This window comes from Elgaria multicarinata, chromosome 3 (genome assembly GCF_023053635.1).
Source record: "Elgaria multicarinata webbii isolate HBS135686 ecotype San Diego chromosome 3, rElgMul1.1.pri, whole genome shotgun sequence".
Lineage (NCBI taxonomy): Eukaryota > Metazoa > Chordata > Lepidosauria > Squamata > Anguidae > Elgaria > Elgaria multicarinata.
Window position 1 is genome coordinate 97,673,222 of NC_086173.1, and position 62,151 is coordinate 97,735,372.

Here is a 62,151-nt window from a genome sequence, read left to right on the forward strand (position 1 = left end):
AGCTGATTTGATGTATCCCATAGGAGCATGTGCCATGCTGGGTGTGAAATATTCCAGTCTTATGTAACAAAGAGTCCTTCCCTGCAATATCTTTTCAAGATTATACTGGATTTGAAGCATCTAAGCAAATAATAGATTTATTCGTCTCATAAAATGGCTGCGTATAATTGCAGCCGTGCCACCTCTGGAAACGTAATGCTGTTATTGAATACCTATGCTGTGTACTTGGCCCCTAGCCAAGCCACAGCCCCGGCTTAGAGAATGATGGAAAAGAACTATATAAAGAAACTTCATAGTAGACGGCATAAGAACACTAGGCCTGGAGAATGTGCTTCCTACTAACCCTGTTGGAATTGACTTCCCTGGTCCCAGGAAACTGCAAAGGCTTGTTTTTCTTGTGGGACAACTGTCTGTTGAAATACCTTGTTTGTTTCACTGTGCCCACGCCAGTCCAGGGCTCTGTTGGCGCCTCACTCCCAAATCCCCAGAGCAGGTTTCCACCCATCAATTACAGCTGTGGGGAGTTGAGAAGCAGCCTAGGAGAGGGCGGCACCAAAACTTGGCAGCTAAGCCAGAAACCAAGCTACTGGCTCCGATGCCACAGGGAAGAGTCGAGGCGTCACAGGCCGAAGCAGGAGTGTTTGCCTGCTAGAGCCGCTGGACAAACCAGTTTCCTGAATTCCACAGAACTGATTCATTCCCTCCAAGAGGCTGGGGCCCAGGCAGGTGCCACTGAGAGGAAGACGGCTGCAATGCTGCAGCTCCGATCCAAAAGCACTTGGAGAGCTCAGATGTCCTTGCCCCTCCAGCCATCCTGGATTTGGCATGTGTTTCCTCCAAAGGCCTATGACAGCAGCTTTTCCTTCTTGGCCTCCAGCCCAGAAATCCGGTCTCTACAGCCCTTCCTACCATAGCATGTCACTCCAGCTCCCACTTTAAATGTCTTCCCTCTAGAGGCCTCACACAACTTCCGAGTCATTTCCTTCAGGCAAGGCTTGAAGGCACAAGCCTTCAAGCCTTGCTCCCAGCTGGAGCAAGGCACAAGCATAGTCTGATGCACCTGCCTTGTGCATGTACTCTCCACTCTGGTGTATTTCACTCGTAGGATACTTCCTGACTGTCTTTATTTCCAAGTTCTCTAGTGAACATACCTTCACAGCCCCCTCTCTCATCTTTGGGATTTATATCCATCAAAAATTTGGATGCTGCATGTTTGTCACAAGCCAAGGTTAGAGGCTTGCCACTGGTTTGTATCAATTTCTATAGGACTGAGGGACCTCAACAGGTACTTATGTGCCAGTGTAGGTCACTGGCATCATCCCCTAGCATCTTCCCCTATATGGCATGGCTAAATTTTAAGCATGGGGCAAAATAATTTTACATGGCAGTTTACCAGGTTTTAATCCAGGTAAAACTTTCCTACACATGTATTGGTAAGGAAAAGAAAATTGTCTTAAAATTTGCAAGAAAAGTCAAGGAGTTACATCCAACATCACATGGGTGGACTTCTGCTCATGCATCAGGGCTTCGCCTTGTGCTCCTCCTCCCAGCAGGCCTCCATGTGCCCCTCAACCCCAGCCAGTATTGCATATGACCCATCATCTGAATTTTAATGGTACATCTCACTCTTTGTTCTCTACATAATGACCTGCTGCCAAGACCCCAGATTTGTGAATACATTAGGTATTCCAATTTTTTTAAATTGGAAATTGGGTACTCATGAGATCAGGTTGGGGAGAAAAATACACTTCTAGACCTCCTGGAATTCTATTTGGAGAACAGAGTAGACCCCTGAGGCAACTGTAGTACCATTAGTGTACATGGAGTACAGAATAGTGTAAGCGCAAAACAGGTCCACGCTCCAAGGAGCTTACAATCTTAATTTAGCCGATGGGGAGGAGGGAGAAACTGGCTGCCTCTTTATCCTGAACATGGGCAACCACATGGGAGATAGCCATGGCTAAGGCTAATGCTTTTACTGAACACAATGAATTACTACACTGTCTCCTATATGAGTAGCACACCCTTCAAACATTCAGATTAGGGCTGGTTGATAACTCCATTTTTAAAAAAATCTAAAGCAAAGTTTTCCCAAAGTGACTATAAAAACATTTTTAAAATAACACCTATATCTAAAATAGTAAAACTAAAAGAACAGCATCAAACATCTCTGACCAACAGTCCAATATATAAATATATTCAATATATTCTAAACTCATACATCACGCTGAATTATGATTCTAGGCTTACAGTCTGAGAAGAAAGCCAGGTTCTCGTTTTATTTATTATTTCTATATATGTGCTACATTTCAGTCGTATTTTCCCCAAAGTGGATGCAACAAATAAAAGCAATACAAATAACAATATTATGAATAAAGAAAAATGCAACAATCAAATACATATGTCAGCAGGAGATATTTAAAAGACCTAGCAGAATTATATATATATAATGTATTTTATTACCCTTCTAAAAGGGTGACTAATGTAGATCTGGAGGGCCTCGGAAGGAAGTTTTACAAGGTGGAAACATCACTGAAAGAAACATTTACTATTAGTAGATGGCAACTCTGTTTCCTGTCAGTGGTGGAGCCCACAATAGGGCTTCATTGTTAGATCTCTGTTCTCGGAAAGAATTCCCTGACATATTCTAGCAAAGGCTCTTTTAGGGCTTTACAGATGGAACAACTATTAGGTGGATTCACAGTTGGCTACAGAATCGGACTCAAAGAGTGCTTATCAATGGTATCTTCTCAAACTGGGGGGAGGTAATGAGTGGGGCACCGCAGGGCTCAGTCCTGTGCCCAGCGCTCTTCAACATTTTTATTAATGATTTGGACGAAGAGGTGCAGGGAACGCTTATCAAATTTGCAGATGACACAAAATTGGGTGGGATAGCTAATACCCTGGAAGACAGAAACAAACTTCAAAGTGATCTTGATTTGCTGGAGTGCTGGGCTGAAAAGAAAAGAATGGAATTTAATAGGGATAAATGCAAAGTTCTACATCTAGGAAATAGAAACCAAATGCACAGTTACAAGATGGGGGACACTTGGCTCAGCAATACTACAAATGAGAAGGATCTTGGAATTGTTGTAGATCACAAGCTGAATATGAGCCAACAGTGTGATATGGCTGCAAGAAAAGCAAATGCTATTTTGGGCTGCATTAATAGAAGTATAGCTTCCAAATCGTGTGAGGTACTGGTTCCTCTCTATTCGGCCCTGGTTAGGCCTCATTTAGAGTATTGCGTCCAGTTCTGGGCACCACACTTCAAGAAGGACGCAGACAAGCTGGAGCGTGTTCAGAGGAGGGCAACCAGGATGATCAGGGGTCTGGAAACAAAGCCCTATGAAGAGAGACTGAAAGAACTGGGCATGTTTAGCCTGGAGAAGAGAAGATTGAGGGGAGATCGCACTCTTCAAATACTTAAAAGGTTGTCACACAGATGAGGGCCAGGATCTCTTCTCGATCCTCCCAGAGTGCAGGACACAGAATAACGGGCTCAAGTACAGGAAGTCAGATTCCGGCTGGACATCAGGAAAAACTTCCTGACTGTTAGAGCAGTACGACAATGGAACCAGTTATCTAGGGAGGTTGTGGGCTCTCCCACACTAGAGGCATTTAAGAGGCAGCTGGACAATCATCTGTCAAGTATGCTGTAGGGTGGATTCCTGCACTTAGCAGGGGGTTGGACTATTCTATGATTCTATGAAAATCAACACTTTGAATTTAGCTTGGAAACTAACTGGAATCCACTGGAGCTCTTGCAGAATTGGTTCAATATTTTCCCTATATGTGGTCTTGCATTTTGAATCAACTGAAGTTTCCAAATTACCTTCACAAGCAACCCTACATACCAGTGCATTACAGCAATGCAGCTGAACGTTTACCAATGTGTGCAATTAAATATATATATTAAAGACTTGCACCATTCTATGACTCCTGGAGCTTAACAAAATTTTCATAAAAAGCTATAGTAAAAACACTAGGACTGTGTCACCAGTGGGAGTACTAAAGTGGAGATGCTTAATCCGTTTTAGTAGGTACCTTTCGATGATGACAAGCCCGTCAGTGCAGCTAACCTCATTGGGCTCTCAAACTACAAGTAGCTCTGATTCGCTACAACATGGTTCGTCCCAATCCTGCGCCTCACAATTTACCCGAGCCAAAAAATGGTTCGTTCCACCCAGCTGTTGCCAGTTTATGGTTCATTCCAGGCACACCCTCTCTAATGAGGATGGTATCTTCCATCATTAGAGAACTTTAGCAGTTTTGCCTATATAGGACCGCATCAGGGAAGGAGGAGGCTAAATTAATATATAATTATCATTCTACCATCCCGGAGTGAAGAAGGTTGTCGTCTCATTCCAGGACTCTCAGGTTAGCTTTTCTTTCGTTTCCCTTCTCCACCCAATCGTCCTTCGAAATGGTCCCGTCCAGCCTTCATACCTATCAATAAAGGAATGTACCATTGTTGTGTATGAGGGGGGCATTATTTCGCGAGGGGAAGGTGTCTTTCTAGGGCTGTGACGAGTAGGCGTCTCGGGGCCCCTCAGCGTGTCGGTTTGTCTCGGCCGCATTCACACAGCGAGACCGGCCGACAGACCCTCCAAATTGCCCTCCCTAAGCCTTGGCGGGTGTGGGCTGTGGGTTAAGGACTGTCCTCTCTACCTCCCCCGGTTCTTCCTTGTCACCCTGGGTGCCCCTTCCTGCCTGACACGCTAACCCCTGCCGGATTTCTGCCTGTAAGGTCAGCCCCTGACGCGGCTCTCCGCCTCCTCCTCCTCCTTCCGCCTCCAGGGCGTGCCCGGTAGACAGAGCAGCAGGCCGGGCCCATGGAGCCGTGCGCCTGCGTAGAGAGGGAGCTGGACAAAGTGCTGCAGAAGTTCCTGTGCTACGGCCAGCATTGCGAGCGAGGCCTGGAGGAGCTGCTGCGCTACGTCAGCCAGCTGAGGGAGGAGCTCGGCACGGCAGGTACGTGAGGGGGCGTGGGAGCGGGAGGGCTTTCTCCAGGGCGGCCTTCGATACGAGTCCCGTTGAACCCGCGAGAGCGAACAGTCCACTTTATTTTATGCATTGCATCTTCTATCCCACTCCTCCTCCTCCTCCTCCTCCAAGGAGCTCAAGGCGGTGTACATAGATAAATCTCTTTCCTATTTTATCCTCACAACAACTCTGTGAGGTAGGTTAGGCTGACAGATAGTGGCTGAGTTCGGACGACACGCTAATCAACCAGGGGTGGATGGGGGTGTAATAGGAACAAAATGGAAGTCAACCGTTGATTAGCATGTCGTCCAAACTCAGCCAGTGATTGCCCAAGATCATTCAGTGAGCTTTGAGCTTAAGTGTGTCTGGTTCTGTTTTGGATTACAGCCGATAAATATAATGTTAAAAGAGAAAGAAAGAAAGAAAGAAAGAAAGAGAGTCCTGTGGCACCATTCAGGTTAATGGTGTTATGAACATAAAATCTTTTGTAAACCTCCCGGAGAGCTTCAGCTATGGGGTGGTATATAAATTAAATAAATAAATAAATAAAAGTGCTGTGCTGGGTCAGATGAAGGGCCTATTTAATCCAACACTGTTCACACATAACCAAGAAACCTCAAGCAGGGAACAAATGCAACAGCACCCTCCTGCCCATGTTCCCCAGCAACTGGTGTACATATGGCATAGCTTTTCATTTTAGACTAAGGTCCACTTCATCATGTGCATGCAGTATTATCCCCAAAAGGCAGCTAAATTTGTATTTATTAATACATAGCACTTAAAATAAAATTTCCAAGTGTTTTACATATAAATATTACAAAACATATTTGAAAAATTCAAAACACCTGAAAAATACTATTTTAAACAATTTCAACTACAATAACTATAAAAAGCAACACATGGAACAGTAAGATGAAGCAGCATATGATTAATTGCAGTTAATATAGAACATAGGTGGATGGGGAAGCTTGTAATCACTGAAGCCAAAAGGCCTTAAAATGGAAGTAGTAGTACAGCCTGTGACATTTCTGTTGAAAGCTCAACTAATAAATACAACAAGGTGGACAGAAGGTAGCTCTGGACATACTGGTAGGTCTCTGGATGATTTGCAGTTGATCAAGGATTTATGGCTTTCGGTTGTTTAACAATAGCAATGAAAAAAAGTTCTCCTTTCCCCTAAATCAGCCTACCCCAAACTTTGCTCACTAGATGTTTTGGACAGCAGCCCCCAGCATTCCTGAATATTGGCTATACTGGCTGGGGCAGATGGGAATTGATGTCCAAAACCTCTGGAGTGCCCTAAATTGTATCTCTGAAATGAAAGGTTTTTGTGGGGGTGAACAGAAGAGGATTTTTGTGTGGAAGAACTGTGATTTCTCTTCAGTTCTAGCATTCATAACAAATTCCTGGACTCGGAATTCTTTAGGTGTGTGTCTTTTGCACCAGGATCAGGTTGCTGGATCTTGGGGTTCTAGTGAAAAGCAAAGTAGATCCTGCAAGCCTGAAGTCTGCTCACTCCTGGTATATGAGATAAGCAGTGACCACAGACAAAAAGCAGAAGTTGGTCATAATACAATCTCCCTAGTTTTGCTATGCTAATTTCCCACCAGTAGAGGGAGAGAAACTTGTTAACGACTGAGTTCTAAGTGAATAAATTTAGTTCAATAATTTCATTCAGGAGTCTCCCTTTAAAGTCTCTTTATCAAGGAATAGACAACAGTGTATCCCAGGAGACTGAAATATTAGTTTATTAGTATTGTCCTTTCTGATGTCAGATTTATGTTTATTCTTTTGGGTGGAGACTGACCTGACTGTCCTATGAAGAGACGGCAGAAAGCCATTCTTGACAGGTGATGGTATATAGTGCGTTGAAGGATGAGCAGATGAATGAGCCCCGATAGTACAGCTGATGTTAGGTCACATATTACTTTTGCTGAGTAGGATATGGGTACAGAGTTGGCATCTGTTTGTTTATTTTTGGCAGGACCTAGGTATTGAGTTTGTCAAGTGGTGCTGAGTAGACATTTTAGACTGGGAGGCTGTCTGTGAGGACAGGCCTAAAATTTATGGTCTGTCCATTGTCCAGGATAGACTGTAGATAATTGAGGATATTTATTTATGTACAGCACTTTTACTGCTGTTCATTTGAAAAAGGCTCCCAGAATGTGGAGTTGTGCGGTGGCTGTGCCACTGACCATACAAGCTGTCTCAAAAATCTGAAAGTACTGTGGATGAGGCTGTGCTAGAGTACCTTCAGGAATTATAGTCCTGATAGTTTATAGTCCATCTTTGTGGGGAAGGTTAGTGTATACAGCTTTTACAGCAGCCTTCCCCAACTAAGTGCCCTCCAGATGTATTGGACTACAACTCCCATCATCTCCAGACAACATGGCCATATCTATGAAAGACAGTCAATACATTGTAGCTTCCTGAGGAAGTCTGAGGCAAAGCTGACACCAGCATAAATTTGCTGATTCAGAATTTATCATTAGGTTTGTTTGTATTTGTTCAGGAATCAGTTGGAATCAAGGTTTTTCTAAAACTCCAGATGTTAAATTAGCATAGCAAAGAATTGTGTTTTTACCAGTTATAGCTATTGTTTATGGTTACTGTGCTTACCTCGTATACATCTGAGCTTGGCACAGAAATGTTACACTGTACTTCTTGCCCTTACTCATAAATTAGTGAAAGAGGGAATGTGTCTTGTTGCTTCAGGATATCCTTCCAGTCTGTTTTCTCATCATGTCATTTACCTGATGTTTTGATTTAATTTATTTGTGAGTATCAAGCTTCCTGGAGTTGTTCCTACTTTTTCTTTGCTCCATAAAAGCAATGGGAAAAGTCTTCCCACCCCATACCATATTACATCTTCTACTCTTGAATAGTTAGTTTCTCCCAAGACTAACATCTGAAGAAAGACTGGTTGCTGGTAAAACAAGCTGTTTCAAATGGAAGTTGTATGTAAGCAGTGAGGACTTTATTGATAGGGAGTATGTTCTTGACCTAAATGGATATTGATGCCTTTCCTACTGCAGCCTTGCAACGGACACCACTGTCTGCTACGCTCTCCCTGGTTATGTCCCAGTGCTGTAAGAAGATCAAGGACACTGTGCAGAATCTAGCTTCAGACCACAAAGACATTCACAGCAGCATCTCCCGGGTGGGCAAAGCAATTGATAGAGTGAGTAATTCCACTAGCTTGGTTTGGGTTTCAGGAACAAGATGGTCACCAAAGTATTTCAAACTGGATCCTTCTTGAGTATGAGAGCAAATGTCAGTCCAAGGTTTTTCTCATATGTGTTTAAACACCCATCATTTTATACCTAGTGAAATGTGCATCTTCTTGTCTATTATTTTGTGCTGTGGCAGCATTTACACTGCAGTCAAGGTTCCCTGTTTTAGTCCACCTGCCTATTCTTCCAGCTTTCAAAATCAATGCATTTCCTCTAGAATTCTTGCAGGTAATAATCTTGAATTCTCTTCCGCACAAAAACAAAGCAGATTTTCCAAACTGAATAGATCATGTGAAGGAACTGGTGGCCATCCAGAGGGTGTTCTACTACAGCTCCCATCAGCCCTAGCCAGCATGTCCAGTGTCAGGGATGATGGAAGTTGTCATAGAACACAATCTGGAGGACCAGAGGTTCCCCAGCCTTGATGTAAAGGGCATACATATGTGTGCTTCGTATTGGTCAAACAATGGCGGTGTTTCAGTTCTTGTCACAGAAAGCGTTTAAATAGGAAGGAAGTTTGTTCTTGGGCATCTGGGAGTGAAAACATTAGGGAGGGCGCTAAGCAGCGGGATATGACTTGGGGACCATGAGAGAAGATCTCCTAGACCAGGGATGGGAAACCTGCAACCCTCAGTCTAATTTCAAAAGTCCTTTGCATGCAATCGGTTCAGAACGCTGGCAAAAGTGATCTGTCCCTTCCCTGGCAGCCCACTGCATTGGAAGGAAGACAGGGAGAGAGAAAAGGGAGTGGCAGAAAGAGAAAAGAGGTGACCCATCCGCTTTTGGCTTTGGTCCTGTTCACCCCAACAGCTAACACTTGATAGAAAAAAGCTTACCCACCTTTCTCGTAGACTTCTGCCAAGTAGGGAGACATGTTCAACTTTTCATAATGAATATGGCTAGAATCTTAAGGAAAAAGAGCTTCAATGCCCAGGCTGGTATTGTGACTTCACCCTCATTTTTAAGTCTAAACCGAAGGGTCAGTGGCAAAAGCGAGGCCAACAGTAAGCTTCTTGAACTGAAACCAGTAGTTTGCGATCAGTGCATCAGTTAAGAAACAAAGGAAGAAATTTGTCCTGACTCAGTTAAGGATTGGGCATAGAATCCCTATCTTTCATTATCCATTAAGGGGGAAGTTCCACCCATGTCTTTGCCTTGTAGTGCTCCCTTTGCTGTTAAACATGTTGTGCAGGAGTGTCCACAGTTCTTAAGTGCACAGCAGCCTTTTTCTGCATGCCCTGTTCCTTGCCTAAATTTTATACGATATTGTTCTGCAAGTTTTATTGAGGTTCTTGAGCTCTATTGGCTGGCTGTTCTATTTTTTAATACTGAATGATTGGGAGTAAGACACTGACAAAAGAATTGTTCTGTATTTTCAATAAAACGAGTATGTAGTGCAGTATGGCCTAGCTGCTGCTGTACATACATTTCAGTAGAACTATATTTTTTGCAGTTAGTGCCCATTTTACAGTAATCTGTAATCACAGCCAGTAGTGCACTTGGTGCTGGAGGGAAGTAGGTTATTGTTTTCAGATTTGAATTACTGGTTGGGTTGCAGGGGGAGGTCTTCCTCTTAGCTCTTGTGAATGGCTGACTTTCTGTTCTGTTCCAGACTTTTGATGCTGACTTGTGTGGAATTGTACCTGCTATGGTTTGGGAGTCCCAAGAGAAGCAGATCCTGGTGCTGGCGATCATAGAGCACCTCTACCAACAAGGGATGCTGGGAGTAGCTGAGGAACTGTGTCAGGTAATGAGGATTTAGGAGACAGACGCTCTAACATCAGAAAAAACTTCCTGACTATTAGAGCAATACGACAGTGGAATCAGTTACCTAGGGAGGTTGTGGGCTCTCCCACGCTAGAGGCATTCAAGAGGCAGCTGGACAACCATCTGTCAGGGATGCTTTAGGGTCAGAGGGTTGAGCAGGGGGTTGGACTCGATGGCCTTGTAGGCCCCTTCCAACTCTGCTATTCTATGATTCTATGAAATAGTATTTGCATGGTATATAGAAATTGATAATTATAGCTCCACATTTTGCTTTGGCTACTGGGTATTACTTGGTAGTGGCCACTGAGTTATAGCAGACAGTGTCTTTGTTTCTTACTTACAAATGCAGGAGAAGCAGTAGCCTGATCCTGCCACACTGTCAGTTCTCAAGCAAAGAGTAGCTAACTGCCTACTCTACTGCCTACTCTGCTGCCTGCTCATTTCATGTAGCCTAGAGAGGATAGTTCCTTACTTGATTCCCGATCTGTGAATATCTCCATTTCCCTCTCTCGCATGTTCCCTTTTTTGAGAATGGGACAGAGATTTGTTCTCAATCCATTTCTGGATTTCCCTTCCACAGGAATCCACTGTGAATGTGGATATAGACTTCAAAAAGCCTTTCCTGGAACTTAACAGCATACTGGAAGCTCTGCACAAACAGGACCTGGAGCCTGCTCTGAGGTAAGAATGAAGAGTTATGTACCCTTTTCTTCTTTGGATTCCAGTTCCTCTCCTATTGCACTTCCCAGTTGAAAGGTTCTGGCCCCTTGAGCAAGTCATGTTCTTCATCAGGCAGTGAGCTTATCCGTTCTTGGGGCAGTAGCTAGGGATGTTGGAGGAATCTGTCTGGGGTGTTTGTGTGTGAAGTTCACTCTGGCTCACTTACCTGCGAGCTGGCCTTACTCAATCTATATCGAGTTGGGCCAGCTTATGGATTGCCCACCCTGTAAAATCACTGTTTACACAAATTGTGGTCATCATTTGCTTGATTTTCACAAATTGCAGCCAAAGTGTGCATACGTTATGCAAATTGTGGCCACGGTTTGCATAAATGGTATTCTTAGGGGAGAAAATCCCAAGAAAGATACCTGATTCCTAGAAAAAGCCACAGCTCCAGAGAAATCTGTCGAGCTCCAAAAAAAAAGGCTGAATTTCCCCACGATCGCCATACCTAGCAGTAGCCTTCTCTGTATTCAGACAAACACGGAAGCTGTGCTTGCTTTGTATCTACTAGTCCTTGCCTTCTATGAAATCTAATATATTTCCTGTAATGAGCTGTACAAGTTTGTGAGTCCAGAGTATGAGGAGGACATGCTGCCACTGCTACCACCTGTAATCTGCCTCTGGCTGGATTGGAGCATTCTTCTTTGCTATGATAACCACTCCAGGGCCAGCTTTCTCTGAACAATGTTGTCCCTTGCCCAGTTGGGCGATCTTCCACAGACAGCAGTTGGCAGAATTGAACAGCTCTCTGGAGTTCCGGCTGCATCGGCTCCACTTCATCAGGCTTCTTGCTGGTGGCCCTGGCAAGGAGCTGGAGGCCCTGAGCTATGCCCGCCACTTCCAGCCCTTTGCTCACCTACACCAGCAAGGTGAGGCTGTTCCCAGAAACTTACCTGGGCACTTGTCCCTTATAGCAGATCTCTTGGTGGGGCCTGATCTTTCTCTGCTAGGTCTGCTGCAGTGATAAAATCTGCTTCCTTGAACCTTTCCAGGCCCACTGGCATCAGTTCCCAAGTTTGTTCTTTCAAGGAAGCCCATAAGTGTTAAAGATCACTGGAGTCTCTTTTAGTAGGGAATAGCTTTGGAGTTCCCTTGACTGCAAACAAGGGAGTTGATTCACTGTCATGTCCCATTGGTTTCTGATAACTAGTTCAATAATAGGCCAGCACTCTATGTTAGTGAAAGCATGTTAACATGAACGATGCTTCCTATATCTCTTGCCACAGAGATTCAGGTGATGATGGGCAGCCTGGTGTACCTGCGCTTGGGCCTTAGGAACTCCCCATATCGGCACCTGCTGGATGATAGTCACTGGACTGAGATTTGTGAGACTTTCACTCGTGATGCCTGTTCCCTGCTGGGACTCTCAGTGGAGTCACCTCTGAGCGTCAGGTAAAGCTGGCTGTGGGTGGGACTGGGTGCAGTGCTGGGCAGTGCTGAGCTCTCTCTCTTTCTCCATCTGCAGCTTTGCTGCAGGGTGTGTAGCACTGCCGGTGCTAATGAATATCAAGGCTGTGATTGAGCAGAGACAGTGCACAGGCGTCTGGAGCCACAAGGATGAGCTGCCTGTGAGTGCATGGCCCGTTCTGGGGAAGGGTGCTATGATGGAGGAGCTGTAGAATGGGGTCAGGTAACTAAGTCAGCCGGTTTATGGGGTTTAACTATTCTCTCCTCTTAACAGATAGAAATTGAGCTAGGGATGAAATGCTGGTACCACTCAGTCTTTGCATGCCCCATCCTGCGGCAGCAGACAACTGATTCTAACCCACCTATCAAGCTAATCTGTGGGCATGTTATTTCTCGAGATGCCCTCAACAAGCTCATCAATGGAGGAAAGTGAGTGATTTTGTCCACTTTTGAGACGTTAGCCAAAACTCTGGGAGAGAGTGAAAGATAAACACTGGGTTCGGATGACACAATAGTCAACAGTTGCTTTAATAGTCAACTATTGACTATTGTGTCATCTGGTGAGCCTTTCCCAAACCAATTTCCACAAAATAACCAATGCAAATTATCAACAGTGTGCAGGGTTGACTAATTGCACAACTGTTGATTACTGTGTCATGTGGTGGGCTCCGTTGACTATTTCATATGCCTAGAGTCGTGTGGCAAAAGCAGCAGAAACCCCTGCTGCTCTTGCCCAACAGGGCTCCATAGACATGTCAACGCAAGGGAGTCGGTACCTGGCAGCATGACTCCCCTGGCGAGCTGGAGCTGTGCTCTGCTCCTCCTGCTCCATTGTGTGGCTGTGCTTCCTGGGACCTGCATGTGCTGTCCCGAATGGGGTACACTGCTGCGATCGATGGCTTCCCTTCCTGAGCTGCTCTCCTGTACCCATGCAAAGGGTTTCTTCCGCACCTTGATAGTTAAAGCTGCAGGAGAGATGCATCTAGCTGCCCCGCTTGCCGCAAATGGGCTTGGAAAGCAGGTCAGCTGGAAGTATCTCTCCTGTAGCTTTAACCATCAAGGATTTCAGGGGTGGAAGGATCTCTCCTGTAGCTTGATCATGGCACCCCACCCAGGGACAGGAAGTGCATGTCCCAGGAAGCACGGCCACACAAGAGCTGGAGGAGCAGTGTGCAGGAAGCCCTATGAGGGCTCAGGCACGCCACCAGATATTGACAGTGGGGAGAACCGACACAAAGGGGGATTCTCATGGGAACTGGCGGCGCCAATCTGTGGGAGGGCAGGAATCAGGTACAGTACGTTGTGTGGGGAGTAGCCCCTAAATAGTCAACTGTGGAGTTGACTGTTAACACATGGTTGACTTTTATGTTATCTGAATGTGCCCGATTTGATTAAACCCACCCCCATCTAGACTTACAAGGCCTCTTTCAGTCTAAGAGTTTCTCCCTTTCAGTTTCTTGGCTTTACCTAGTATAGCTACATTATGTGTGCTGCCCTCTTATGGGTAACAGCAATATTATACTAGCTACAAAAACTTGAGTGCTGCTACTTTAAAGTAGCAGCACTGCTTACTGTCTAAGATAGATCTGTAACTGGCATTACCTATCAGAAGCAAGTATACAAAGGGGCTGGTGAACGTGACAGTAGGACTTGCTGGTAGTCTGGGAAGTTTGAGGCTTCAAGTGAGTCCTCTTATGAAATTAGCTCCTGATCCTTTTTTCACTTTCTGCAGGTTGAAGTGTCCATATTGCCCCATGGAGCAGAACCCAGCTGATGGAAAGCGCCTCATCTTTTGATAATGGCAGGCCTTTGAGATGCCCTTGTGAAAATGGGTAGTTGGGACAATATGCAGTGGGAGGTGTCATGTATTGGCAGAAGTACATAATGTCCTGCTTGAAAGCAGTATTAGCTACTGTAACCATGGGAGGGAACTGTGGCTCATTGGGCCAGAGGAAAGCAAGACACAAGCTTCTGTACTCCTGCCAGCATACAATTTTATCAATCCTTCCTGGGAGCTTTAGTGGGCAGTGCCCTTTTTACCCTCTCCCCAAGCACAGTTCTATTTCTTGTTGAGATAGGGATTGTGCTACAAACAGTAAACAAGGAGCTGCTGCCATTTTTAAATACTTAGATTTATTTCAAAGTCTGTTTCTGCTTCCTACCTCTTCCACTGCCTTGGGAAGAAATTTCAGAAAGGTGGATTACATCTAACTTAAGTTAGGAAATTTATGTTTGGAACTCTGATTACTGCTGTTTTGAAAGCTTTAAAGTAGGCAGGAAAGGAAATGGAGACAAATAGCAGGTCTGTAGATGTTACCAAAGGTGGTGTTTGGACCAACCTCCACACCCAGTATGGCTGCTCAGAAAATGAGGTGGGAGGAAATTGTAAGATTTGCTTCCCGAGAGAACGCCTCCTTCCATTTGGAGAACTGTAAGAACACTGTATTGAAGAAGCTTGTACCTAATGAGAATACATATTAGAAGCCTACTGCTGTATTGTAAGTAAGTGTAGGAAGAAACAACCAAGCTGTCATTAAATGAAAAAGCTATAATTACTGGTGCAGGATGAGAAAGCTGGTACAATGGTAGACAAAACTGGGATACCACAAAGCAGGTATGTAGTTTATTATATAGAAAAAAATACAATGCAACTGTTTCCTTTCCTTATGTTACTGAGAATTCTTGGCCTAGTGATAGAAGGGCTCTGTAATACAGATGTATGTGGTACAGATTCTACTGCAGAGATAGCAGTAGCACATCCTTGGAGATAGATGAGGAAGTAAATACTACTGCCAGTTGATAAAAGCCTGAGTTTGGTGTTCTCATGAGCTAAGCTTCAAGAGTTGAGCCAGCTTCCTTTAGGGAAAGTAATGACAGCTGTTTACCAACAACTGTGAAGAAACACAATGGACTTGAAAGCTAGGGATACAAGAGCATGTCCCTACAACTTGCATTTTAACTCATTTGAATTAGAAATAAAGGGTGCCATCTTTTGGAGTAAAGATCTGCATTGGCCTGGAACGAGAGCCCCTTAAAAGATATATAACTAATGCCACTGTAGCCCATTGACATCAACTAGGGGCTTTCTCACTGCATGTGATAGTTTTTTCCTCCTCTGGAGCACAGCAGCCGCTATGTCCAGGGATGGAGATGGATGGCATGGAAATACATCAAATAAATTTCTTTTCAGATGACTCAATGAATGATTTTTGGTGGTGTTACATTTAGAACCAGAAAAAAAAAACCATTGCCTCAAAACCTCTCAACAGAATATGGCTTATGGGGAGAACTGCTAGAAAAGCCACTTCAAGTAGGCAAGTCACATGTAGGGGTAGAGCATTCTGAATTAGACAAACATCTTGATAAATATTTTAATTGCTTTCATGTTCCCCTAGTATGGAGCAGCTCCTTAACAAAGGCTAGTTAATTTCACTACAAAAACAGTCACTAACATTTTTCTAAATCAGTTGCTTAGTTCATAATGGCCCCTTGCAGTAGGCATGAGTCACAAGATCACTGATAGTGCTAGCTGCACTATTCTTCACCCAACCCCACCAAGCACAGCCAATTCTCATATCCAAACTTTTAAAACCAGTGTCACGTTGTTGCTCAGCTACACAGAACCTATACGTAGAGCCCAGTTAAGTCAGAGTCTTAAGAGCATCTTTCATTAACGTTCTTCACAAAGGAAGGGGAAGAGCCTCCACCTCCTCCAAACACTCATCATAGGCTTCCTGATATTCCTCATGAGCCTTGATCAAGATCACACAGGTTGGGCGTTTTGAGCCTGCAGCTGCTCCCAAGTCCTGAAAGGAGAAACAGGAAACTGCATTCAGTTGCCTAGTTCTATAAGTTTAGCTTTTGCTCAAACTGCACATGAATACATTTCCATCATTAAGTAGCAGGCTATGTACCAATTCATACATACTACATGATGCAAGTTAAGGGGATCCACTGTTCTAGAATATTAGATTTCTATTCCTACCTTATCAGGATGCAGAGTTACCTACTATAAAGAATTGCTCACAAAAACTGCTCTACAGAAGTCTTAAAATGGAAACTACACTTCAGCAATGATGTGCCAATAAAATGAAGGTACAGGTGCTCTAACAGCAAAATCCAAACTGCATATGAGACAGGGTAGTATCCAGCACTGTCACTGCACTAGTGTTGGTTTATGCTAACACAGCGTGATGTCTTTTGCAAAGGGGAAAATTGGCAATTTGCCATGGAAAGGTGATAGCAAATAACTGCTTTTTCCCTTTTCTTGACAAGTGCTAATAACGCTGCACTAGTGCTGGTTTATGCTAGCACACCATCACTCTTGTTACTACTATGACACCATTACAGTGTGGCTGCCCCTTATAAGCCTGTTTTGCTATTGAGATTTTGGCTGTATCTTCATACTGGTAATGATTGGTGTTACTGCAGGACTTGTTTGGTTGGTTTTAATGCAAAAAATTAAGGATTTTCACAGCTTTTCATTATCAGACTACTATAACATTGCTTGAGGACCTTTACTACAAAACAAACATTAAAAAATGTATTGCAAGCTCAAACACCATATTTGCAGGGAAGGGATAGCTGAAGATCTTTTGTCACTAGATCTTTATCCCTCCCCTGCAGATGCAATCTCTGAGCTTAGGTCAGGAAGGAATTATTAGGCCTACTCTGTTTAACTCTCAACTGGTCTCTCAGTGAAACACACTAATAACTGTAAAAGGCAGTACTGTATTGTAGTAGTCACAGCTAAACTATATGATTAATATAACACTAACAATATTACCATGATTATATTTTGTGGCTATTCTATTTCATTTTCTGTAGATCAAACACATGGGTGGAGACTTCTATAGCGGAGGAATTTTTGGCGACTGTCCACAGCGTATTCCTGCATATTCTGTTAGCTCCCTTTCAACAGCCATTGTACAACTGTTCAACAGTCTCTTGAAACTGCTTTTAATGTTGTAATGACCTATAGCTTAAACACATAATATTCTCATTCTGTTCAGATCTTCTGTGATTGCTACTTGTATGTTATTGCGCTCTGCACCTAAACATCCTGCTCCTGCCACACACTCAAAATGAGTGGAAATGGAAGAGTTGAAAGCAGTGGGCTGTACAGCTTTGCTCATAGTTAAACCATGCATTATTTAACAATAATACCCTGCATTACTGGTACATCTAGTAATCTATGGTATTTCCAAGTGCAATTCAATGAATGAAGGTGGGAAAGCAGTAAGAATGGTACATTCTTGGCTAAAGGAAATCTCGGGCCAGCTCAGATAGGAAAAATATTGTAATAGGTGAGAGAAAAAGGGATAACACATATAACATTTCATAGAATTTTATTTCCCACCCCGCATTTAGTCTCACTCAAAGCCTGCAAGGAAGAGGGCTTCTTCCCTGTTTTTGTCCAACCTTGCATTACCGTTTTGGAGGGGATATAGACATAGGGAAGGCTCCTATCTTCACACATGATGGGGATATGGCAATAAACATCAATAGGTAGCGTGTCTCCTGCAAGAACTGTGATCCTAAGAGACAGACAGCAGCATCAGCAAAATAAAGCAGTAAATTAAGGAGCAATGGTTGGCTGGAGAACAAAAAACAATATTAGAGTTATGATTAGTCCCTGCAGTTTTAATAATGGCCCTGTTCAGAAGAGACCTAAAACCACAGCTTTAACCACAGTAAATAAGGCTTTTTGTCTTATTCACCATGGTTAAAGCCATGGTTTAAGGTGTCTTCTGAACAGGGCCACTGTAATCCTGTGCATACTTAAAGTATCTCAGAAGGGCATACTTCTACATAGATGTGTTTACAATTGAGTTGCACTGGTGGATGGAGACATAAATGCAAAGAGATCTTAAACATTCATATACACAAGTCCTGTAGGATCTTTACAAATTGTACAATGTATTGTGACAAATTTCAGTAGGCTAAAAGCTCACTTCATCTGACAGATGCTTGAAGTGTTATCGTCAGTTGAGAGAGAGAGGATACACACTCAGGCTGGGGGGGAATTATTTAAAGGCGAAGCAAGAAGGCCCAGCAATGCAAGAGACAGGTAAGCATGTTAGTATGTGAAGCCAAATGAATAAGCACCCTAAGGGGTCCAATGTAAAGGGCAAATAAATTCAATCTAAATTGTTTATTAACTAATATCTTGACCATATTCATTTGCATGCAAGACACCCTTCCCCATTTTCTCACACAACTAGATTGCTTCAGTAATGCTACCACCTCCTTGCTTTTTTGGTACTCCTTCCCACTAACTGTTCACAGGCCCTTCTGTCCCTTGGCTCTTGTGTTGCCAGTTTAATACATTGAAGAGCGTGATACCACAGATACTCAAAGTAGAGAGAACAGAAATCTTACTTCTGATTTCTAGGCTTGTAACAACCAAGAAGAAAATTCTCAAGAATGCAGTTTGTGTTGAGCCCAACCCTTTGTCCTTTTGAATCTTTTTTTTAAAAACACACATATGCGCTCCATCGTTCTCACACACGTGGAGAGTATTCATCAGGATCAGAGCCCTTCATTTAGTTCCAAGTTCAAGACCATCCTCCAGACCGGCAACAACGTCACGAGCAACATCGTGGGTTCTTACCCCTTTTCGCCTTTGTTAATGAACTTCTGGACCTCTTTCACCCCACGCCGGATTTGTTTAAGCTTTGATGCTGCAAGTCAAACGAGAGAGCTTTTAGCACGAAGCCCAGGAGGAGGCCCGACAGACAGCCCTGAAACGGGGGCCGCCTGCCCTCTCCAGCCGCCCCAGGAGGAAGCCGCAGCAAGGGCTCCCTCCCCTCCCACCTTTCTTGATGCATTTATAGAGTTTGCGCGTGAGCTTGCGGGAGGCCAGCGGCCGCGCGATCGCGTTCACGTTCTCCACCAGCTCGTGGTAGGACCGTTCCGGGGTCGCCTCGGGCTCGGGCGCTTCCCCCGATTCCTGATGCTTGACTCGACCCATGGCGGCGGCGGCGGCGGCGGCGGCGGCGGCGGCTGCAGCTGAATGAACACAGAGCCACGAGCTTCGCCGTTGCGTTTCCGCTTCTGGGCCAGACCAGGGCACGCTGGGAAACGAACCATAGAGATCAAAAGTGGGCGGGATCTTATATCCAGCCGTCCCATTGCTCGGCCAATTCCACTCTCCTCAACCGACCAATGAGAAACCGACTATCCGTACGGAGCTCCTCCCACTGCTCTGTCGAGAGCCGCTCTACCGTAGGCTTGGGAGCCCCTTTCCCAGCAGGCACCACGCTCGGCCGTGCCTTCGGGAAGATGGCGGCGGGGACGGGTAGTGAGTGATGCTCTTTCGTTTGGGATGGAGGAATGTAGCAGGGTTATAGGGTTATCCTCCCCACACAACCCACTCTTTTTGTGTATTAGTGCGTCTGTATCTTTAAGAGTGAGCTCAGAGGCAGCAAATCATCAGGTGCAGCTTTTCTAATCACAGCATTTCCGATACTTCATCGGACGGATATCTGCCTGTCGCGCAACTTTTGAAAGCACATTACTCTAGTCGCCTCCCCTCCCCACGCATCCAAAGGGCAAACCTTAAGGAGGGCTTGGCTGTTGTGAGGTGGTTTGTCCAAGAATTCTCAGGTGGTGGCGCACTTTCCCCTTAGGTAGGATACCTGGGAGTAGAAACGTAGGAAGCTGCCTTATATCGGGACAGAACACTGGTTCTTCTGGCTCAGCATTGTGTACTATGATTGGCAATGGCTTTCCAGGTTTTCAGGCAAGAGTCTTTGGGCAGCCCTCCCTGGAGACTGAACTTGGGATCTTTGGCATGCCGCTCATGTGTTCTGCCCCTGAGCTATGGCAAGTAGATTTTTCCTAGCGTTTCCTCTGTCTGACTATGAGACATTTTCAGGAGAGGCTGTCTAGTTGGATATGGAGGCTGCAGCCTTCCCCAACTGGGTGCCTTTCAAATATGTTGGACTGTAGTTCCCATCATCCCCAGACAGCTGGCTGGGAATGATGGGAGCTGGTCTCTTTGTGGGGGAAAGCTGCTGTAGTGAGCCTTTTATTAAGTTTGGAGGCTGCATAGATTGCAGTAGATTTGAATTGAGCGGGTGCCATTTGAAGTATGCGGACAGGTTGCGACACTGTGATGTTTATCTTTTCCATGGCAGAGCACAAATTGCTGAATGCTGGACCCACGGAACCATGGTCTATCCGGGAGAAGCTATGTTTGGCTTCTTCTGTCATGCGGAGCGGGGACCAGAACTGGTAAGAGTTATATTGCTGATGGTTACAATAACCTGCTGTTAAATTCTGTTCCTGATAGTGTCTTGGAACTTAGCTGAATACATGTTGTGTACCTTGTACAGTTGTATGCTTTGTACAGAACTCTTGAATTGATTGGTGGTGATGGTTATTTCAAACAGCAGAAATATTTAAATGCTATTGGTAATCTTAACTTTGTACATGCTGAAAAACTGTGAAAACCAGAATTGTAGAAACCATGGAAAACAATTTAATCCAAAGAACTACTCGAGGCAGGATTTTCTATATGTTAATGGATGCATTTGGAAGCTTAATTCAGCTACATAATATATAGTGGGTTACATTAAAATAATTTAGAGAGCAATCCTGTGGCCCCTAAGCAGCATCTGGAGGGGCTATAGGATATTTCAGATTCCTGGATTCAAGTCAAGAGACAGTGCCCCAGCCTCAGACCCAGGAGTCAGAGCTCCCCTCCCCTTCATAGCCAGTTTGGAGAGAACTACACTGACTGCCTCTCCCAGCTCGCAAAGACAACCTTGGACAGAACAGAAAGGGGATGGTTGTGTGGGCCGGGAGGGGAGGAGGCTGGGGGAGCATGGATATGCACTATCCCCAGCTTTCTCCAGCCTCCTTCCCTCCCCATCTGCAGAGCCCTAGCTAAACGGGCAAAAATGCCCATCTAGCAAAAATGCGGAACAGGAAAAGTGTAGAGACAACAATCACCCCTGAGCTGATAATAATTTTAACATGTAACTCAGTAGTGTATATTGATGAAAATTGAAAGGGAAACACTTTATGAAATGGTGCTTTAATAGAAAATTGAACAGGGAGCCAATATGGTATATTGGCTAGAATGTTGGACTGGGAGTCAAGAGATCTGGGTTCTAGTCCTCACTTGGCCATGGAAACCCACTGGGTGACTTTCAGCCAGTCACAGACTCTCAGCCCAACCTACTTCACGGGGTTGTTGTTGTGAGGATAAAATGGAGAGGAGGAGGAATATGTACGCCACCTTGGGTTCCTTGGAGGAAAAAAGGCAGGATATAAATGCAATAAATAAATAAATATAAATCTGTTCACATCCAATTATTTCTGAGTCTCACTATTCATACCGTTGGTGGCCAAGATTGTAATTGGGGCAACTAGATGTTTTTGTATATAAATTCTGGGGAAACACCACCACTAGCACCGCCATTTTTTAAAAAAAAATTGTATACTTTTAATGTTTACTATTTTTAATGTTGTAAACCGCCCAGAGAGCTTCGGCTGTGGGGCGGTATATAAATGTAATAAAATAAATAAATAAATAATAAAATTTTGGGGTTGTGTGATTACCTCTAAGAATCTCGGAGACAAGCTGAACATAGTGTAGCTGTCTGGGAAGGTCCCACATTTTTGCTTGCCATGGTGAGTGTTCTGCTGGCCTCCAGCAGTGTGGTGATTCCCAGCATTCCTCTCAACCTTGAAACCAAAGAGGTTGGTGGGGATCTTCCTGGTAATTGCGTAATGATCCCTCTCCCCTCCCTCTCCAAATTTGGGGCTTGTTTCCTTGCTGCATTGCAGAGGTGTCACAAATGTCTGGGCTGCACAGTGGCAAAGCTGCAAGTGCCCCCTCACAAGCTATTCTACAGGGAAGGGACCCAGGAGGGGAAGGAGGGTTCCTTGACTACCCTGAAGGACAACCCCTGCCATTCTTTCTAGCTCCAGATTTGGAGCTGGGGAGGAGAGCAAGAGATTGGCCCAGATTTTGTGCAGAGGCACAGCATGACATCAGTGGCAAAGAGAGGAGCAGGGTCTTGGGGACCACAATTTTTGGCTTAGCTGCAAAGGCCAGCCAGAAATTGTGCACCTGTTGGGGTATAACTTGTTAAGGCCAACTCTCTGTTTCTTGAAAGTCATGTTTTTGAATCTAGAAGAACTTATTGTTGATCTTAGTAATAATCTAGAAGATCTTATTATTGAGGGAGGGCAGGATGTGAAGCTAGAATTATTGGAAGATCATGTAATTGTTCTGGGAGTTTAAACATTTAGGAGTTTTTAGGCATTTTTATTCACATTGGCCTTGAGTGGCTAGGGTAGAATAAGAACATGCGGTTAATATTAGTAATAATAAAAAGGTACACATTATTATTAATTACACTTATATACCGCCCCATAGCTGAAGCTCTCTGGGCAGTTTACAAAGATTATATTGCACCTTTCCTCCCAGGAAATCAATTTTGCGTACATGGGCCTCCTCCTTCCATGTTGTCCTCACAACATTCCTGTGAGGTAGGTAAGGTTGAGAGAGAATGACTGGCCCTAGATTTCCCAATGAGCTTCATGGGTAAATGAAAATTTGAACCTGGATCTACTTGTTCCTAGTCTGCCACTCTTAACCAATGACAGGGGGAGGGTTTAGTGACTCACATATGGTTGTTACCTGCTATGGGAACCACATAAAATGAAATAATTGCATTTCATTTTAAGAAAGCACTGTGTTGGGTATATGACAAGCTTTCCCCAAGTCGGTGAATGCAAGATGAAACCTCTGCTATAATTCACCTACAAAGGAAGCAAAGATGGTAAAACTCTTTTTTCTTCTCCAGGGTGTCAGTCAGCAGAGCCATCAAACCCTTTGCAGAGCCAGGCCGCCCACCTGATTGGTTTTCTCAGAAGGTAAGAATGGGTCTTCATTTCACTACTGGGGAATGGCTGTCTATGGGGCTCATTGTGAGCATTTACTCCCTTTCCCAACGGAGCACATCACACTATTCATTTCAGCAGCCAAGGCAAGTAAAGTCAAAGGATGAGGATCTCTTCCAGTGCCCACTTCTCCCTATGGAGGGAAGTAAGTGCTGGTGGTGATATCCGGCCATTGCTGTTTATATCAGAGGATGGTAGGAAGGAACGTACTCCCTCATGACAACAGCCAAATAGTGAGCTTGATTCTGCACACTGAGTGGGCTACATGTGAATCGGCTCTTGGGTGGAATTTAAGGTTACTTAGTACAACTGTCTTTACACAGCTTCAAATGTATTAGTGTCCCACACCCACCAAAACCCTAAGGTGAGGGTGCAGAACCTCAAGCCTGTGAGACAAATCTGGCCCTCCCAGAGTCCCAATCCAGCCCTCTTGGGTTCCCCAGCTGACCATGACCCCTCCCCCTGGCTCCACCCTCTTTCCCCCAACCACCAATCTGGTTCTTGTGCAGTTTTTCCCCCCATTCCAAAAGGATGTGATGCCTCTCGTAAGACTTAGTAGCTGGCAGTAAAAGCTTTAAGGTAAACTATGCTGGTGGTTTTGGTATTTTGGCTCTGCCCACTTTGCCTTTGGCCTTGCTCACCACTGGAATGCGGTCCTTGAGAGCTTCTCTGAAGTGGAATTTGGCCCTCGGAATGAAAGAGGTTCAACACCCCTGCCCTAAGGGAATGAGCATGGAAGATAAGCTGGGCTGGGCAATCATACGGTGTGGTGGTTCTGTTAGCTCCTACAAGCAGTGTGCGATGTAGAAATCGGCTGCTCTAATTCTAGTGTCAGAATTGTTGCGCGTGAAGGGTGATGCATTTCCCCACCCCCCATCGAAATTGTGGAGTGCAGAAGGTCTGCTCTCTAGACTCACTTGCAGCTTTTCAAACAAACCCCTATATTGAGGTCTGCTACAGGCAGTCCATGCATTCACTCAGCTACTCACCACTTCCTTTAACAGCCCATCATACACACTCAGCATCCATCCTCTCTGCCAGTAAGCTGCACACAAGCAGGGATCCAAATAATTTGACAGCAAAGGATTAACATGCCACCTCACCCCCACCAGCTCCTGGGCCATGTATCTTTAATATATGGGTGTTGTACAATTTACCTTTAGTTTCTATCTGAACCCAAACATTCTTAGTATTGTTTGTAGTGATTGTTTTCTGAGAACTGCGTGTACTCTTTTTCTAGCATTGTGCATCCCAGTATTCTGAGCTCCTGGAAACAACGGAGACCCCAAAGTGAGTTCAAAGACTGAACCAAGTGATGTTTATCCCCCCCCCCCCTTTGAATGGAACAGGGCAGGAGATGGCATTGTAAGGAGGACACTGTGCAATGAAGAAGACCAAGTTTTTGGGTTATGTTTCTGAATGAACGAGAATGGCAATTTGGTCAGAGCTGACCAAAGCAGCTGAAACTCAGTGAGTTGAACTGAGGGTCTGAGTCTGTCAGGTCCCAATCAAATTAGATTCCTTTGATTACCAAGCTGAAACAAAGCCACTTGTTCAAAAAGATGGCAGTTTATTGATAGGAAATGGATGCAAAATACATCTGCAAAGAAAGTTCACACTTCTCTCCAGCCAATGAAGCTGTCACAGCTGGATGTCTATTGGAGTTCCCACAATAGACTCCAGGACGTTCCTAGAGCCACCAAAATTCTGCAAATTGGTCGTGTGTACATTGCCACTTGGAGTGAGACCAAAGTGCAAAGCCTGTGGATTGGATTTTATAAGTTTGCATGCTAGATGCCTTTTCCCTCTCTCAAGAGTTGGCAGGCCACCTTCCCATGTTTTCAAAGCATATCAGCCTGGGATATTAATTGCTTTTCCTAAGAGAGAGAGAGAGAGGTCCCAACACTCTAGTATGGGAAGTGAAACCTATCTAGAATCATAGAATAGTAGAGTTGGAAGGGGCCTAAAAGGCCATCAGGTCTAACCCCCTGCTTAATGCAGGAATCCACCTTAAAGCATACATCTTCAAGGACGACATAATTTAGCTGTCAAAAACAGCTTCTCGACTGGCTGTGAATTACCAGCCTATGTGAAAGGTCTTCTCCTTTTTAAATATAAAACTGCTGGTTAGGCCAAATTACACCAGCACATAAGAATGCTGTACAATTCTTTTTGAGTCTGGTTGGATAGGAACTTGCATATTCTGACCTTAACTAAATACTTTGGTTACATACACTAGACAGAACCTATTTCCTCCAATTATTCTACTATGTTTTGTGATCCCATTGTTCTCCTTCATCTGAGTTCCAGTAAGTATCCTACACTGACAGTTGCACTTCTCTGCCATGCATGAAATCTCCCCACTCCCACCCCCAGCTGATGATCTATTGATCTTGTGGAGTTTAAGGTGTCTTTTTTGCATGATCAATTTCAAGAGTATTCAAATAGCGTTTTTGTATGTGTTGCTGTTGCAGCACTGCTGTGGCGGTGGCTCTTGTCCACATGACCTTTTTCTTTTTAAAAGACACAAGTCTTTTCTTTTTGCTCCAGTTGTGTCTCTTCCTGCTTGCAAGACTAATTAGAGGCAATGGTTGGATGAATAACAAACAACACTAGGGTATCCACCCTCCAACCACAATCAAAAATTGAATCACAATAGTATTTCAATACTTTATATATTACTCTGTCCCATGTATTGGCCCACTTTTTTATCAATAGTTCAGTAGTCACAATATTGCATATATAAGTATAACAATAACTACAATTTCACAATATATATTGGCCACAAATCAAACACATAAACTTATATCCATATATACATAAATCAAATCATTGGCTTCAGTTTTTACCAAATCACATTACAATCTCATCTATTTTTCTCATATATATATATAGAGAGAGAGAGAGAGAGAGAGAGAGAGAGAGAGAGAGACAGACACATCTCAATAATATGCTTTTAGCGTGGAGGTTTCATAGCACCAACAGAAGTCCAGTACATAAATCTGTTTCGCAAGACAGTGCTTCTTCAGGAACATGCTAAAACACAAACATGTGCTAAAGAGAAACCATCATTCACTATAATACAAAAACAGCACTTCTCCTTACCATACTTTCTCTCAAGTTAACCCACCATCCCAAATGTTTAACTTTGTTTCCTACCTTCTATCAGTGGGTCAAGGCTTTTCATAACAGACTCCCATATTACATAGTTTCTGAAACATATATTGTACAATCATTACTTATGGTCACAAACAACATCTCCTGCATTCCACTGAATGCTCAAGGTTTTGTTTCAAACTTACCCCCGTGTGTTTTTGGACAAGGATCACTGCAGTCTTGAGGTAAATGCAGGCCATACTCGGCCTCAGCTAGACGAGGGGGTCGGAGGGTGACGATCTCGCGTCTACGTGTGGCGTGCGACATCCAGGAAGGAAAAGGACATCACACCCACCATTTTGTGTGTGTGTGTGTTGTTTTTTAAGGGAGATGGAGCGCTTGTGCTCAAAACTGTACGTTTTTTAAAAAAACATTCCCTGCTCCCCCCCACCCCACCGCTGATGGGCATAGAGCTCCTGAGGAGCTTCGTACCCTGTGCCCAGCTCCTTGCGGTTACTCGCAAGGAGCCGGGACAAACCGTGACACCCAGCCACACGTTCCGCAGTCTCAGGATCAGTCCGAGACTGCAGAAAAAGCAGGCTAGAAGTGTAGGGCGAGATCCCCGGGATAGGGAGGGATCCCCTGTGCATCATGTAAATGCACAGGAACGATCCCAGGCTATCCCTGGGATATCGCCCCGTCTAGCTACGGCCTCAGAGTTTTGTAACCTTTGATACACTTGGGGGTCAATTTGAGAGCTTTGCCTAGGAAAGAGCAGGAGGAAGCCTAAAGCTGCAGAGGCTCTCCAGCTTAAAAGCCCAACATTTTCTCATATATGTTATTTATTTATTTATTTATTACGTTTTTATACCGCCCAATAGCTGAAGCTCTCTGGGTGGTTCACAAAATGTTGCTTTGCCTTGTGACTGAACCATGTGCTCTGGTATGTTTGGCACATTGCACTCCCTAAAACCTGGACAATGTTTGGACAAGCAGGCTTTCCAACACAGACATGTAAAGTGGCTGGCTGAGACATCTACTCGAATGCTGTAGTATAGTCCTGATTCATTACAACAGCATTTGCAGTGGGCTGCAGAGTAATGAAAGTGGGAACAGGTAACTGGGATAAGAAGGAGGGATGGAGTAGCGGGATTTGTGTGGAAAGAAGGAGTTGCATCTGGGGGGATTGAACATCTCTGTTCTCGGTCCCTAGATTGTTTCCCCCTTTTTTCTTCTTTGAGCAGAAGAAAGCGTGGTGAGAAGGGAGAAGTGGTGGAAACAGTGGAAGATGTTATTGTGAGAAAACTGACAGCAGAACGGGTGGAGGAGTTGAAGAAGATGATTAAAGAGACCCAGGAGAAGTACAGGTACAGCTCAGACATGTCAGAGTGTGGAGCTCTTCAAGGTTACTTTAGAGCAGGTTGATAATGACCATCTAGATGAAATCTGTCTTTCTTTTGCCTGCACAGGCAGCTGAAGAGGGATGCAGAACTGATCCAGGCGGGGCATATGGACCACAGGCTGGAGGAACTGTACAATGACATTGTGGTGTGGGTTATCTTATTATTTCCCTGTTACGTTTTCTTCTTTGCCTGGGATTGCATATCTGAATCCTTGGGCTCAGTCCTTAGCACATCATCAAAGTGGCTGAATGTGTAAACAGGATCCCAGAAAAAAGTATTCTTCTTTGGTGTGTGGTGTCATTCCCCCATGTGGCATAAGTACACAAGCTTTTCAACGTTTGCATGGTTTTCTTTTTAGCACACCCTTACCTGATGTCTTGCAAACCTTCATGCCCTTTGGAGCAGAGCTTTGAGGGAGGCTCCTGGGAGATGGTTTTGACAATATGGCCAGTCTTTTTAGGTCTTGGCTTAAAAAGTCATCTTCAGGGCTTGACTCTAAGATGTTTCTCATTGTTTTAAGTACTCTGGGCTGTGTGTCTAATATACGAGCGGAAAGCATCCGTTCTGCTTTGCACCCAGTAACCTCGCATAACCCTGAACTCTGTTGAACTTCTTCAGGAAGAAAAGAATGGAAGAAGAGGAGGCAGAGGTGAAGAGGAAAGCTACCGATGCTGCTTATCAAGGTTAGCTTGTTTTCTATAGAACCAAACTCCCGAGGATGAAAACCTGTAGGATGAATTTCAGAGTGGCAAAGTTCAGTTGAGAGGAAGGGAGCGGCCTACAGCAGCGTTTGGTCCGCCTGATTTCCTCAGCCTCTGCCATGTACTTGAGCACTGCCTTTACAGGCCCGCCCTGCTCTTTTTCTTTTTTTAAAATAGTTTGTAAGGTTGGAAGGTAGGCTTTGATGCCAGAATATGAAAGGTGTTCCTCGAATAAGAAAAGTGCCCGAAAAGAAGTAAGACAGCGGCCTCTTAGAGCCCGTCGTGTGGAGCTAGCGATCAGTGAGCCACTGAGGAAGGACTTGCTACCGGTTCCGTCAGGGTACGGGCAACCTTGTGCTCTGCCAATCCTTTGACCCTACACCTGCTATAAGCCCCTAGCCAGCATAGTCCATGGTCAGGGATTATGGATGTTGAGGTCCAAAATATCTGGAGAGCTCCAAGCTGCCCACGTGTGGGTTCCTTATTCAGAATCTTTGTGCCAGGGTTCAAGATCGATCCAAAGCAGCTGAATGGTTGGGATGGTGTTTGAAGATCATCACCTCTTGTGCGGGGATTTCTTACTTAGCAAGGTCTGAACCTAAGAGGAGCCCTGCGGGATCAGACCAAGGGTCCATCGAGTCGAACGTTCTGATCAAGAACCTTTTGAATGTACTTTCCCGCCTTTCCCTTTCAGCTCGCCAAGCAGTTAAGAACCCATCGCGAAGATTGCCAGGGATGATGGTCCGTTCTCCAGCAGGCTCAACCTCGCCAGGCGCAGACTACGCTCTGGGGGACTTGTCTCAACCCAGCGTGGAAGAGGCTAGTCCTGGGGTAAGGATTGGACAGGCACGAGAAACCGTTAGGCCAGACCCGGCTTTCTGCAGCTCTCCAAAACTTCCTGCTTTCTTTCTTTTCTTTTGTCTTTTTGGTGGCCTTTTGTAACGTAGAAGGCCGGAGAACAAAACCTTGTCCGGAGAACAAAGTCTGCTTTGTGCTGCAGGACAAGGATGCAGAACACACTTTGCTGGTAATGCTGAGCGTAGGAACAAAAAAGGTGGAGACACACAGGGGGTCGAGGGGAGCAAGAGTGATGGAGGAGGTGCTTGGGGTATGCTGGGTTATTGGCCCTGGTGGGAGGAGGAGGAGGAGGAGGAGGAGGAGGAGGAGGAGGAGGAGGTCATCTTCAGCAGGGCATGTCAAGATGGTGCGGATGTGGCTTTGAACCGTGTGGTTTTTCTTCTTTCTCAGGTAACTCCAGGGACATTGCCCAGCACCCCAGTTGCCTCCTTCATTGGGATCCCTGACACCCCTATGGGCTCCACCTCCCTGGATGCCCCCATGACCCCAGTCACAGATGATTCAGCCCAGAAAAAGATGCTAGGACAGAAAGCAACTCCGCCTCCTTCTCCTCTGCTTTCAGAGCTGCTGAAGAAGGGCAGCCTCCTGCCCACGAGCCCCAGGCTGGTATGGAGTTCCCTGTTTACATATGCAGTTGCCCTGGTGAATCTCTGTGACTGACGTTTGCCACAAAGGGCAAAAGGCGCAAGCATTTTTTTTCTAAAGGGGAAAGCTTAGATAGGCCTTAGGAATCGGAATGACACGTGGCGTTCCTCGAGTACATTTCCCAAAGTGCTTTGCATATGCACAGTCTCCGTACAATGACCCTATAGAGCAGGCCGGTTTTATTTTTAAAAAGCCATGTTACAGTTGGGGGCGGAGGATGAGAGAAAGTGGCTGCGCCAAGGCTACTCTGTGAATTAATGGCTGAGATGATATTTGAACCGGGGTGGTGGTGGATGGAGGGGGATTAGTTCATGGTGAACCACTGTGCTATTCAAGAATGATACAGGGTTGAAGACCATGCACCAGGGGGGCAGAACCTCAGGCCTGGGGACCAGATCCAGCCTTTCTGGGGGCCCAACCCCTCTTGGCGTTCCCCAGATGCCCATGCCTCCTACCCTCAGCCCCACCCCTTTTCCCCCAGCCACCAGTCATTGGGTGGTTCCCCGGCTTGGGGGCAGTTCCCCCTTCCCCCTGCCCAGTTTTTCAGCCTTCTGAAAGGTTGAAATGCCTCCCCAAGGCTCAGTCACAGACAGGAAGAGCTTTAAATATTTTGGCCCTGCCTCCTGTTGCCTTCAGCCCCGCCTATCGCAGGAATGCGGGCCCTGAAAGCTTCTCCAAAATGGAATTCAGCCCTCATGCTGAAAGAGGTTCTGCTCCCTCGCTATACGTTCAGGAAACACAGCTGCAAATTGGTTGGCATTTTAGTTGTGTGTGTGTGTGTGTATGTGTGTGTGTGTGTTTTTAAATTAAGGGTTCTTGATCAGCCTTTCCCAACCTGCTGCCCTCCAGAGGTGTTGGACTGTAACTCCCATCTTCCCCAGCCAGCTTGGGCAAGCAGGTTGGGAAAGGCTGTTCTTGATAGCTGTTTTGGGAGGTGTTTTTTGGTGTGTGTGTGGGGGGGGGGGAATTATCCAAGGTCTGATCCACATGTGGGTAGCAATGCTTCAGCATCAGATCTCTCCGACCCCATTTTTAGTAAGGTTTGTGTGTAATTTTAAATACGTTGTAAGCTACTTGAAGCCATAGGAGAGGTTAAAGAAATTCTGCCAGGACTGATGCTATCAAAGAGATGGGGGAGACAGACAGTGAAATAAAATCTGCATACACAGTGAATATCACATTCATTACAATTATGAGATCTGAATTAATGCAGATATGCAAGCCATGCAATAACTATAGGAAAGTTCACAAGAGGTGCATAATGATCTGTGCTGTTTTGTGTATTTGTATTTGCCTGGATGTCTTCATATGTTCCCTGCATGTGGAGAGATCTCCACAAAGCTCTGTCCTCCCTCCCTATGCCTTTGGTGGGTGTACATGGGGGCAGGCACAGTGGGCTACAGTGGGGCAATGTGTGCACAGGTGGGGAGAGGAGGAGGAGGAGGAGAACTCCCTTGAGCCATGTGGGGATCACTCTGCATGGGAATGCTCTGCCTCTCTATGTGGGAGGGTGGGGGAGATTGTGCCCCTAAGAGAATACAATAATGTCATTGTACACACCCTGGTTATTCCTACAACCCCACGCCTGCTTTTTATTCTCTGCTTTTTAAGCCGACGTGTTCCTTTTTGAGTCTTTTGGCATTGATTAACCTAAGGAAGTGGACTTGCCAAAGTTTCCCTGGTTTCCTAGGGAAGCCCCAAATTTTGCTTTTTGAGCCAAGCTGCCTTGTATGGCGTATTAACCCAAGATAGCGAAGCCAACACGAGTTTCTAAGTCAGGGCTGGGAAGCACACGGCTCTTTTGAGATGGACAGGAATGAGGGGATTTTGTTCTTCTCCCCCCCTGCTCTGCCCCGCTGCTGTTTTTGATGCTGCTGCTCCCTTGCTTAAATGGGACAGGGTGGCAGCTAGAGAGCAGGAGTGTCTCAGCAGAGAGAACCTGAAACGGTGTGATTGGGGTGCAGCATGTGGCAGCTGGGTGCAGAGGTGAGACCTTGGGGTGGGTGCAGCAGTGGGATGGGCCACACATCGGTTCTTAGTCTCCCAATGTCCTTTGGCAGGTGGGCGAGAGTGAGATGTCCATTGTTTCTGGTCACGCAAGCAGCTCTGGTATCCTCCTGGAGGTGGGAGGAGTTCTGCCATTGTTGCATGGCGGGGAAATGCAGCCCGCTTCGACCACTGTTCCTGCGTCCCCTGCTGCTTCAGGTAGGCCGCCTTACGTTACCGGTGTTGTTTTTCTCTCATTTCCTTCTTTTGTTCTGGTGTTTTATATTGAGGGCAGGGATCCTATTTGAAAGTGTGTGAATATTTGCTGGTTTGGTTTTGTTTTTTAAAAAGGAGACTATGAAAGACCAGGTCAGTCTTGTCCAACCTGGTGCCTTCCAAATATTTTGGACTTCAACTCCCATCAGCCCCGTGGCTAGAGATCAGGAATTCTGGGAGCTGTAGTCTAAAACATCTGGAGGGAACCAGGTTGGTGAATTTAAATCTTTGAATCATTCCATTCCCTTGTTTCTTCTTTTCCCTTATCTCCCATTCAACTATCTGTTCCCTCTGATTCTCTCCCTTCTTCTGTTACGTATTTCCTTGTAAAACCGTACCCTGCTTCCTCTCCAGTTCATCCTTCCCTTTGTTGCTAGTCCTTATCTTTGGAATTCTCTTCCTTTTGATACTTGTTCTGCTGCTATTTTGTGCATATTTGTACAACATCTTAAGATGTATCTGAGCCTCTGGGCAGAGTCCTTTGGTGTGTTATTTTTTTCTTCTAATTGTAAAGTGCCTAGTTGTGCTATACAAGCACTACTCATTTTCTGATCGGCTCGTGCAAACATTTTTTAAAAAACCTGTAGTGTTTGTAGATTAAGTATGCTGAAAATCTCAATTTAAATGGTTTCTTTGTTTTTTGAAAAAGCAAGTTTCTAGCCCCTTAAAGCAGGAACGGGCAGAAGGCAAATGTTTTGGATGGCAACTCCCAGAAGCCGCTACCAACATGGCCAATGGTCAGGAATGCTGGGAACTGATGTCCAAAACATCTCAAGATCTACTTTCCCCTGCCTTAAAACAATGAAAATTAATTTGGAAGTGTGTAATGCCCAATGGAAGCACAAATGTTGGGGTTAGGGAAGGGGAGAAAAGTCTTTATATGGGTCCTGAATCCACCTTTTTTGGGTGCCAATTTTGGGCTTTTTTTAAACCTCATTTATGCGTTGTCCTGCTTTTAGAGTTCTGCATCACTATGTCTACTTACAGTCTATATGATCTTGTCTGTGATGCAGAACTTGGCTTTCTATATATTGTTTTAAAAATCAGTAAGTCGTTCCCTGGAAGGAAAACGTTAGCTCCATATGCAGCTGAAAGCTCAGGAACCAGCTGAAGCTTTGCCTGAGGCTTCCAGGGCCAGAGGCCATCTGCTCCCCACAGCTCCTAGCGTTCCCTGTGCCATCTTTCTTCATCCAACGTGACCCACAGCCGACCCTTCCTTCCCGTGTGCTGCTCTCTCTGCGCCAAAACACTGTGAATCCTTCAAACTTGCAAAATCCGAACGTGGAATTGGTTTTGCTAGTTCAGAGATAGCTATGCAGATATCCAGTGTGCCAAAACGTGGCGCGTTGACCCCAGATTTGGATTTCCTTGGTGCAGAATTTGGAATTTTTGCTGGTACAACGTCTTGCCGGCCCTCCTTTTCAAAGCGCCCTGTGTCCTTGCTTGTATCCGTGCTCCTGGGGCCCTTTCGGGGGAACCTGGGACAGCTGCCTGTACCCAGTTCTGCGACCGTGCCCTCCGATGCAAGCCTGGCGGGGCCAGCGGTTCTTCCAGACGAGAACCCAGGGTTGGCTGGCTTTGTCGTCCTCTGTAGCTGCTGCTTCTCGGCTAATGCGCCTCTCCCCTCTTCGTCCTTTGTTAGGTGCTCCTACTCTCTCCCGCCTTTTAGAAGCTGGTCCAACACAATTCACCACATCGCTTGCTTCCTTTTCTGCTGTTGCCAGTGAACCTCCAGCCAAACTCCTGCCTCCCCCCGTAGAGTCCGTGTCTCAGGCAACCCTAGTCATGGTGCCCACGCTGCAAGCGCCACCCGCTGCAACACCCGCTGCAACACCCGAAAGCGTAGCGACAGGTGCGTCCTTGCACTCGTATGTCACTCAGTACCTTGCAGAAGACGTTCCCCCGTAGGTGCGGCAGAAGGGCTGCCCGAATGCGGGCTTGTGGGCCTCTCAGATCTGTAGCCGGAGGGGCGGGGTGGATCTTGGGGCTCCAAGAGCACCGCTTGCCAGTGCAGGGCGAATGGCTGGCCTGAGGTTGACAAGAAGAGCCCAGCCCACCCCACCCCCTCCCCCCATCCACCCCCGGGTTTCAGTCAGAGTGCAGGAGCAGAGGATTTGGGGGTGAAGGTAGTGAGGGGGCTGGAGCTAGACTGCCATGCAAAAGAGACGGCTCCTGTTTTGACTCCAGCGATTGGGGGTGGGGGGGCGCCCGCCTGCATGTGCCTTTGTCTGGGGCTGTGGAATGCGTTTTGATTTCTTGATCTGACCCACGCTGCTGCTTGGCGCAGCTGCCAGGCTTTCACTTGACTTGTCACTCTTGTCCAGTGAGTCAGCCCAACACCTGTGTTTCCATGGAGGCAGTGCCTGATCCTCACACTGTGACAGTGTCAATGGACAGCAGTGAAATTTCCATGATCATTGATTCCATCAAGAAAGATTGCCTGGGCTCTGGGGCATCTGGTGCTGTAGGGACTTCCAAAGACCATAGCATGGATGGGAAGGAAGACCTAGATCTGGCTGAGAAGATGGACATTGCAGTTTCCTACACAGGGGAAGAGCCTTCCTACACTGGGGAAGAACTGGACTTCGAGACGGTTGGGGACATCATAGCCATCATTGAGGACAAGGTAAATGCTCTAGAGGCCTGTACTGTTGATTCCTGGTGCTTCTTACCATTGTGGATCCCCAGAGCACTAAGGCATTAGTTCCTCTCTCCGTATCGAAGTTGCTGATCCTTCATGCCCAAGTCGGTTCCAGTTTCTAAAACTGACCAAGACCAGAGATTCACCTGAACTGGCACACGTTGCTGGTCCCTACAGATCTGCCGCTCTCCCGACTCCGGAAATATGCTGAGCTTTGGCGGTGCTTGGAGTCTTCCCAAGTGCAGCGGGGGGAGGCTCCCGGCTTGGGAGAAGCTTGTGGCATTAGGGGCCAGGGGTGCTCGCCATGGTGGGCAAATGTGGGTAACCTTGGACCGAGGCGGCTCCCTTGTTTTTCTTCTCTGTGAAATCAGTCTGCATATCACGAGATGTGTGGAGATTCTTCGTGACTCTGCCCCTATTAGGGAGCACCTTTCTTAACAACTGCAAAAGCCTAAGCATGTTTTGAAAGCAGTGCAAGGCCTTCACATTCAGGCTGATTTTCAGAGACCAGGGTGAAGGCACTTGCTGTGCTTTGCAGTCAGTTTTTTCTTTGCAAAGGCTAAAAGCAATACTTGAAATGTGACCTATTAAACAACAGCAGTAATCTGACCAACCTGTGACAGCCAACTGGATATTTCAGTTGGATCATTTCTTGTTGTGCTTTGATCTTGTCGCCACGATTGTGTACATTTATTTATTTAAACTTCTATCCTGTTTTTCCAATAAAATAGCAATGTTATAATTAAACTCTTATTTTGTTCAGCTTTAGGTGGGCTGTTAAATTTTTTTGTTCCATATGGCTTTTTAGTATTTTAAATGCGTTAGCACTGCACTCTGTTTTTAAGATTCTCCCCTGCTCCTAAATCTGCTGCTGGTGATGCCTATATGTACCAGTTGCTGGGGAACATGGGTGGGAGGGTGTTGTTGCACCATGTCCTGCTTGTGGCTCCCTGGCTGATGGCTGGTTGGCCACTGTGTGAACAGGGTGCTGGACTAGATGCACCCTTGGTCTGATCCAGCATCAGGGCTCTTCTTATGTTCTTATGTCTTACATTTGTTTTAATGCTTTCAAATTGTTTTATAAAGTGTTGTTTTTTAAAAAAAATTAAAGCATTTAAATTGTTTTAAGTTTTAATGGTAAGCTGCCGGGGTGGGGCGGGGGATGGTCTTCTTTGGGCCAAAAGGTGACTTGTAGATTTATAAAATAAATAAACAAACAGATCAACATTAATCCAATAAAACACAAATAAAACACACCCATAAGAACAAAATAACAACATCCAACAGATTAAAACTTGGCTCAAGCAACATACCAGCTTAGGCGCCAGCTAGTGTTGGATTTGCTGTGTATGCAGGAGTGCTGAAGCCGCGTCTGTGAGGGTGCACTTGGTGCCAGAGAAACTTCGGAGAAGGGGATCTAAAAAGACAGAGACCACCTGCTTGTCTTGGTTTTTGACAAGGCCCCTCCTGTCATAGAATCATAGAATAGTAGAGCTGGAAGGGGCCTATAAGGCCATCGATCCAACCCCCTGCTCAATGCAGGACAGTAGACAGTAGTGTTGCCTATTTTTAAAATCCTTGGATATGTATAGCCAAAGTGAAAATATCTTGTTCCAAAAAGAAGCTTTGCACTGATTACAGCCCTCCACAGCCCCAAAATCCTTATGTGGCTCTTAGAGGTTCAGGTGCTGAAATGTAGTAAGAGCATGTCCCCTTTGGGAAATCTTGCTAATAAAAAATGCCTCAGTCTGTGCTCTACCACAGGGTAAAATCTATAAGCTATGTTTAGAGCAGACCCACTGAAATGAATGGGAATTATGCTAGCCATGACGAACAAGTCCCGTTCATGCCAGTGGGCCTACTCGAAGTAGGACTTGCATTGGATTTTACCCCAATGCATTGCATCCTGGCCTTTGAAACAGAAGGGCGCATTGTTCCTCCTGCCCTCATCGCAGTGGCCTTCCGCCTCGCTCATCGTCTATTTTTGTTATCTGTGTCCTTGTCGGCGAAGGTGGATGACCATCCCGAGGTCTTGGATGTGGCAGCAGTCGAGGCTGCTTTGTCTTTTTGTGAAGAGATTGAGGACCCTCAGTCGCTGACCGGCCCCTGGGAGCACCCCCTTCAGCGGGAGCAACCGATCCAGCAGGAGCATGAGAAGCAGAATCCGCTGCCCCAAATGGCTGTGACCGTAAAGCAGGAGAGGCCCGACTGCGAGGAATCGGAGGCGAAGGGGATCCGAGACCTGATGAGCATTGGGGATCTGGGGGCCGACATTAAAGTGGAGCCCCTTGAGCAGGGGCAGGTCCATTTGGGCTCTGAGGAAGCTTCCGCACGAGCAGCCAGGATGAGTGACGCCCCTGAGCTGAGGGGTCCAATCTCCGAAGATGAGGAGACGGCTGTTGCTGGCCTGGAGGGCTCTGAAATGGAGATGGAATCAGCCAAGGATGAAATGGATCACAGTACAGTGAAGACAGAGGTAGGTAAATAGGTGGTGAAGTGGCTGATCAGTGATGAATGGGAAGAGCGGAAGCCCGCCTGCACCCACCCCGGTTTGAAGCTGTTTCTAGCATCTGCGCTTAGTCCCGATTTTATTTGTGGGCCCCATTGACAGCATCATAATACTCTGGGCTGAGACGTTAAAATTCTGCACTCTGGCTGTCCTAAATCTCTGCAAAGAAAAGATCTACATGAATGTGGCAACAAACACAATTGCACCAAGCATAAATGTGGGCGAGTTATAGAAATGTAGGCCAGTTGAGAAAAATTTGCAGAACTTCTCTTGTTTTGGATAATAGGTTCTTGTTCTGCTAGTCAGAAGGAGTGACAAGGAGTTTTGGATACTTTGTTTGGCTATTCTCACTTCCAAGACTGCTGCAAAAATGTCCCACATATGTCCAAGTCTTGGACGCGCTGCTGGCTGACTGAATCATCCTATCCAAGATGGCCGTCAGCGACAAGAATGGCCACAGGCCTAGAAACTTGGGTGGTCATTCCCGCCCTTCCCCGCCATGCCTCCTTTAATGAAAACCAGGGTTCTCAGTGCCGGATTCTTGATTTTATTTTCTTTGATTTTGTGGGTGCACCCGCTCCTTTGGCCACCTGTTCAATCCTTGAGGTGCCATTTCCCTAGGTGTGTAGAGCTTTGCTGTGGATGCAGCTGTGTGTGTGTGGGGGGGTTTCATTGCCCCACTGCCTGGTTTTGTAGCCCTGATGTCATCAGGTGGCTTTCAAGTGAGTTGTGCAGGAAGCTGGTCCTCATACTCACATCAGGGCATCCTTTTTCTTTCTAGCTCCCCCCTGACGATGAGACGTCCTCTCCTCATGCTCCAAGTGTAAGTGAAGACTCCTCACAAGCAGACCTCCACCACAAATACGAGCTTTCAGGTAACCAACTTGGGTTGTTGGGGTGGTTGCAACTGGCTTCCAGGGAGGGAGGCCGGGAGGTGTCCGATGAGCATGACCGCTTGGAAAATGGCCTTGGAATTCAGCTCTTCCTCCCCCACCCCTGCTCCCATCTTTTTCTTTTTGTTTCCCCTTCCCAGAATCAATGAAAGAGGAAGCCCAAGCTCTGTTTGAACACCAGATGAAGGTATTTTCTTTATCCTCCCAATTTCCTAAGATGGTTAGCTCTTTGCGTTGCATCTTAGCCCATAGGCGACGGAAGCCAGAAGGAGTGCAGTGCACCACTCCAGCATAGGTCCAAGTGCCCAGAAATTACAGGCTGGAAGGAAAAGCTAAGTTACCTTCCTGGAAGCGAAGGGCGAGGCCTCCGTCGCAGCGATCTGTGTATGTTTAGTTCTGGGCTGCTTTTTTTTTAGCCAAAGCTGCCCCTCCCCCCATGATTTAATAATCTCTCTATAAAAATCAGGAAGAAAGCTACGGGGCTGTGGGAGGCTCAGTTTCGGTAAAAAGCCCAACGCAAAAAAGTGGTCTTCACCATCTGTCAAAAGTAGGGAAGTGGAGGAGGCAGATGCAGCTTTCGATGAGGTGTCACAGCTGAGAAGGCCCTGCCTTGCCACACCACCAATATGACTTCACACAATGGTGAAAATTGAGCCCTTCTGAAAAACACAGGAACATCAGGTGGGGAAGTTAACTGACAAGGCACTCTCCCCGAGCCTGTTCTGGCAGACTGGAGTAGGTGGAGGCAGGACACATGTGTGACTTTGGCTTTCTCGGCCGCCATCAGCGGAGGCCGGTGCAAGTGCTGCCATGGGCAGCCTTATACCTTGGTGGTGCTGATGCTTTGCTGGGGCTTTTCCTCCTGCATCTCGGGATGCTCAGGGTGAAGAGGACGAGGAGGACGGGGCCAGCGAAGCTGCCAGTTTAGAGGAGCCCAAAGAGGAAGATCCGGGTGAGGGCTATCTCTCAGAGATGGACAATGAGCCCCCTGTGAGCGAGAGCGATGATGGCTTCAGTATCCATAACGCACCTTTGCAGTCTCACACCCTGGCTGATTCCATCCCCAGCAGCCCTGCCTCCTCACAGTTGTGAGTATTGGTGTACCTCCATCTACTCAGTGGACATCCCCAGAGGTTGTGGAAGCTTGAGACGAACTTTGTCCCTTTGCACAGTGGTCTGTAGCGCATTAGCTGGGGAATCTTGTGGTGCTGGGTGGAAGAGCCTTGTGCTTTGACTCCAGCTGCAAGGAGGCCAGTGATCACGTTTGCTCACCTGGAGAAATGTGACGCAGGCAGGGATACATGTTGGGAGGCCTGGATAGTTGCTTGGCCATATCCTGTAGGCTGTGCTTTGCTCTAGAGCGCCTCTGTGTTTCATTTTCCGATGAATGCCTCTCCCTTTTCCCCTCCCTCCAGCTCTGTTTGCAGCGAGGATCAGGAAGCGATTCAAGCTCAGAAGATCTGGAAAAAGGCTATTATGCTGGTTTGGAGAGCAGCAGCCAATCACAGGTAAATCAGTGGTGCTGGGACTTGCCTGCAATGCCCCAGTATATAGGAAGAGGAGGAGGATTGCTATATGTTTGTGTTGTAGCAAGTGTCACCTGATTCGTTTTTAGTTGATCAAAAGGTTTCTTTTGCATTCAGATGCATTCATGCATCTGATGAAGTGGACGTTGCCCAGAAAGCTTATGCCAGAATTTTTTTTTTAGCCTTTAAGGTGCCACAAGACTCTTCATTGTTTTTTTTGTTTTTTTAATTTTAATTTTTTTGCTGCAACAGATTGTCAATACAGGGGTCAGGGAAAAGCACATCTCAGTGCACCTTCCAGTTCATCCATTTGACTCTACATATCTGTTACTGCTCAGTATTTTCTTTGTCCCAACTCTGCGTTGCCAATTTGACAGAATGGGCACATCGATACAGATGCAATTTCCTCTTCCTGTAACTCAAGTCATAGAATGTAGGTCAAGTTGCAGAATTCCCCCCTGGGCATGTAACCTATTGAGTAAAGGAATGAGTAGAAGGTTTAGAAAACGTTCCAGGCTTTTCTCCAGTTGGGTATTGTGTTAACTGCTTTTGGCCGAGAGTAGACTCAGGCTTTTAGCAGCCTGTTTTGTGTCATTTATGAGGACTCTCTAATCCCTTTTTCCTGGTACAGGTATGCCAATGTCTTCTTGCAACCCGTGACTGATGATATCGCTCCAGGTTACCACAGCATTGTACAGAGGTTGGTAACCACTTTTGTATGGGTATTTCCATTTGTCACAGACCAGCACAAATTGCCAGTCAGCCTGCTGGTTTCAGGAGAGAGGCAAAGCACTTGTAACATGTACTTGGGAGGGTCTGTTCAGCCAGTATAGTTGAAAAGGTGCAGAAATCAGATTCCTGGCATAGACAGTTACTATTTGCCTTTTAGGCTGTATAAACAAATAAATAGATTTTACCTTAGATGATAATGACAAGGCTTGTTTGGATGCTTCCTTGACAGGCCAATGGATTTATCAACCATTAAAAAGAATATCGAGAATGGGCTGATCCGGACCACAGCGGAGTTCCAACGGGACATCATGCTGATGTTCCAGAATGCTGTCATGTACAACAGCTCCGACCATGATGTCTACCACATGGCTGTGGAAATGCAGCGAGACGTGTTGGAGCAGATCCAGGTAAAGGCCCACAGTGGGGCAGCAGTTCTATCCTGACTTGGTATGGGAGGTGCTGAGTAGGTTAGGGAAGCCCCCTGCTCCTTGTGGCATCTCGAATGTCTTATTGGCTTGTGAGATTCCCCAAGAAAGAAATTGATTGGCCAGCCAAGTGTGATGTCTGACTATCCTAGCACACGTCCCAAGATCAGTCAGAAGGAATGCAGGCTTAGAAACCATTCAGTGAACTAAAGTTGCCTCCAAAGTGGTGCTAGCGAGCCACTAAACTTGCATGCATGTTGAGAACCCTAATAGCTATTATGTGGTTTCTTGCAGCAATTTCTAGCCACACAGCTGATCATGCAGACGTCTGAGTCTGGGATCAGTGCAAAAAGTCTGCGTGGACGAGATTCCACTCGGAAACAAGATGCTTCAGAGAAGGTGGGGGCTAACGAGAGCTGGTGAACCTTGGCTTTGTTTGGGGGAGATGGTTTGAGGCCTTTGGCGAATGCATCCATGTGGAGGGGGGCTTAGAGCAGCTTTGCACCCTGCTCATCTTTGGGTTGAATTAGTAACAAAGATGGTTGTGGCAGCCTCCCACCAGTCTTCAGTATCTGGTAAACGGGCAGATTAATTTGATCCTTGAAGTCAAGGGTTGCTACCAGATGAGGGGATAGGGCTGATGATTAAGTCTGTGAAGAACAGCTCTGAGTAGGTGTAGAGCCAGGCAGAACCCAGAGAACTCCACTTTCCCAAACTTGAAACTGGAGGACTTCACTTACCAGCACTGACCCCAACTGAGGCACACTCTTGGGTGTTTAGACGATTAAAGTTGTGTTGGTACGTGACGCCTGATAGTATCGTATGAACTGTGGGAGCTACCTGACACGCGAGTGCCCCAGTGTATGGCAGAAGGAGATTCCCAGTGCAATCCTAAGCACATTTACTCAGAATCAAGTCCATTGTGTTCCATGAGGCTTACTCTAAGGTAAGTGTGCCTCGGATTGCAGTCTCCTTGTCCTGGAGCTCTCTCTGCAGCCAAGCTAGCGTCCCCTGGGATTTGATCTCTTTGGCAGGAGTTTGGCATAATCTGCCAAGTGAGGAGAGCCACTTAGAGAAGGGAGGAGGGTGAGTTCTGGAGGGTGACCAGGCATTGGGCTTCTTTGGGAGTGTCCCTGCCAAACCCGTTCACTACCTCTGTTTGTCTTTAAACAGGACAGTGTGCCAATGGGCTCCCCAGCCTTCCTTCTTTCACTCTTCGTAAGTATTCAATAAGGTGGAGGCATTGCCAATATAAGGAAGGGCTTCCTAAAATGGCAGTAGGACTGTAGTCCTATCAAGGCCAGTGAATCATGGGAAATGTATCTACCCCAGTGTGTTTCGTGATTGTACTGCTGGAAAAGGGGTTTTTATTTCCTTTCAGCTTATTGGCTGCAGATCTCTTCTTTTCATTTCCATGATCTGAGTCCTACCTTCCTGGCTTTGACTCTGATTTCCCCAGTTCAACCAGTTTGGTAAATTTCCCTGCCTAGTTGCTACTTATCCATCTGATGCAACTGTATATGCCTCTGGGGTTTATTTAGCTAAAGAGCTTGATTTTAAGTGTCCCATGCCTGGGCCTTATTTTATTTATTTATTACAGTTTTATACTGCCCATCAGCCAACGTTCTCTTTAGCATTTTCTGTCTTTAGCTTTGTTTCCTTCATAATGTTTACATTTGTTGTCTCCATATGCTGTTTTTGCGGAATGGGGGTACAGAGTCAGTCTGAATCTAAGTGTATACATCACATATTGTTGTGTAGTTTCATTAGGGTTGCTTCATATATCATTCTTCGCTAAACCTATGTAGGAAAAATATATATACATGGTGTACATATTACAACGCATGTATCTGTTTTGCCCTGAGTTGAGAAGCTACTGCCAACTGTAGCTTGAACCCAGGTCTGCACATCCAAATAGAAAAGGGCAGGCATTTCATGCCTTGGCTCATGTGTAGGAAAAACAACATATGTGATTTGTTCATTTTAACTTATTTATCAAGTATACCTCCACTATATATAAAGTTCCTTGACTTTCTACACCACAGTGTTCCGGGGATAGAAATAAAATAAAACATTAAAAATACAATTCAGTACAAAATGTGGAAAATACAATATAAAAGCACAACAGAGACTAAAAGCAACAAAATCCAGCAGATAAAATCTCAAAAGGCTGCAACAACCTAACAAAATCCCCCCCTGAAAGGTATAACATTTGAATCAGCCCTGAGAGGTATAATTTTGTAGTCTTTTATATTTTATTTTATGTAAGATGGGGATGGGGAACTTGTGGCCACCTAGATGTTGTTCAACTCCCATCAGCTCCAGCCAACATGGCTAATGGTCAGGAATGATAGGACTTGCTGCCCAGCAGTGTCTGCGGGGGGGGGGGGGGGGCACACATGTTCCCCATCCCTGATTTAAGAGGTTGTGTATCACACACCTCCATCAGAGGAGGGGGAGGATATCCTGAATGGGCTACTTGTGTTTAAGCCAGGGTCCTGTCATTTTCCCCCTCTTGGATTTGTTCTTTCCTTTCTATGGGAGGGCCCCGCCTCACCCCGCCCCAGCTCTTGTCCTGCCCGCTCATCAGGGAGAGATGGCATTCCCCCGCCCCCAGTTTTTGTGCTCCATTGCTGCAGGCCTTTAGCCAAACAGTCTGGACGGCTCTGCCCCCGTTCTCCTGGATTAAGTAGCTAAGATGGAAAGGGAGCCAGAAGTGACTAGTGAGCTGCTGTTTCTTATGCACTTCTCACTATAGACTTACGAGAGAGCTCTAAATTGTGCACACGACAAAGGAGACTAAAGTGCACTGGTTGGTTTGTTCCTTCCGTGGACGTCCAAGCAACTATGGCCCTGCTTTAAGAAATCTGATGACTTGCCGAAAAGGAAAAGGTGAAGCTTTGGTGGCTTCATTCTCTCCATCCAAGAGTGCAGGGTTGGGGAGGGGGTCCATTTCTAATACTTATCTATTAAAGACAGCGAAGCGTATGAGAAAAGGCAGCCAGAAGGAAGTAAACTCTTCATTCAGGGAGAGCCGCGGTTTGGAGATACTAGGGAGATAGTGCCAGGGTCTTTCAGCTGGAAGAGAGCTTCTCTAAAGAGCAGCAGTCAAGCAGGTATGTTAGCCAGCACCCCTTCTGCCCACTGGAAGCATAGACCTGGAACTCGTTATCACATGGGGCAAAAGCAGCCAAGAGTCCCCGAGCACGTTAGGTCCCCGTCCCTTGTCCCCAAGTTGACACACAGACCCACCGCAGGCAGTGGTCCTATAGCCGCCCCCTGTGTTTTAGGGCGGATCACAGCATTGCCAATCTGTGCGCCCAGTGTTTCCTAGTAACACAGATGGCAGCCAACCATCTTGGTTCTTTTTGCTCTAAGCTTGCTAATAACAGTGCTTCCCTCCCCCACCCTTTGCGTTTTGACTAGGATGGGGGAACCAGAGGACGCCGCTGCGCCATCGAAGCGGACATGAAGATGAAGAAGTGATGCTGGAGGGGCGAGGCAGGCCGGTCTGCGGCACCTGGAGCCAGGAAGCAGAACAAGACGCTTCCTGGTGCTGAGGGGGAGATGGCTGTGGACAGGGAAGGGCTGACCTGTCTGCGTTCGAGAACGCCATCCCGGAGTGTGTCACTGGGGGAATCCCAGGGACACGAGCGCAGCCCCACTGCCTGTTATAGGGCAGCTGTATCGGGGCCCTGTTAGTGTCCTCATATTAGCTAGCAACTGGTGGCTAGTACGTACTGTAATGTGAAGTGTACAGATTTTTTTTGTATTCGTGGAGTGTAAATGTGTATAATAAACTGTAGTAGAGAATCCTGTATAGCAGTGTGGACTGGCTGCATTGATTTATGTGCATTACCGCCCTCCGCTAGGAAAATTGACCATGGTTATTTATTTATTATTTATTTATTTATTTATTACATTTTTATACCGCCCAATAGCCGAAGCTCTCTGGGCGGTTCACAAAAATTAAAACCATCATAAAACAACCAACATGGTTGTAAATATTTTCACACACTGATTTGCTTGTGGATCCCATTAGTTGGTAATGCTATCTCCTACTGGACCCAGGTCAGATGTGTTGCATTTTGGGGAGTGGGGTGGGGGTGGGGGACAGGATGACGACAAAGTTTGATTGAAGACAACATGAGAAGATCAGTTTTTGTGAAAACCAGGAACTGCTGAATTACCTCAGATACACACATGCTGCTCTCCAGCCAATATTTTGTTGAGAATATAGCTCCCGCATGGACCTCTGTATTCCTTCAAACATGGACCAGTTCAAACATGTATTAATTTACTGTATTTTTATACAGGGCTCAGTGGACAGTTCACAAAATATTGGTAAAACCATAAAACACAAGAATGAAACATCACATATCTAAAAACTAACATGCACTTGGACACATTGATACAAGACATTAGATGGACCAGTGGTATGACTCAATAGACAACAGATCTTTATCTCTTATTTCAACCCTAATTTTCTTCTGAGGAAGGATGTCAGCTACAAAACATGTGACAGATTAGAAACGTCAGGAACACATTCAATTCCCAAGCATATAAAGAGAGCGCCCCTTTCGTCTCTGTGCTGCTACCAATTCCTGGAATCTCAGGGCCATATTAAATGTGGAGAAACAGTACTTGATATCATTTTCATATTTGTACCACTTCAGACTGTAGACGGTGGTTGCATATTTGAATGGTTCTCCCTGCACATAGATAACTAAGATGGAGAGAAAGATAAACTAAAACCCTTCTTCCCTGACATGCTACGTTTCTATTTCCCTTCTCCACATCTGGGAATATTTCCATGTCTGAGTCCCTTGCCTGCAGTCTTGTGGCAAAGAGCAGCATAATTCCCCAGAGTGAAATGGGCTCATACAATTGCTTCAAAAGGGCAGTGGTCAAAACTGTTTTCCATTGATACCATAATTCAGAAGTTCATAGAATTTCTGAACCGGAGTGGGGTTAGCTCCATTCTTTTGTTAGTCCCTGACCAAGGGTACCTGTGGCACTTAGACCAGGAGAGGGCAACCTGTGTGGCCCTCTGGCAAGCATAGTCTGTTTCTTGGCAGTCCACTGGGCAGGAAAGAAAAGGGAGAGAGAGAAAAGGGGTGAGCCACCCACTTTGGGCTTCAGCCCCATCCATGCCTGATACGCAGCCTGTCAAGAACTTCACTTTCTGGCTTCTACTCTGAGATTATTCTAAAACTTGTTTTTGGGACTGTACTAATTGGGAGCTCCTCCCATTGGGCACATAGTGATGTAACCACCTGTATGTTTGCTCAGGCAGCTTCAGCTCTCGAGGCCAGAGTATAATTGGTGCAGCAGACCTTTCCTGAGCTGTCAGGAACTCAAAGTTAAAAAGGGGAGATTGAGAGATGCCCACCTCTAGTCTCCACCAACTAGTGTCAACTTTCTTCAGGCTTGTGATTTTTTGGATCCTGGATTGGGCCCTGCCCTCTTGGGAGGCCCTTACCTCCTCCTCCTCCTCCTCCTCCTCCTTCTTCTTCTTCTTCTTCTTCTTCTTCTTCTTCTTCTTCTTATTTGCATTTTTATACCCCCCAATAGCCGAAGCTCCCTGGGCGGTTCACAAAAACTAAAACAATTCAAAGTGTAAAACAAACAGTATAAAAACATGAGATAAAATACACATTAAAACGAATTAAAACATACCATACATGATTAAAACATCCTGAAAACCTTGGTAAAGTATAGGATAGGGTTAGGTATTGGTTCGTTATTTTGCTTGGGGGATTGTTTCAAAGGTACTCTGGGATCTTTGTGTATAACTTCTCATCCCTTTCCCATCACCAATAAACTTCATGTCTACCTCTAGAGCTGTGTGTGCCTCCTTCCAGGTAACCTTCAGTACTAAATCCAGCATCTTTTGCTGGGTCCTTTGCTACCATGAAACGTTTCTGGATTGGGGGCTTAAAATAAATACAGAGTATCGGCTTGAACTCTTATTTTAGCCACCACAAGTCTGCCCTGAAAGATCTGACAGACCCCTGTCTCAGACTGAGGTGGGGGGCAGTCTTCTGACTAATTGGTTGCTCTTGCCTACACTGCAGGGAGTTTGGGTAAAAAAAAAAAATACCCTCACTCGCCCCCTAACTGATTACCCAAAGGGGAATGCGCCCTTGACAGAAAAAATGTTGCCCTGCCCACCCCTGATTTAGAAATGTAGACATCTTAACATATTACTCCTAAACATCATCCTGCTAAAATTAATATTAATACAAATGGAAATAAAATGGGGTGTTGTCGTTGTTTTTGAAATATTGTTAGTTATGCTTAGGTTTGGCCAGCAAAAATACCTTCTAGCCCTTTTTCTTGGAAGAATCCTTAAATGATACCCAATTAAGACTTGAATCTGTTGGGTGAGCCCAGCATGAACAATACAATTCTCCCAGGGTTTCAACTTACATTTTCATACCTGTATCTTTACTCACCCCTGCTAGCAACTTAGGACAAAGGTAAGACCTTCAATTCTAGACACATCTTAGACAATGGCTTCCAACTGTTTTATGAAGTAGGCCCTTCAACAGATTAGGAAGGGTCCAACTTTTGAGTCCATTCCTCTTACATTCTCTTTCTTTACCCTTTTAAATTGCATTGTCCCCTGTCCCCACTGCTGGCTAAACAATTTAGGGCTGCTTCAGCCACCCCACCCCCACCTTCCCCATGTATCCTGTCTCACCACTTGGAATTGCTGTAGTTAAGAAGAATGAGTGTTCTTGCTGGGTTTTAATGGTGTAATTCAATGTACCCCAACCTAGCGGCCTCTAGATGTGTTGGACTATAATTCCTATCATCCCCAGCCAGCATGATTATACTGGCTTGGGATGGTGGAAAGTTGTAGTCCAACACATCTGGAGGGTGCTTGGTTGGGGAAGTCTGGTGTACTTTGCATTTAGAAACTCAGAATAACGGTTGAAAAAAGCGAGATGTGCTTAGCTAAATGTGACACAAGGGCAGAATCTGTCCTTCAGGAGTCACTCTGGCTCCTACGATGCACTCTCTAACACCTCTGCTATGAGCTGAAGCAGCAAGTATGCAAGTGACAAACCTTTTTTTTAACCGTCTTATGTACCTTTCGTAGATGGGTCATGTGTGGACCTGGCTGGAACCCAGAGGAGAATTTTCCCCCGAGTCTGAGAAGAGCAGCAGCTGCTGCCAGTCTCTCTCTGGCTCTCCGAACTCTAGCTTGGATCTGGATCTGGAACTGGGCAGCTGGAGAAAAATGGAAGAAGCTGCCGAGGAGGAGTTTGAGGAAAGCAGCAGCCAAGAGGAGAACAGCCAGCTGGGAACTGGGGACCCGGCCAGGTGGGAAAATGCCAGTCATGGGGACCAAGAGGAGGCTGAAAGGCCCAAGCAAGATGCTCTCTTGAGGTTCCTGTCGGAGGTATGGCTGCTGGTGGGTGTAACTGATGGGGATGGAAGTGGTGGGGTGTGTGTGTGCAGCTGCCTGACCTAAACTGGAGGGATCTGCCCCAAAGCGCAGTTTCTGTCTACAGTTGGGTAGACACACCTGGAGGCAGAGGATCAGGGTAAATGTCATGGATGCATTGACCAAGTGTGTTTCCTTCCTAGTTCAAAGATAAGGCTGAGTTAGAGGAATACCACCTCTGTCAATATCCAGTCATAATCCTGATATAGATCTTGATACTATTGGAGTGTTGTTCAATGTTTCGGCTGTGTGCATTATCCCGGTGTCTCTGCAAGTTGTGTCCATTAGGAAGAAAGAACATCTGAATGGAAAGTTCCATGTAAACATGCTTGGATCTCTGACCAGTCACTGGTTTTGTAGCTGCCCTAAGTTGCTAACCTTCCATCCGCTGTTCCAGGTGACTCATCTGATGGAGCCACTTTGCATTGGCAACACCTACCTGGCACAGGGTCCTCAGGCTTTCTCTAATGCTGGGGAGCAGAACGGAAGGGGAGTCCTCCTGGCTCAAGGAGGAGATACTGAGGGATCTCCAGTCTGCAAAGAAGAGGAAGTGTGGGGAGAAAGTCACTTACAGATCTTTAAAAAACAAGCCAGGGAGAAACCTACTACCCAACAAAGGGGAAAGTGGGCACTGCAGGTCTCTGAAGAGCTGCCAGTCATGAGCTGGGAAGCCGTGGGAATGGAAGGGCTGCAGGATCTGTGCGGGGAGCCCAGAGGCTCTCCAATTCTGGAGAGCGCGCTTGATAGGGATTCAAGAAAGAAAGCTGTACACGTCCTGGTGGAGAATGAAGGAGGAATGGATGAAGACGAGGACTACTCTTCGGAGCCCATGGACCAGATGTCCTGCAAGTGGAGGACACCGAAGGAAGAGGTTCCACAAAGCATAGAGGTAAGCAATGGAATTGCGCAGAGCACGCTTTGTGACTATGATAAGGCTCCAATGATCACGTCTGAGTTCCTGTCTGTCTCTGTGCCTCCTTTCCCCATTTGAGGATAGTGATTGTTTTCTTTTGAAAGGATAAGTACTATTCAGTGAATGAGCCAAGGGAAGGAACAAAGGCAGGAAAGAACATTGAAATTGCCTGAGTTAGACCATGGTTCCCTTGAACCCAATATTGTCCACAGTGGCTGGCAGCAGCTTTCCAGGGCTTCAGGCAGCCGCCTTTCCTGGTGATGCCAGGAACCCAACCTGGGGCCTTCTGCGAGCAAAGCAGCTGCTCTACCACTGGCCTATGGGCCCTCCCGCAGTGGGGCAGGAATAAGAAAAGAGTGTTGATGGCAAGAGGGAAAGTGAGAGCAAGCTGCGTGGGGACTCGGCTGGGTTGAACCTTCACGGGATGGAGGGATGATGCAGCCCCCAGTCAGAATCCTTAGCATGTCTTTTGTTGTGAGTGTGTGTGACCCATGGATTTGGGATTCTTACTTGCTGCCTTCCCAAATGGGTCTGCCCAACTCTGTTCTCTCTTCTCGCCAGGAAGAAGAGTCTGTGGAAAATACTGAAGACCAAGCTGAGGACTGGAAGGATGGTGACTTCCATTTGAGTTACAGCAATGATGACTCCAGTCTTTGTGGAACGCCACTGATGAGCTCTCCTTCCACAAGTCCAGCCTCCTTGCCTTTGTGAGTCATGCGGGCATTTGGGTCAGAGTTCACATCAACACTTCACTTCTATTGCTTTATGTGCAGTTAAAAGTGCAATCTATCCAAGTCTGTCCTAGGTGAGCAGGTGTAATATTGTAGCCTAAAACTCCCACTAGAAAGGTACAGGCCACTTTATATAAGGTGCTGACCCACAAAAGATGGAGAAATGGATATCAAGGAAGGGAAACGGTGGTGTCAGAACATGGTTCTGGCTTTCTGGAGGCTTGAGTAGCTTCAAAGAAGACTTCTATGATCAATATAACAGCACCAGGGATTCACGCATCATGGTCTCCGTGCTACTTTATAATGTCCAAAGTGGAACATTGGCGTACTTGCCTATGCTCAAGCTCCCACTCTAGGGACATATTGCACATCTTTTGTTTCTGGCCAAGAGGGCAGGGCTCCTGCAGCTGTAACTGTTGGGATGAAGAGGGAATTTCACCAGGTGCTGCAGGCGTACAAATGACACCTGCAGAAATTCCTTTTTCTATACAAGTGTTAAAGATACAGGAGCCCCACTGTCCTCCTTTCCATAGGGTCACCCTGACCAACTCAGGAACTTCTATAATGATTTAGAATTATTATTTTTTAAAGAGCAACATTTGCCACCATCCTTTCATTCCACCTACCCCCTCCCTTTCGCCTTACTGATGTAATGAATCTGTCGTATCTCTTGTTTGTACAGGATGCCTCTGAGCCAAGACGACCCACTCCAGCAACGTCTGCTCTTCAAAAAAACTCTGCTGTCCATTTGGAAGATGGTGGCTGGCCACAGGTGTCTTACTGAGGTTTAAGGAGGGGAAGAGGGCGAAGGGTGTGTCCAGAGTAGCACATTTTTGTGGCGGTTTGCTCTTGATACTCATGCCAAGAGCTGGTGCAGGCTGCGATTCCAACGATGCTGAAATTGGTTACTAGTTTCCAGTTTGAAACAGAGCTCCATCGGTCAAAAGAATAAGGACCTAAAGTTTATCTGCCCCTGCGCCCCGAACTAAGCTTTGGACTATCTCATATCATATATATCCATGACTGGAGGGCTTCAGTCAAAATCATAATTTCTGCGCAACGCAGATTAATACGTGATGACAATCGCAAATAAGGATCTGGCAGTATGAAGCCCCCAATAATCCCAGAATAAACTTCAGGCCAACCCAAATTATACACCCGTATTTAAAGGAGAGCAATGAGAAAGCATTAGGCCAGTCACAACTCAGTGCCATCTCATAGAAAGACACTCTCCTGGAGATGTGGGTATATCATTTGGGGTGGCCCAGAGCTACTTATGGGATTCATACCCCAGTTCCTTGTTTGTGATTGTCATCATGCATCAGTGCAGAAATGATGGTTTTGAATGAAGAGAATTCTTGTTTGTCTTGGAAGAGGACAATCCTTCAACCATGGAGATTTATGATAGGAGGGAGTCCGAAGCTTAATTTTGGGCTGCAGCGCCATATAGACATGAGGTCCTTATTCAGGTTACTGACTGAACTCTATTCTGAATGTTCATGCATTTAAGGAACTGGGAATTAGTAGCCCACTTCAGCGTCGTGTGATTCCACTTCCTGTGAGCCCTTGCTTCCCCACACAATCTCATACCTCATTAAAGAGATGCCAGCTTTTGCCCGGTTGGTCTGGTCTGGACTGCAGCTGCCCCACGTCCTGCTCCTTCAGCCTTTTCTGCCATTATCCAGACCTTTTTCTTTTCATTTTTGTAGTGGTGCACTTGTAGGCACCCTTGCATCTGTGTGTATGGGAGAAGGGATGGGATCGCACTTTCTAATGAAAGAGGAAGAAGTATATATGTCCAAGAAACAAGCCCGAAGTAGTACTGGGACAGCAGGGAATTGTAAAGCTGAGTCAAACATGACAGAACTGAATGGACCCTGCTTGGAAAGGCGAGAGCTGGTGCTGGGGAGGTTAGACCAGCAGCATTCTGTGCATCAAGATTAAGGGGTGTTGGCAACATTTTTGTAAACCGCCCAAAGAGCTTCAGCTATTGGGTGGTATAGAAATGCAATAAATAAATAAAATGGGTGACGATGCGGGAAGCCCAGGGCTGGAGGAGGAAGAATAGGGAGTCACATTAGGGTGAGGGCTGCATCTTAGGATTGGAAGACTGAATGACCACAGACTAGTGCTGGAAGCCAACAACATCTGGGCCCGATTCCCTTGGTTCCGAGGCCCAGAAGTATGCATGGCTGGTTCTGTCCTGAGCAGCTGATCCATTTCTTTACTATTATATCATGTGGAAGTCCATCACTGCCCCCATAACCAGCCATTCTAGGAGATAGGAAGGGTGCGGGCTGCATCATGTTTTTGGTCAAAGTAACCAGCTTCCTTTATCCTGACTGGCTTTCTCTCACCAGATACAGCGGCCCTTTTCTGAAGCCTGTTTCCAAGAGGCAAGCCCCTGGTTACAAAGATGTGGTGAAAAGGTCAGTTGGGAAGGGGGTAGGAGAGCTTGTGCCTTCACTGTTGTTGGCCCTGAGATGAAATGGGATGCCAATTTTGGGGAGAGATCTGGGATGTTTGGGTTGCTTTTGGGAGCTCTATAAAAGCAGGAGGTTCTGTAAGTTTCTGTATAAACTATTAAATCTCGCATCTTCCTGCTTTCTGAAGACCAGTAGATCTGTCCTCCATAAAGAGGAGCCTCTCCAAAGGCCAGATCCAGAATATGGTCCAGTTCCAGCGGGATCTCATGCTGATGTTCCAGAATGCAGTCATGTACAATAGTTCCAACCACCACATACACCGCATTGCTGTGGAGATGCAGCGCGAGGTCCTAGAGCAGCTCCAGATGTTGGGTGAGGCGCTCCTGTGCTCCGAAGAGATGCGAGGATTCATGCATAGGTACGAGGCTCAGGTTTGGAGGGGGCAATCACATTAGTCATCCCCTTGTAAGCCATGTTCACATGGCTCTAAAAGCAAAGGGTGCCTGTATCACAACACTTCTACAAGGGGCTTTTTTGCATGAAGTTTTTAACCTGCACCTTTACCAAGCTTTCTGCTTCCAGATTCTTTGCGGGATTGATATTGGCTTCTTTACACATTATATCCCCCGAGGTTTTCCGTTGTCTGCCTTTCTATATGTTCTATTATACAACCACGTTGTGTTGTGCTATAGCAAAATTACGTAATTACATGAGATTTCTGTGGCACTTTAGAGGACATTCAGAAAAAATAACACACTTTTGTTGTTGAGGGAAAAAATGTGATAATGGTGGCAAAGCACAAGAGAAGCCCTGGAGGGTGACGATGTCGCGTAAAGGACCCCAAACCACTGTGATTGAGCAATCATAAGTGCACAATAAAAGCCTTGTGTAGAAAGGCTCAGGGTCACTTTAAGTATGGAACCTCAATTTGTATTTCCAATCGTAGGAGGTACTTGTGTCAAGATGGAAGCCTCTTTCTTCTTAGTTTTCCCAGGAATGAGTCACCCTTTCTTCTACTCTACAAGGTATAGATCTGTCTTCTGTAACCTGGTGCCCACCAGATGTTTTGGAAAACAACACCAGGAATTCCTGTTCTGGGACTGATGGGAGTTGACGTCCCAAACATTTGGAGGGCACTAGGTTGGGGAAGTCTCATATAGATGTTACTCCCAATGGAATCTATGTATTGGCCTTCATCCTCACCTGGACCCCTGGGGTTTCTGCAGCCACAGATAAACGTTATTCTGGGATATACTGCAACTCCTTGAGGATTTGGGAGATTTACTGTCTTTGTCTCTCTTATAGGTGTTGAGGAGCCAGACTAGTCCAGAGCTGAACTGGACTTCAAGCCTACCACCTCAAGTCTTCTTCCGGAGAAAAAGTTATTTGATAACTAGCGTTTAGCAGTCAGATATTCCCCACCCTTTTTCCTCCCTAAAATCCTTCGTGATCGAATATGTGTCCCACTCTGTTCATTGGTTTCTTTTTATCTGGAAAATCCTTGGTTTCTTAAGACTGTAGCTTACAGATTCGATGCTTCTTCCAGGGCTCACTTCTGGCCTGGGGCTTTTATGCCAAGCTTAACTGATAAGAACTGAAGGTAAAGGACAGTCCATAGCACATGCCAAACTTGTTTACTGGAGTTACATTCAAAAGCCCATCTGCCCCTTTTGGTAGTAGGTACTCGCAAGGAATTGCCAAGTGTATATTTCCACAAAATAAATGTTATGTTGTCTTATGACAGATCTAGAACTTTTCTGTTCTAGGTTCCCCAAGAATGCTGTGTTTCTATCTATGTTTGCTTCCATTTTAGAAAATGCTAGAACTGATAGAGCCTGCCGGTATCTACAAAAATTATGGAGAGAGGTAAAAAGAAATCTGCTCTCCTTAGCATCTCTGTGTAGTAAATTTGTTGCTTTCTACACAGGCATGAATGAACCCAATTTATGCCTCCCTGGGAGGATGTTACTCCCTGAAGCTGTATCCAATGTACAGCCCTGCCTATTATGAAGCAGCTCTCACCAAGCTCTTCTGTGGATAGGGCATGATTGCTGGGGGGAACTCCACCAATAATGATAAATAGCAATGATTTCTGAATTTAAGTCTGTGATAAGTCTAACTTCAAATGTACTTTGGGGAAACAATTTCCAGACCAAAAGCTGTGTTTGTCTGTTGCAGCAAAAACAACAACCTTAAAGACTAACAAATGTGTAGATTATAGTCCATGAAAGCTGTAATACATTTGTTAGTCTTTAAGGTGCCTCAAGACGCTTTGTAGTTTGTGTGAAAATAGCATTCCTTTGCTTTTGAGCAAGTACCAGACTCCACCTGGACCTTTGCATAGTTAAGAACATAAGAAGAGCCGTGCTGGATCAGACCAAGGGTCCATCTAGTCCAGCATTCTATTCACAGTGGCCAACCAGCTGTTGACCAGGGAACAACAAAGCAGGACACGGTGCAACAGCACCCTCCCACCCGTTCCCCAGCAACTGGTGCACACAGGCTTACTGCTTCGAATACTGGAGATAGCACAAAGCTATGTGGAACAAAAAAGTTTTAAGAGCCTGCCTGAAATTGAGCAAATAACAGACCAGCCTAACTTCATTTGGGAGAGAGCTCCACCGGAGGGGTGCTGCCACAGCGAAGGGCCTATCTCATGTTACCACCATAAGAACCCATGCTCAATTATTTTGTGCTAATGTATCAGGAAGGTAGGAACAACAGTAAAGCATGGAATGGTGGCGGGTGGAGAGAGATGTTAGTTGTGTGCAGTGGAGGCTGGTGGAGGATTCAGTGGGGTTGTGAATCCGCACCAGGTTTCACTCAGAACCAGCCAGAACTTTAATGGAGCTGTCTAATGTGTTGAATCTATTTTGGGAATAGGATTCAACACCTTGGATAGCTCTTTTAGAGTTCTGAATGGTTCTGTCTGAAACCCAGCATGGATTTGCAGCCCCACTGAAATCGGAGCCACCAGCCTTCACTGGGTCCAGACAATATTGCAAGGATTTCAGTCCTAAAATATTATTCTCAAGTGTTTCTAACACATGCCACTGTTAATAATTGCTATTTACTGTTTTACTCTGTACAGCACCATGTACATTGATGGTGCTATATAAATTAATAATAATAATAATAATAATAATAATAATAATAATAATAATAATAATAATAATAATAATAATATAAAGGGGTCGTTCCGGCCTGTTCCGCTCCGTCTTTTACACCGTCCTCATTTCTGGGCTGTGCGCGCGCAAACTTCCGCTCAACGCTATTTCGCAAAGCCCCGTTACTTCGTGGGCTGCCGGAGCTTAAGCAAGCCCGCTTGGCTCTGGGGACGCTGCCCATGGGCGGCCTTCCGTCTTGCCCGGCCTTCGCGTCTCGCCAGAGGCCGCGAAGGCATCTGCATCCCATCAACGCTCAGCCCACACGGGACACCGAAGAAGACGCCCCCCGAGGGGAGCTCCGCCCCACAGAGAACACTGGCCTCGCTCTGGCCACGCCCCGGGCGGGGATTGGGCCCTGCGTATGGCGCTCTCTGATTGGCTGATCGGGTCGACCGCGAGGTTTGAAACAAGTAAGAGGAAAAGCCGAAGAAAAGGTCGGTACGGGCGGTGGAGCAGACGCGGCTCAGCGGGCCCAGCAGAACAGAGCACGGAAGGGGGAAAGAGCCGGGTGAGACCGGGGCGAGGGTGACGTTGTTTTGGATCTCCCAGCCCTGGATGGCCGGGGCTCGAATTCCAGGCCCTTTACTTTTGTAACGGCCACAGCGGGGCGGTTTAATTAGCGCCCCCCTCCCCCCCCCCCGCAATTAGGACACTGAGCGTGGCTACATTGCTAGTCGCGTTATAATGACTCCTCTTTACTCGATGGGTGAAGTATGTTGTCTATGATACCGGTAGCTCGTCTCCCTGGATGAACTTGTTCTAACTTTTAGGGCGGGGGGAGAAGGGGGGGATCCCAAAGATAGTTAATTTACGAGGTGCCTTTAAAAAATATCTCCTCAGGTTATCCAAGGGTCAATCGTATTTAGACAGATAAAAGTCCCACAACAGCTTCCAGCATGTTCATTGAGGAATTGTAGGAATTTTTCCCTGTCTAAACATGCATAGGATTTTGCCTTAAATAAGCTAGTTTAGGTGGCAAGGTTCTTATTGTGATCATCTTGTTTGAGAAGCTAAAGAATACCGAGTGTTAACACTTCCACGAAGAAAAAATCTTGTGGCACCCTAAATAGTTATTAAGGCATTTGTAGTGCAGTCCACAACAGCTTATGGCACAATAAGTTTATTTGTCTTGAAGGATTGTACTCTCGGTGGTAGAGCACATGCTTTGCATGTGGAAGGTCCCTGGTGTCTCCAGATAGGGCTGGGGCAAAGCTGTTTCTTTTTTTTTTTTATTAAATTTTTATTCATTTTCAACACTATATAAACATAGATAAACATTGCCAAAATATAACTGAAACAAAACACAATAAGAAAAAGAAAAACATCAAATATCTGCTGCATACATATTGAATGATTGTTGAGTACAAATATCAAAAACTATTACATATACCTTATCATACTACAACATCTTCGTTCTTAACATAAAAGTGCACCCCCCACCTCGGGATCATTCTTGAGTCCAAAATCTAATCGTTTCTTCTGCTGGTGGTTTCCCACTTCCCTTAGTAAACACAAACACTAGGAACTGTTTCCAAATTCCTTCGAACTCATTTATTTTAGTTACGCCTTTTCTCCACTTAATATTACATGTCAGTTTATCATTAATGGCTATGTCCCATACTTCTTTGTACCATTCCTCAATAGTATATTCCCCTTGGACCTTCCAGTTCCTAGCTACCATCAGTCGTGCTGCAACCAACAAATTCGATATCAGCTCTATAGTTCCTTTTCCACACTTTATATCTTCAAATAGTGACAGCAATGCTATTTTTGGTGTTTGTTCTATTTTCATTCCCACTATTTCTTCAATTTCTGAGAACACCATCTTCCATAATCTTTGTACATATTTGCATTGCCACCACATATGTAAATACGTTCCTTTTTCCCCACAACCTCTCCAACAATTTGCTGAATGTTGATCACTTATCTTATTCAATCTAACCGGGGTTAGGTACCACCTCCATAGGATTTTAAAATAATTCTCCTTTATTCTTACTGATAAACTTCTCAACACTCTTTGTTTCCATAGTCCCTCCCAGCTCTGTCGCCCTATTTGTATCTTCAAATCTGATTCCCAAACCATTTTCTCTGTATTCTCTCTAAACTCCTTCTCTAACAATATTTTATATATTTCACTCATTAATCCTTTTGAAACTATACTCCCTCCTTTCCCTTCCTCCTTACTTACTACTAATTCTTCAAACCTCGTCATCTTTCTGCACATTCTATTATCTTTAATCCACTTTTTATTCCATTGCTCTAATTGACCATATTCTAGCCAAGATAGCTTCTTCTCCTTTAACAAATTTTCCATATCCTCTCTTGTTTTAATATCTCTTACCCAATCCTTTAATCTTATTTTATTTTTCTCTTTTAATATTTTACATAATCTACCCTTTAGATCCTCTGGGAAATTCTTTAACATTATTATCGGTGCTAAGGGAGAGTTGCTCGGAAGCAGCTTCCCTTTAAATTTACTCCAAATTTCCCATTGAGTCCTCAGGAGTGGATTATCTATACTTCCAACCCACTTTCTTCCTCCGTCTTTAAAAAAAACATTCTCCAAATTCATCTCTACCTTATTTATGGTTTTTTCTTCCATCCAATATAAATCTCCTACTCCCATAATTGCTTCTACAACATGTCTTAATCTATTTGCTACGTAGTATAATTTTATGTTTGGGAGACCCATTCCCCCCTTTTTTTGGCTTAGGTACCAATTATTTTTATTCACTCTTGCTCTCTTTTCTCCATTACAATATTTATTAATAATATTTTGCCAACTTTTTATCTCGGTTTCTGATATTTTTATAGGTAACATTCTAAATACAAAATTAATTTTAGCTAATATCTTCATTTTTATTAAGGCTATTCTTCCGAACCAAGATAAATTTAATCTTTTATATTTCTCCAATTTCTCTAATACCTCTTTCTTTAACCTCGTTAAATTTTCCTTTTCAAGATTCTCTAAATTTTTTGTAATTTTAATTCCCAAATATTTAATCTCATTCTTAACTTTCAATTCCATTCCCTTAAATTCCCAATCCTTTTCTTCCTTCTTGGTATAGTTAAACAACATCATCTCTGATTTAGACCAATTTATTTTTAACCCTGTAATTTCCTCAAATTCCCTCAACTGATATTTAATTCTTTCTAACTTTCTTAATGGATTCTTAATGGTCAATAAAGTGTCATCCGCAAACATGTTTAACTTTATTTCCCTTACCTCTCCAATTCCTTCTAACTCTTCATCCTCCCTTAGTGCCTTCGCCAAAACTTCCATAACCATTACAAACAGGACCGGCGAGAGCGGACATCCTTGTCTTGTTCCTCTGGCTAGTCGTATCTTTTCAGTAAGTCCGTCATTTACCACCACTACCGCCGTATTTTGGGAATATAGCTGTTCTATTACATTTTTAAATTTATTTCCAAATCCCAATTTATCTATAATACTCTTTAGTGCCTGCCAGCTCACACAATCAAAAGCTTTAAAAATATCTAATGCCATAATACCTGCCTTAATATTTGCTTTTTTTATTACATTTATTACATTTAAAACTCTACCCACTAAATTATGCATATGCCTTCCTACCACAAACCCACATTGATCTGCTCCTATATATTCTGCCAAAAATTTATTTAGCCGTTTGGCCATAATAGATGTAAAAATTTTAGCATCCTGATTTATTAAAGAAATAGGTCTATAAGAATCGGGATTAGTCAAATCTTTATCTGGTTTTGGGATCAGAATTATCACTGAATGTTCCCATGATTCAGGTATCTTCTCTCCTGATAATATCCTATTATAAAGTTCCATTAATTTTGGAACTAAACAGTCTTTGAAGACCTTATAATATTCTGGACCCAAACCATCTGCTCCCGGTGATTTACCAACTTTTAACTTATCAATAACCTCTTCAACTTCTCTTTGAGTTATTACTGACTCCATTAACTCCTTATATTCTAATTTTATTCCCTTCTTTATAAACCTTCCAATATACTCCTCCACCTTTTCTTGTTGACTTTCTTTACCCTTATACAATTCCTGATAGAATTCCTGAAAAATTTTTATTTTAGCTTTCATTGCATGACAATAATTCCCTCGGCTATCTTTCAACGTTTCTATCCCATTCCTCCCTTTTTCTTTTTGTGTGAGCTTGGCAAGCAACCTCGAGTTCTTATCACTGTTTTCAAAATATTCCCTTTTCATATACATTAAATTCTTTTGAATCTCTTCTATATTTAAATTTTCTAATTGTTTCTTCTTAGCTTGTATTTCCACTAATTTATATTTATCTTTAACTCGCCAATATCTTTCCTCCAAGTTTTTAATTTCTATCTCTAACTTTTCCTGTTCTGCACGTTGTTGTCTTTTTAAACTACATGTTTCTCTAATACAGATTCCTCTTGCTACAGCCTTCATGGTGTCCCAAATGACTGACCCAGCTGTTCCTCCTTTTTCATTAATTTCCCATGACTCCGACAGTTCCTTCCGAATTTTATCTACTATTTTATTATATTTCAATATCTTTGTATTCAGCTTCCATCTATATGCCTCTTTATAATCTTTCTTAACTGTAAATTCTAGACTTAACAAGGCATGATCAGTTACTTTTATTACCCCCATTTCCATTTTACAAATCCTCGTTGCAAAATCTTTTGAAACAAATATATAATCTATCCTGGAGTATGTATGATGAACTGGGGAAAAGTATGAAAATCCAGGCCTATTCCCGTTAAGTAAACGCCACGAATCTAAATAATCATTTTCTTTTACTAATTTATTCAATATAGTCATATTGTTCCTCTTTTCAGCATTAGTGGGATTTGACCTGTCCCGTTTATTATCCATAACCATATTAAAATCCCCAGCTAATATAGCATACCCCTCCTTAAATTCTTCTATTTCTTTAAACAACTTTATAAAAAACTCTCTATGCCTCTCATTTGGGGCATAAACATTAATCAAAGTATAGACCTTTCCCTCAATTTTACCTTTTAACATAAGATATCTGCCCTTATCATCCTTTTTTACTTCTTCTAATATAAACCCACTTTTTTTTGAAATCAAAGTGGCCACTCCATTTTTTTTCGATGTCCCTAATGACTTTTCATAATAGGCTAACCACTTTAATTTTATCATATTCGAATTCTCGGAGCCTTGGTGTGTCTCTTGGACCATTATAATATCTGATCCCTCTTTATTAAGCATTTGTTCTATTCTCTTCCTTTTCACGACTGCCCCCAAACCTTTAACATTGAGTGTTGATACCTTTATCTTTTTATCCATAATCACCCTTTTGAAATCTCTTCCGATCCCTTGTGCTCAGCAGTTCAAACTTGCTTACATAAAAAAACAAACTCCATACATAAAACCCCCACCCTCCTACCCCAATCCCTCCTCTCCTACCTTCCCCCCCTCCCCACCCCCCCACTCTAATCCCCCCCCCATATCCCCGTGAGTCTAGTACTCCAGCCATCTACTTTAAAGGGGGGGGGGAGGCAGTGCTGCGCCTGGCCGGCAGGTTTCTATATTAGCATTTCTATTTGCAATTATCTCCAAACATAATTAACAATTCTCTTACTCTCCAGATGTCCCAGCCTCATTCCCTCCCCCACCCACTCCAGCCCCATTTGCTTCCCCATCCAGACCCAGCCTCTTCAGCAATTCTTTACCTTGATCCAATGAGGTTACTCTGTGTTCCCTCCTCCCATATGTAAATCTTAAGAAAACCGGGTAACCCCATGCGTATGGAATTTTGTTCTGCATTAACATTCCAGTTATTGGTTTAATACTCCGTCTCCAATTTAATGTATGTTGAGAAAGATCATTATAAATTTGCACTGCTTTGCCTTTATATTGTAACTGGGTCAAAGATCTCAATTCTTTCATGATTTGCTCTTTTTTATAATAGTTACCAAATTTCACCAAAATATCTCTAGTCCCTTTGTAGTTTTGCCCCCCCACGCGGTGGACTCGGTCCAGATCCGATCCATCTATTAGTATGTCAGGCATCAGCTCTTTGAACCAGTTCAGAATGATTTCTCTAAGATCTTCTCCTTGTATCTGCTTCAGCTGCTTTATTCGAATTGAAGATCTACGAGATTGGTCTTCCAAGGCGATCAGACGTAATTCCCATTCCTTAAATTGAATATTTGTTGATTTTTCAAAAGCCTCTTGCTTCTTCTGGTCCAATTCCGCTTTTGCCTCTATCTCTTTGATCTTATCCGAGTTTTCTGCGGTCTTATCCGAAAGAACACGCATTTGTTGTCTAAATTCATTCATTTGCAGATCCATTTTTTTAAAAATGATGATATTATTCTCTACAATAACTGCCTTAATTTCTGCTAGGGAGGGAAAGTTGCTGTCCATTGCTTTTCCCCCTTCAGCCATATTCTTTTCTTTATTTGGTACTGTATCCAAAGAAACTGGGTCTATAACTTTGTCTTCCTGGTCTGTTCCAGGGGCTGTATCTTCCAGGTGGGAGAGGTGGGTTAAATTATGATTTGAAGGTTTCTTTTTTTGTATATTCAACTTTTCCCACTTCTTAATCTTTTTTTTAATGTTGGACATAGGACCCTTCTGAGTAGGGCATAAATCTTAGAGCCCCCACTTCCTTAGCAACTTTTACTGGCTTCTCTTCTATGTGCCAAACACACCACCTTCTTCCCGAGGGGGAGGAAATATATTCAGTTCACAACAGCATTCACTAGAGGGGATCAGATCCAAT

The 62,151-nt window shown here is 45.0% G+C and overlaps 3 protein-coding genes across 10 annotated transcripts; 2 read left to right on the forward strand and 1 right to left on the reverse strand.

The window, feature by feature from the left end:
• The first annotated feature begins 4,206 nt into the window (after positions 1-4,206).
• RMND5B (required for meiotic nuclear division 5 homolog B) lies at positions 4,207-15,315 on the forward strand. 2 transcript variants are annotated; one of them, XM_063121045.1, is made up of 10 exons: positions 4,207-4,380; positions 4,801-4,974; positions 8,022-8,167; positions 9,832-9,966; positions 10,567-10,667; positions 11,412-11,578; positions 11,936-12,101; positions 12,175-12,277; positions 12,391-12,545; positions 13,849-15,315. In XM_063121045.1, exons 2-10 carry the CDS (start codon positions 4,836-4,838, stop codon positions 13,910-13,912), a joined length of 1,176 nt encoding a protein of 391 aa, XP_062977115.1. In that variant the 5' UTR covers positions 4,207-4,380; positions 4,801-4,835; the 3' UTR covers positions 13,913-15,315. The 2 variants fall into 2 exon arrangements, with proteins under 2 accessions (XP_062977115.1, XP_062977114.1); XM_063121044.1 differs by lacking the exon at positions 4,207-4,380 and having other exon boundaries at positions 4,630-4,974.
• Positions 14,713-19,112, reverse strand: NHP2 (NHP2 ribonucleoprotein). The gene is made up of 4 exons (XM_063121047.1): positions 18,933-19,112; positions 18,730-18,799; positions 17,548-17,653; positions 14,713-15,922 (listed from the first exon to the last, which is right to left on the reverse strand). The coding sequence occupies exons 1-4, from the start codon at positions 19,087-19,089 to the stop codon at positions 15,797-15,799; spliced, it is 459 nt and encodes a 152-aa protein (XP_062977117.1). The 5' UTR covers positions 19,090-19,112; the 3' UTR covers positions 14,713-15,796.
• Positions 19,113-19,373: 261 nt separating this feature from the next.
• On the forward strand, positions 19,374-44,547 carry BRD8 (bromodomain containing 8). Of its 7 annotated transcripts, none has more exons than XM_063121010.1 (22): positions 19,374-19,416; positions 20,258-20,354; positions 22,940-23,009; positions 24,277-24,326; positions 27,377-27,499; positions 27,602-27,682; positions 28,154-28,218; positions 28,931-29,067; positions 29,485-29,700; positions 31,800-31,944; positions 33,644-33,853; positions 34,296-34,627; positions 36,654-37,118; positions 37,933-38,026; positions 38,185-38,231; positions 38,927-39,132; positions 39,460-39,552; positions 40,202-40,270; positions 40,532-40,709; positions 41,022-41,126; positions 41,901-41,945; positions 44,154-44,547. In XM_063121010.1, the coding sequence occupies exons 1-22, from the start codon at positions 19,401-19,403 to the stop codon at positions 44,211-44,213; spliced, it is 2,904 nt and encodes a 967-aa protein (XP_062977080.1). In that variant the 5' UTR covers positions 19,374-19,400; the 3' UTR covers positions 44,214-44,547. The 7 variants fall into 7 exon arrangements, with proteins under 7 accessions (XP_062977080.1, XP_062977079.1, XP_062977081.1 ...); XM_063121009.1 differs by having other exon boundaries at positions 19,385-19,419; XM_063121011.1 differs by having other exon boundaries at positions 19,385-19,419; positions 34,326-34,627.
• Positions 44,548-62,151: the final 17,604 nt, after the last annotated feature.

Coding starts and splice junctions, on each gene's coding strand:
- RMND5B (XM_063121045.1), top strand. CDS start 4,836: ATGGAGCCGTGCGCCTGCGTAGAGAGGGAGCTGGACAAAGTGCTGCAG. Junction 12,278..12,390: donor GCCACAAGGATGAGCTGCCT/GTGAGTGCATGG, acceptor TCCTCTTAACAG/ATAGAAATTGAGCTAGGGAT. Junction 12,546..13,848: donor AAGCTCATCAATGGAGGAAA/GTGAGTGATTTT, acceptor CACTTTCTGCAG/GTTGAAGTGTCCATATTGCC.
- NHP2 (XM_063121047.1), bottom strand. CDS start 19,089: ATGGGTCGAGTCAAGCATCAGGAATCGGGGGAAGCGCCCGAGCCCGAG. Junction 18,800..18,932: donor CTATAAATGCATCAAGAAAG/GTGGGAGGGGAG, acceptor TTTGACTTGCAG/CATCAAAGCTTAAACAAATC. Junction 15,923..17,547: donor TCTATATCCCCTCCAAAACG/GTAATGCAAGGT, acceptor TTCTCCTTTCAG/GACTTGGGAGCAGCTGCAGG.
- BRD8 (XM_063121009.1), top strand. Junction 38,232..38,926: donor TGTTTGAACACCAGATGAAG/GTATTTTCTTTA, acceptor CGGGATGCTCAG/GGTGAAGAGGACGAGGAGGA. Junction 40,271..40,531: donor TACCACAGCATTGTACAGAG/GTTGGTAACCAC, acceptor CTTCCTTGACAG/GCCAATGGATTTATCAACCA.